We start from the raw sequence: 72,089 nt of genomic DNA, 5'->3' as shown, positions 1-72,089 counted from the left end.
GGACAGACAGGAGAGAGTACCAGGGGAGTAATATGGGGAGTAATAGAGACAGCAAGGGACAGACAGGAGAGAGCATCGGGAATAATAGATACAGCAAGGGACAGACAAGAGAGCTCGTCAGGGGAGTAATATGGGGAGTAATAGAGACAGCAAGGGACAGACAGGAGAGAGAATCAAGGGAGTAATAGCGACAGCAAGGGACAGACGCGAGAGAGCATCAGGGGAGTAATAGAGATAGCAAGGGGCAGACAGGAGAGAGTATCAGGGGAGTAATAGCGACAGCAAGGGACAAACAAGAGAGAGCATCAGGGGAGCAATAGGGGAGTAATAGAGACAGCAAGGGACAGACAGGAGAGAGCATCAGGGGAGTAATAGAGACAGCAAGGGACAGACAAGAGAGCTTGTCAGGGGAGTAATATGGGGAGTAATAGAGACAGCAAGGGACAGACAGGAGAGAGCATCAGGGGAGTAATAGAGACAGCAAGGGACAGATAGGAGAGAGCATCAGGGGAGTAATAGAGATAGCAAGGGACAGACAGGAGAGAGCATCAGGGGAGTAATAGAGTGTTAGACCTGGCATCATTGGCGTGGGTCTCCCTTCCATTTTTTTGCTGTTGCCTCATGTGTTTTTGCTGGTGTTAGATGCTTTGGGCACTGTGCCACTGCTGTCCAGTGCCACAGTGCGAGTACTCCCTACTGTAAATTGACGTATTGATTAGTGGTTCCATGATTGGATATTTGGTTTACTTATCAGACCCTAGTACAGTGCGCTGAGTGTGCCCAGGGCGCGTAAATCCAAATGCTGCTAGTGGGCTTGCAGCACTGGTTGTGCCACCCACAGATGCGGCCTTGTAAAACGTGTCTAAGGTCTGCAATTGCACAGCCTGCGTGTAGTCTGGTACTGTCATGCTGACTGGGCAAGTGCACCCACTTGCTAGTCCCTAAATCTTCCCTTGACTTCATATTAGTCACCCCTATGGTAGGCCCAAAGTCAGGGTGCGTTGTAAGTATAAGGTAGGACAGACCCTGATGTGTGTGGCATGTCCTAATAGTGAATTACAGGCATTTTCGTTTTTTACTATTGCAAGGCCACCTGTTCTCTATATGCCAGAATGGGCTGCTAGATTATTACATGTTTATAATCCTAGCGGACTCAGAGAACATGGTAGAAATTTTAGTTTAGTATGCCTGGACTCAGAATAATAAAATACATCTTTTAGTGAAGTTTATTTTAATATTCTGTGTTTGCAAATACCACTTTTAGAAAGTAGGTATTTGCTTGCCTAACCATTTGAGCCTGCCTCTGCGAGGTTGTGTATTCCTTGCCTGGGTTTGTGTGTGACAGGGCTGGGGAATTCCAGGAGACAGGCTGGGGCTGCCCGGTGGTGAATAGGAAGATCTGCATCTAGATGGGAGGGAGGAATTGCACCTGGGACCTGACTAGGGCTGGGCCTTCCCTCTACAATGCTGGCTCCACCCCCTGTGGTGCGTCTGATGTCTCTGCCCTGCCCACTGAAAGAAGAAAAGGAAGACTGTCAACAAAGTGCTCCAGGACTGTACTTGCCTTCCACAATCCTGGCTCCACCTCCTGTGGGGCGTCTGATGTGCCTGCCCTGCACTGTGAAAGGAAAAGAGAAGTATGGTAAACAGAGTGCTTCAGAACTGCCGCGAACTGGAAACAGGCCCCTGTCCCCTCAGAGAACAAAGGATTTTGGGGTATAAGAATTGGGACCCTGATCCCATGAAATTAGATCACTTCTGGACTTACAAGACGAAACCTCTGCTGAGGAGAAGGTACCTGAAGAAACTGAGGAGAGACTATACCCAAGCTGAAGTGCTGCTTGGGGGATTGACCTGCAGTGGTTGCCTGACTGCCAAAGAGAGGAGAAATAACTTTGTGTACTTTTCTTTCAACTTGTGCAAAGATCTCCAAGGGCTTGGAAGAGAGCTTGTCCCCTGACCGAAGTCCCAGGACCAATGGACTTCACCAGCCTTTGTGAATTGCTGCTGGAAACGAGTGGCTACAGAGGCAGAGAGCTGTGACCGACTCTCACGACCGGCCTGGTGTCCTGTAGGCACCACATCAAGCAACGTCCGCCTCGAATAACGCAAGCTCTGCGCTCACCGACTCCGTCCTGACACCGCCAACGAGCTGTAGCCTGCACCGTGACTGGAAGGACACTGTGACGTGCAGCGCCTCGCTACACCGAATCGAACTGGTCTGACCGATGCGGTCACTGCTGCTGACTTCGAGTCCTGTGACCGCACCGGAGTAGGGCACCGCCTCGCACGCTTTGCGACGCACCACCCGACTCGCACCGCTGTCCGGACTGATCGACGCCAGCTCCCAACTCCGGCTTGTTCGCCGCACCGCAAGCTGCAAGCACCGCATCGAAGCACCGTCTCGCCCTGCATCGCAAGCCTTGGATCCACCGACTCTGTCAACGGGCCGCTGCCTGCACCGCATTGAGGGACAATGCGTCCTGCAACGCTTCCTTTCTGCACCACGACCATCACCGGAACCGGCTCGCTCATCTGTGCCGGCCGCCCCAAGTAAAAGGTACTGTGACTGAGTCTGTCGACATTTGAGTGGGCCCGTACCGACGTGGTCCGCTACATCTGCTAGACTCTATGTTATTTTCAACAACGCTGTAGCCGGACCAGGCTACCGACTCGCACAGAACCTTGATTTAAGCCTTTTTACAAGAACTCTTGAAATCTAATAGTACTGTGGATTCATTTTGCCGTTTATTGGTCTTGTGGTAACTCTATATAAAATATCCTTATTTTTTATATAAAACCTTGTGTGGTGTCCATTTGTAGTGTTGTCACTGGGTTACCGTATGTGGTCACAAATGCTTAACTTACAACGTCTCTGAAATAAGTCTTGACTGCTCGCGCCACGCTACCTAGAGGGTGAGCAGGGGTTATTTAAGAGTGTAATCCCCCTTACTCTGACTAGAGGAGTGGGTCCCTATTTGTCACAAGTACCTACCTGTGCCAACTAGAGACCCACAGTGGTCGAAGTGGGGAAAAAAAAGTAGGGGAACTGTGAGCGGAGAATCAGAGGGCGGGAATAAACTGAGGATTGGATCAGTGGGCGGAGTTAGAGGTGTGGCCAGGTTGCGCAAAACATCCCAATATATAGTATTTGTTTGGCATTTCACTGACCAGTTACAGCTTATTATATTATGTAATTCAACCAATGGATACACATGATTATTTAACAATTAATATGAGCTATTGACATTAAAATAAATTCACAAAGTGGAATATGTTTCTAATCACAGAATGTCCCAAATATGCTTAAAAGTGGAAGCACAAGCCATTTGTTTCCGAGCCATGGATTTTCTGTCGTCAGCAATATACACAGAGACAATTAATTTTACGTGTGTAAATCACTGTATAGGAAATGTTACATAAGACAAAGGACTACAAGGTGTAGGAGTCATATGATAACCATACTAGTGGACAGTATAGTTTAATAGTGATTGGCCTGGCGAAACACAAACTCAGAATTTAAAACTTAATACCATGATTGGGGGTTCTCTTTAATAATCATTATTTATTTCTATCAAAAATAGCACCTTTTGCAACATTAGGATAATCAAAGGCTTAGGGAAAAAACCATAACGCTCTAGTTTATACCTTGCAGTTTGTATGCAGCTCTTAGATGAAAGTTAATAGCTCACTGTTCTTTGTTAGGATTTTAACGTATAAACTGCAAGTAGCAAAAGGATCTCAATGACAAAAGCAGTAACCCACTGACCTATTTACAATATGTGCACTTTGTGATGGGTCTGGTACATTTTCTTTGCAGCAGGCACATTAACCCTCTGTGCTATCTTTCCATGAGTCTAAACTTTCACTAGACAAATCTCCGTTCTCGCTCTAGGAAGTAGTTTATTCATCAGAGTTATCATAACATTTTTATTATTGCCGAAAATAGCTGGCGGCTAGAAAGGAGGCAGCGAATGCTTTTAAAACCATAATATACGACGCCCCCACTCAAAGTCAGCCCCCTTTGCGGTCACACCTGTCGCACTGACCTAGAGCCAGCTCCTCTCAGGGGTCCTGTGACCTCAGTGACAGAGTCACTGTTGCTCTAGGGTCTGCTACTTTGTAGGCCTGCCCGCAAGACTGGAGGTAAACTTCAGTTTGGCAAGCCTTCAAGGTGAACCCACACTTGCCACTGTTAGGGTCCACCTGATGGTGCTAACACACTAGGGCTTTTCTGGTGCCTTCTAAGGTCTAGCAAGGGAATGTGCTCCCTCAGGAGAGTGTTCTGGGGGACTGTTCATGAAGGCTGAACCTGGTTCCCCAGTTCTAAATTCAGCAGCTCTGCCCCCAGTGCTACATCTGCTCCCTCACTGAACACTATACTGCCCCACTGAGAGAAACTCATACTGCCTTCAACTACAATCCAATTTGACCTGCTATAAATAACTGTATGCGACTCAATACAAATTACGCACTAGGCAAGAGCAATGTGCTGCCTAAAAGAAAAGGTAACAACATCCTGGAAAAAGCAAACACTCATAAGGAATGAAAGATTTAATAAAGCATGTAAAATGTAAGCAGGAACATGGTGAACTTAACGCTTTTACAGTCATTATTCAGAAATCAACAAGTATTTTTGCCTGAAAAGTTAAGGACATAACTACAGGGCCAGAAAGGACCCATTTCAATGTCCACTGCTTATATGCTTACAAAACGTTAGCAGTGTGGTTTCAAAAGACCACATTTGTGAACACAAAGCCGCCATACACATTTTGTTTTCCAATACACCCATCAATCAGGTATTGCAGTACCTCCAGGTAGGAGGTACTGGAGGAAAACAATGCTGTTCAAAGAAAGACAAGAAACCAAAAGTAGCTCTTTACTGGCAAACTCTGTAAAGTGGCGCTATGGTTTTGGGGTTTGAAAAAAATAATCTGGCCACTTTAAGAACACTCCTTCTTGCTTTATTTAATTATTTTTCAGAGTTTGAACATTTTATTTCCGAGGCTGCACTTTGGAATAGAAAAATGTCAAAACGGCATTTCCAGCAAAAGTGGATTTCTTTTTTGCATCCATTTCACAGGGGTACAAATGGATGACAGGAAGAGACGGTGAGAACCAGTTCTTGATTCATGATTTTCGGTAAGTGAGAAGGAGTTAGACAGAACGAGAGGGAATAGGAGTAAGAAAGAGGGGGCAGCTGTCAGCGGCAGAGCAGAAGCGGACACCTTCCTTGTCTTGTCTGGGCAGGAAGTAAGAGACAGAGACCTTTTCCTTCTCTGCTCCCCGCCCGTCCACGAACAGAATATTTCTGACGTCCAGGGACGCATACGTTCATAATAAAAAAGTAGGTGAACGGAATCAAAGAAGTAGGGACACGCCGTGCCCTGCCGTACCCGCCCACTTCGACCACTGGAGACCCCCAATTCTAACATAGAGACAGCAAGGGACAGACAGGAGAGAGCACCAGAGGAGTAATCGAGACAGCAAGGGGCAGACAGTAGAGAGCACCAGAGGAGTAATAGAGACAGCAAGGGGCAGACAGGGGAGAGTACCAGAGGAGTAATAGAGACAGCAAGGGGCAGACAGTAGAGAGTACCAGGGGAGTAATAGAGACAGCAAGGGACAGACAGGAGAGAGTACCAGAGGAGTAATAGAGACAGCAAGGGGCAGACAGGAGAGAGTACCAGGGGAGTAATAGAGACAGCAAGGGACAGATAGGAGAGAGCACCAGAGGAGTAATAGAGACAGCAAGGGGCAGACAGTAGAGAGCACCAGAGGAGTAATAGAGACAGCAAGGGGCAGACAGGAGAGAGCATCAGGGAAGTAATAGAGACAGCAAAGGGCAGACAGGAAAGAGCATCAGAGGAGTAATAGAGACAGCAAGGGGCAGACAGGAGAGAGCACCAGAGGAGTAATAGCGACAGCAAGGGGCAGACAGGAGAGAGTACCAGGGGAGTAATAGAGACAGCAAGGGACAGACAGGAGAGAGCACCAGAGGAGTAATAGAGACAGCAAGGGGCAGACAGTAGAGAGCACCAGAGGAGTAATAGAGACAGCAAGGGGCAGACAGGAGAGAGTACCAGAGGAGTAATAGAGACAGCAAGGGGCCGACAGGAGAGAGTACCAGAGGAGTAATAGAGACAGCAAGGGGCAGACAGTAGAGAGCACCAGAGGAGTAATAGAGACAGCAAGGGGCAGACAAGAGAGAGAACCAGGGGAGTAATAGAGACAGCAAGGGACAGACAGGAGAGAGCAGCAGGGGAGTAATAGAGACAGCAAGGGGCAGACAGGAGAGAGCATCAGAGGAGTAATAGAGACAGCAAGGGGCAGACAGTAGAGAGCACCAGAGGAGTAATAGAGACAGCAAGGGGCAGACAGGAGAGAGTACCAGAGGAGTAATAGAGACAGCAAGGGGCAGACAGGAGAGAGTACCAGAGGAGTAATAGAGACAGCAAGGGGCAGACAGTAGAGAGCACCAGAGCAGTAATAGAGACAGCAAGGGGCAGACAGGAGAGAGCATCAGGGGAGTAATAGAGACAGCAAGGGGCAGACAGGAGAGAGCAGCAGGGGAGTAATAGAGACAGCAAGGGGCAGACAGGAGAGAGTACCAGAGGAGTAATAGAGACAGCAAGGGGCAGACAGTAGAGAGCACCAGAGGAGTAATAGAGACAGCAAGGGGCAGACAGGAGAGAGCAGCAGGGGAGTAATAGAGACAGCAAGGGGCAGACAGGAGAGAGCATCAGGGGAGTAATAGAGACAGCAAGGGGCAGACAGGAGAGAGCAGCAGGGGAGTAATAGAGACAGCAAGGGGCAGACAGTAGAGAGCACCAGAGGAGTAATAGAGACAGCAAGGGGCAGACAGGAGAGAGTACCAGGGGAGTAATAGAGACAGCAAGGGACAGACAGGAGAGAGCATCAGGGGAGTAAATGAAACAGCAAGGGACAGACAGGAGAGAGCATCGGGATTATCAGAGACAGCAAGAAACAGACAGGAGAGAGCATAAGGGGAATAATAGAGACAGCAAGGAGCAGACAGGAGAGAGCATCAGGGGAGTAATAGAGACAGCAAGGGACAGACAGGAGAGAGCACCAGAGGAGTGATAAAGACCAGGGACAGACAGGAGAGAGCACCAGGGGAGTAATAGAGACAGCAAGGGGCAGAGAGTAGAGAGCATCAGGGGAGTAATAGAGACAGCAAGGGGCAGACAGGAGAGAGCATCAGGGGAGTAATAGAGACAGCAATGGACAGACACGAGAGAGTACCAGAGGAGTAATAGAGACAGCAAGGGGCAGACAGGAGAGAGCACCAGAGGAGTAATAGAGACAGCAAGGGGCAGACAGGAGAGAGCACCAGAGGAGTATTAGAGACAGCAAGGGACAGACAGGAGAGAGCACCAGAGGAGTAATAGAGACAGCAAGGGACAGACAGGAGAGAGCATCAGGGGAGTAATAGAGAGAGCAAGGGGCAGACAGGAGAGAGCACCAGGGGAGTAATAAAGACCAGGGACAGACAGGAGAGAGCATCAGGGGAGTAATAGAGACAGCAAGGGGCAGACAGGAGAGAGCACCAGAGGAGTAATAGAGACATCAAGGGGCAGACAGGAGAGAGCACCAGGGGAGTAATAAAGACCAGGGACAGACAGGAGAGAGCAGCAGGGGAGTAATAGAGACAGCAAGGGGCAGACAGGAGAGAGCACCAGAGGAGTAATAGAGACAGCAAGGGGCAGACAGGAGAGAGCATCAGAGGAGTAAATGAAACAGCAAGGAACAGAAAGGAGAGAGCACCAGAGGAGTAATAGAGACAGCAAGGGGCAGACAGGAGAGAGCACCAGAGGAGTAATAGAGACAGCAAGGGGCAGACAGGAGAGAGCACCAGGGGAGTAATAAAGACCAGGGACAGACAGGAGAGAGCAGCAGGGGAGTAATAGAGACAGCAAGGGGCAGACAGGAGAGAGCATCAGGGGAGTAATAGAGACAGCAAGGGGCAGGCAGGAGAGAGCATCAGGGGAGTAATAGAGACAGCAAGGGGCAGACAGGAGAGAGCACCAGAGGAGTAATAGAGACAGCAAGGGGCAGACAGGAGAGAGCACCAGAGGAGTAATAGAGACAGCAAGGGGCAGGCAGGAGAGAGCATCAGGGGAGAAATAGAGACAGCAAGGGGCAGACAGGAGAGAGCACCAGAGGAGTAATAGAGACAGCAAGGGGCAGACAGGAGAGAGTACCAGAGGAGTAATAGAGACAGCAAGGGGCAGACAGGAGAGAGCAGCAGGGGAGTAATAGAGACAGCAAGGGGCAGATAGGAGAGAGCACCAGAGGAGTAATAGAGACAGCAAGGGGCAGACAGGAGAGAGCACCAGAGGAGTAAATGAAACAGCAAGGGACAGACAGGAGAGAGCACCAGAGGAGTAATAGAGACAGCAAGGGGCAGACAGGAGAGAGCACCAGAGGAGTAATAGAGACAGCAAGGGACAGACAGGAGAGAGCATCAGCGGGTAAGGAACAGACAGGAGAGAGCATCAGGAGGGCGATGGGACAGACAGGAGAGAGCACCAGAGGAGTAATAGAGACAGCAAGGGGCAGACAGGAGAGAGCATCAGGGGAGTAATAGAGACAGCAAGGGACAGACAAGAGAGAGCATCGGGATTATCAGAGACAGCAAGAAACAGACAGGAGAGAGCATAAGGGGAGTAATAGAGACAGCAAGGGACAGAGAGGAGAGAGCATCAGGGGAGTAATAGAGACAGCAAGGGGCAGACAGGAGAGAGCATCAGGGGAGTAATAGAGACAGCAAGGGACAGACAGGAGAGAGCATCAGAGGAGTGATACAGACCAGGGACAGACAGGAGGGAGCATCAGGGGAGTGATAAAGACCAGGGACAGACAGGAGAGAGCATCAGGGGAGTAATAGAGACAGCACGGGACAGACAGGAGAGAGCATCAGGGGAGTAATAGAGACAGCAAGGGGCAGACAGGAGAGAGCATCAGGGGAGTAATAGAGACAGCAAGGGACTGACAGGAGAGAGCATCAGAGGAGTAATAGAGACAGCAAGGGACAGACAGGAGAGAGCATCAGGGGAGTAATAGAGACAGCGTGGGGTAGACAGGAGAGAGCAGCAGGGGAGTAATAGAGACAGCAAGGGGTAGACAGGAGAGAGCATCAGGCGAGTAATAGAGACAGCAAGGGACAGACAGGAGAGAGCATCAGGGGAGTAATAGAGACAGCAAGGGACAGACAGGAGAGAGCATCAGGGGAGTAATAGAGACAGCAAGGGGTAGACAGAAGAGAACATCAGGGGAGTAATAGAGACAGCAAGGGGTAGACAGGAGAGAACATCAGGGGAGTAATAGAGACAGCAACGAGCAGACAGATGAGAGCATCAGGGGAGTAATAGAGACAGCAAGGGACAGACAGGAGAGAGCATCAGGGGAGTAATAGAGACAGCAAGGAGCAGACAGATGAGAGCATCAGGGGAGTAATAGAGACAGCAAGGGACAGACAGGAGAGAGCATCAGGGGAGTAATAGAGAAAGCAAGGAGCAGACAGATGAGAGCATCAGGGGAGTAATAGAGACAGCAAGGGACAGACAGGAGAGAGCATCAGGGGAGTAATAGAGACAGCAAGGGGTAGACAGGAGAGAGCATCAGGGGAGTAATAGAGACAGCAAGGGACAGACAGGAGAGAGCATCAGGGGAGTAATAGAGACAGCAAGGGGTAGACAGGAGAGAGCATCAGGGGAGTAATAGAGACCAGGGACAGACAGGAGAGAGCAGCAGGGGAGTAATAGAGACAGCAAGGGGCAGACAGGAGAGAGCACCAGAGGAGTAATAGAGACAGCAAGGGGCAGACAGGAGAGAGCATCAGAGGAGTAAATGAAACAGCAAGGGACAGAAAGGAGAGAGCACCAGAGGAGTAATAGAGACAGCAAGGGACAGACACGAGAGAGCACCAGAGGAGTAATAGAGACAGCAAGGGGCAGACAGGAGAGAGCACCAGAGGAATAATAGAGACAGCAAGGGACAGACAGTAGAGATCACCAGAGGAGTAATAGAGACAGCAAGGGGCAGACAGGAGAGAGCATCAGGGGAGTAATAGAGACAGCAAGGGGCAGACAGGAGAGAGCATCAGGGGAGTAATAGAGACAGCAAGGGGCAGGCAGGAGAGAGTATCAGGGGAGTAATAGAGACAGCAAGGGGCAGACAGGAGAGAGCATCAGGGAAGTAATAGAGACATCAAGGGACAGACAGGAGAGAGCACCAGGGGCGTAATAGAGACAGTAAGGGACAGACAGGAGAGAGCATTGGAGGAGTAATAGAGACAGTAAGGGACAGACAGGAGTGAGCATCAGGGGGGTAATAGAGACAGCAAGGGGCAGACAGGAGAGAGCACCAGGGGAGTAATAGAGACAGTAAGGGACAGACAGGAGAGAGCATCAGAGGAGTAATAGAGACAGTAAGGGACAGACAGGAGTGAGCATCAGGGGGGTAATAGAGACAGCAAGGGGCAGACAGGAGAGAGCACCAGAGGAGTAATAGAGACAGCAAGGGGCAGACAGGAGAGAGCACCAGAGGAGTAATAGAGACAGCAAGGGGCGGACAGGAGAGAGCATCAGGGGAGTAATAGAGACAGCAAGTGGCAGACAAGAGAGAGCATCAGAGGAGTAATAGAGACAGCAAGGGACAGACAGGAGAGAGCACCAGAGGAGTAATAGAGACAGCAAGGGGCAGACAGGAGAGAGCACCAGAGGAGTAATAGAGACAGCAAGGGGCAGACAGGAGAGAGCAGCAGGGGAGTAATAGAGACAGCGAGGGGCAGACAGGAGAGAGCACCAGAGGAGTAATAGAGACAGCAAGGGGCAGACAGGAGAGAGCACCAGAGGAGTAAATGAAACAGCAAGGGACAGACAGGAGAGAGCACCAGAGGAGTAATAGAGACAGCAAGGGGCAGACAGGAGAGAGCACCAGAGGAGTAATAGAGACAGCAAGGGACAGACAGGAGAGAGCATCAGCGGGTAAGGAACAGACAGGAGAGAGCATCAGGAGGGCGATGGGACAGACGGGAGAGAGCACCAGAGGAGTAATAGAGACAGCAAGGGGCAGACAGGAGAGAGCATCAGGGGAGTAATAGAGACAGCAAGGGACAGACAAGAGAGAGCATCGGGATTATCAGAGACAGCAAGAAACAGACAGGAGAGAGCATAAGGGGAGTAATAGAGACAGCAAGGGACAGAGAGGAGAGAGCATCAGGGGAGTAATAGAGACAGCAAGGGGCAGACAGGAGAGAGCATCAGGGGAGTAATAGAGACAGCAAGGGACAGACAGGAGAGAGCATCAGAGGAGTGATAAAGACCAGGGACAGACAGGAGGGAGCATCAGGGGAGTGATAAAGACCTGGACAGACAGGAGAGAGCATCAGGGGAGTAATAGAGACAGCAAGGGACAGACAGGAGAGAGCATCAGGGGAGTAATAGAGACAGCAAGGGGCAGACAGGAGAGAGCATCAGGGGAGTAATAGAGACAGCAAGGGACAGACAGGAGAGAGCATCAGAGGAGTAATAGAGACAGCAAGGGACAGACAGGAGAGAGCATCAGGGGAGTAATAGAGACAGCATGGGGTAGACAGGAGAGAGCATCAGGGGAGTAATAGAGACAGCAAGGGGTAGACAGGAGAGAGCATCAGGCGAGTAATAGAGACAGCAAGGGACAGACAGGAGAGAGCATCAGGGGAGTAATAGAGACAGCAAGGGACAGACAGGAGAGAGCATCAGGGGAGTAATAGAGACAGCAAGGGGTAGACAGGAGAGAACATCAGGGGAGTAATAGAGACAGCAAGGGGTAGACAGGAGAGAACATCAGGGGAGTAATAGAGACAGCAACGAGCAGACAGATGAGAGCATCAGGGGAGTAATAGAGACAGCAAGGGACAGACAGGAGAGAGCATCAGGGGAGTAATAGAGACAGCAAGGAGCAGACAGATGAGAGCATCAGGGGAGTAATAGAGACAGCAAGGGACAGACAGGAGAGAGCATCAGGGGAGTAATAGAGACAGCAAGGAGCAGACAGATGAGAGCATCAGGGGAGTAATAGAGACAGCAAGGGACAGACAGGAGAGAGCATCAGGGGAGTAATAGAGACAGCAAGGGGTAGACAGGAGAGAACATCAGGGGAGTAATAGAGACAGCAAGGGGTAGACAGGAGAGAGCATCAGGGGAGTAATAGAGACAGCAAGGGACAGAGAGGAGAGAGCTTCAGGGGAGTAATAGAGACAGCAAGGGACAGACAGGAGAGAGCATCAGAGGAGTAACAGAGACAGCAAGGGACAGACAGGGACAGGCAGGAGAGAGCATCAGAGGAGTAATCGAGACAGCAATGGACAGACAGGAGAGAGCATCAGCGGGTAAGGAACAGACAGGAGAGAGCATCAGAGGAGTAATAGAGACAGCAAGGGACAGAGAGGAGAGAGCTTCAGGGGAGTAATAGAGACAGCAAGGGACAGAGAGGAGAGAGCTTCAGGGGAGTAATAGAGACAGCAAGGGACAGACAGGAGAATCAGGGGTCAAGGGACAGACAGGAGAGAGCATCAGAGGAGTAATAGAGACAGCAAGGGACAGACAGGAGAGAGATTCAGGGGAGTAAAAGAGACAGCAAGGGACAGAGAGGAGAGAGCATCAGAGGAGTAATAGAGACAGCAAGGGACAGAGAGGAGAGAGCTTCAGGGGAGTAATAGAGACAGCAAGGGACAGACAGGAGAGAGCTTCAGAGGAGTAATAGAGACAGCAAGGGACAGACAGGAGAGAGCATCAGAGGAGTGTTGAACATTAATCTTGTGCATTTTAATATGTTGTTCATTTCCATGCTTGTACGTCATTGTTGCCAGCCAATCCCCTTAGGGCTATATAAGTGACGTCACCGCTGTCACCGCGGCATCTGACAGCTGTCACTTGTACGTGCTGTTTACTTTTCCTCTGGCTCCCCGTGGGCCTTTATATTCAATAAATACATATTAATATCTTTTCCTACTGGTTTTATTATTAGCCCCCACAACAATTGGCGACGAGGACGGGATCCCTGAAGGTCCACGGGTGAAGCAGTATCTGCATGCCGACCGTAACTTTGAATTAAGAAAGGCGGCGGACCTATCGGTATATTTGCAGTTGAGGAAGAGTCATTTGAAGTAAAATAAAGTTATGAAGTAAGTGCGCTTCAAAAGATTAAAGCGGATAACCAACTTGTTGAAGGCAGCGCAGCTATTAAAACTGAAGGAGTTCCTGCATGTGCGCTCCAGCCTACGGCGTAAGCGTGCTATTTCAACTTATGCGTACTGACTGGGATAATCGCTTATATAAAGGCTGCGCAGCAAGTATACTATAAGGATATTCCAGTGATCGCGCGCTGGTTTACGGTGTATGCGTGCTATTTCAAAGTAATGCGCTCTGACTGTACATATAGCGCTGATGTGAGGAGAGACCATTCATCATCCGTAACAATTTAATATTGTTAAGTTAATCGTAAGGGAACTTAACTCTATTTAAAAGCTGTTTCTACGTTGAACCTTGTTGGCCGCTGAGGGAAGTGCCGGCGTGTGAGGAAATCCTCTCAGATTTGCCGCGTGAGGCATGCTGGGAGAAGCAGCTGAGAGCCGAATCGGATTGGATTAGCCGGTAAAACGTCATAGGATGTGACCCCAGGCGGCCATTTTGGAAAAAATATCTCCTCAGATTTACCGGTGCTTTTGTTTTCGACTAATGAATATAAATGCGGTATCGAGGAACAAAGTGAGAATTAAGAGGAGGCGAACATACTTTTTGAAAATAAAATAAAAAGATTACTTTAACAAGCCATATTAGTAAAAATATATAACAAAGGAAAAGTGTTGGAAATTATATAAGCTGTCAACAACATACATTGTGAATTAGTACATAAATAGAACTTGTGCACTGAAGTATTATCTACAAGTAAGTATAGAAATATGGCTGAGAGCAACAACATATGTGCACCACCACGTTTTCTTGATGATCCAGGGAAGCCAACTATGAGGTGGAAGAAATGGATAAGAGCATTTGAGAACTATATAATATCCATTGATGGCAAAGCTTATGATGCGGAGAGGAAATTGTCTATATTATTTGGCCTACTAGGAAAAGCTGGTCAGGATGTATTCGATAGCCTACCTGAATACGAAAGTCCACCTGACACATTTATTCCATTAAATGAGTATGAAGAAGCTGTGAAAAGGCTAGAGAAACAATTTGATGAGGAAAATAATGTCATGGTAGGTAGGCATAAATTCGCTTTGAGGAAACAACAGGAAGGTGAAACCATTGATGAGTATATTGCATGTTTAAGGATTTTAGCTATGGAGTGCGAATTTGAGGACATGACTGACATTTATATTAGAGACCAGATCGTTTTCTATTGCTATTCTAAAAAAGTGCAAGAGAGACTAGTGGCATGTAAAAAACCAACTTTGCAAGAAGATATTGATATAACTAGAAGGATAGAAAGATCGTTAGTTTCTACTAAAGTGTTATCCAATGCAAGTGGTAATGCAAATGTGTTCTACCTACAGGAAAAAAAGAAAGGGGACAGTGTGAAAGGTGAGAAAAGTTGGGGTGAGAGGAAAACAGGAGGTAAGCAATTACACTGTTTCAGGTGTGGGTCAAAAGAACATCTAGCGGAAAGCAAAACATGTCCAGCATTAAATAAGAAATGTACTAAATGCAAAAAATATGGACACTTAACAACTTTATGTAAAACTAAAAGAGTTTATAGTAATGTAAATGTCAATACAGTTGAAGACTTTGATGAAGAAATGTGTGCAAACATTATCTTATATGTAGATATGGAAGATGGTAAGATAAAAGGGCCAATTGGTGAAGGGAAAATTGGTGAAATAGAGTTACATTTTACTGCAGATTCTGGGTCACCCATAACCACCATTTCTGATAAAATGTTTGAAGAAAAATGGACAGAAGTAAAGCTAATAGATTCTGATGTTAACCCAAAAGCATTTGGTGAAAAGGACATAAACATGCTAGGATACTTCCATGATATTGTCACCTTTAGAGGTAGAATGATCAAAACTAAAGTGTATGTTGCTGAAAAGGGGAGAATATTAATCGGATGGAAAGATTTAGCTAAATTAGGAGTAATACTAGTACCAGGTGCCAAAGATCCTATAGTTTTGAGAGAGGATTGGGTGAACAGTGTGAGTTTGGATGATAACAAGAATGATCTTAAATGTACATTGGACGAATTTAAGCAGGTGTTTAAGAATGAGATAGGTTGTGTTAAGGGTTTTACTCATAACATTAAATTGAAAAATGGAGCCACCCCCAGTAGACATAAGGTAAGGACCATACCTCTGTCAATAAAGAAAGAGTTGAAAGATGTTTTGGATAAATTATCTAGAGAGGGAGTCATTGAGGAGGCAGACGAGTCAGAGTGGGTTTCCGCTATTGTGGTGTCCCAGAAGAAAAAGTCTGGAGACCTTAGGCTTAGTGTGGATCTACGGTCTCTGAACAAGAACATTGTTGTAAATTGTCACCCTCTTCCCAAAATCCAAGAAATTTTACAATCTGTATCAGGCTCGAAATTTTTCAGTTTGATTGATCTAAAAGCAGCCTATCACCAGATATGTCTAACTGATGAATCTTAAAAGATTAACAACTTTTATTACACCATTGGGGGCGTACAGATACGTTCGCCTACCGTTTGGATTAGCCTCTTCATCTGGAGTATTTCAAAAATTGATGGATGTTTTGTTTAACGGTTTAAGTGGAGTAGAGGCATTCCAGGACGACATCTTGGTGCATTCAAAAACAGAAAATGAACATTTGATTTTGATAAGAAAAGTATTGAGCATTCTGCAAAAGAGAGGAATGACTGTATCAAAGGAAAAATGCAAGTTTATGACAAAAAAGGTGGAATATTTAGGACATGTTTTGACTTCTGAGGGGATCACTCCAAAAGATGATCTTGTACAGGCAATAAGAGAGGCACCAGAACCTGAAAACAAAGAAAAACTCAAGTCATTTTTGGGACTAAGTGAGTATTACGCAAAATTCATACAAGGGTATGCCTGAAAAGTTGAACCACTCAGGAAGCTATTAAGGAAAAATGTGTCCTACAACTGGTTGGATGAGCAAGTGCAAGCTTTCAAATTAGTGAAGGAGGAAATAGCAAGAGCTCCCGCTCTTAAACCCTATAACCCTGAGCTTGAGAATGTTGTAACAGTTGATGCCAGTTCTGAAGGAATAGGTGCGGTGTTCTGTCAGTTAGATGGAAAAAAAGAGAATACCATCGCTTTTATTTCAAGGAAGTTGAACGAGACAGAAGTACATTATAGTACTATTGAAAGGGAGGTATTGGCCAGTGTATGGGCTGTTCATAAATTAAAAGATTACTTATGGGGTAAAAGGTTCACCATTGTCACAGACCATAAGCCATTGATATACATGATGAATGGTGAGGGCCAAGGCAATGGCAAGGCAAGCTCAAGACTAATAAGGCTGTTATCTAAGCTCCAAGAATTCAATTTTGAGATACATCATATCAAGGGAGGCAAGAACTACAGAGCAGATTGTTTGTCTCGCTTACCAGTTGACGTAGAAGGAGAAGAGGCACTTGATGACATTGAATGTGTGGTGGCATTGATTGACGCTACTGTTATGTGGGAAGGTTCTATCACTGAGGAGGAATGGCAAGAAAACATGGAGAAAGATGCTACCATTAAAAAAGTAATGGACTTAGTAAGAACCAAGTGGCCTCATATCAGGAATTTACATAATGAATCAAAGAGTTACCAGCAAGTAAGCGATGAATTGTCAATAGAGAATGGTTTACTAAGAAGAGGTGAACTTTTTGTGCCGCCAATTGGTTTGAGGAAGAAAATAATTTCACTTGCTCATAAAGGTCACCCAGGAAGTACAGCCACTAGAAATATCCTCAAGATGACCTACTGGTGGCACGGGGTAGATAAAGAAATAAAAGAGTTCATTGACAAATGTGAGCAGTGTTTGAAATCTGATAAACATTGGCGTATGGAAAAGAATGAACTGCAAATGGTGGAAATCCCCAGTGGACCTTGGGCCAAGGTTGCTATTGATTTCGCTGGTCCTTTCCAAATTTTACCAACTGATTGTAGGAATCTGATTGTTCTCACTGATTATTACTCAAAATGGGTATATTTCAAATTCGTAAAAGTAGTGACAACTGAAACAGTAATAACATTTTTGGAGAAAGTATTTGACAAGGAAGGCCAGCCTAAGGTGTTAGTATCAGATAACGGTTCGCAGTTGGTTTCTAAACAAATGACTGAATTTCTTGAAAAGGCTGGAATTGAACAAGGTAAACACCTTTGTACAGGCCAAAAAGTAACGGCCAGGTAGAGAGGGTAAACACATTTATAAAGGAAGGAATCCAACTGGCCGTGGCTTCCAATATGGACGTGAAAGAATTCATAAGGGTAAAGATCAATGCATATAACAATACACCCAATGAAACTACGAAACATACGCCTTTCTTTCTAATGAGAGGGAGGAAATGTAACAATCAAATGACACCAAAATTCAGTGATTGGAAGATTAAGAATGTAATCTCCGAAGAAATAGATGACAGAAATCTTTTGGTAAAGGAAAAAATAGTAGAGAAACAATTAAAGCAAAGTAGTACTCAGACATTGTTAACAGAGTAAAAGGAAAAGATGTTCAACCTGGTGAGTGGGTGTTATTGAGAAAACCTGGTTTGGTATCCAAGGGTGAAACAAAATATAGTAAACCAGTTAAAGTTTGTGAAGCATCTAAAAGTGCCGTCCTTGTTGAAGGAGGTGGATGGCGGAGCAAAGACGATGTGATAATATTAAAAAAAGGACAGGAAAAAATAATAATGGGCAGCAAAGAAAGCGAGGAGAGAGGTTTAGATGATAATGTTTTGGAATGGGAAAATGTATCTGAAGATCAAAACTACTCCAACCCCATTGTTAGCCCAAAAGTCCTTTTGGAAAGAGGGGAGAGACTAAGGAATGGTATAACTGACACAGATAGCGAGGCCATAGACAATGGTATATCTACATCAGTTAGGATCATGGACAGTGTTGTATCTCCCGAGGGACACGGAACTGATATTGCATATCCTAGTACCTCTGGTGTGCAATCCAGAAGTGGAAGAATTGTTAAGATACCTAAACACTTTGATGATTTTGTTATGGAATAACTTTTGTTTTTCCAGCTGTTGTTTGGGGGGAAAGGGAGTTGTTGAACATTAATCTTGTGCATTTTAATATGTTGTTCATTTCCATGCTTGTACATCACTGTTGCCAGCCAATCCCCTTAGGGCTATATAAGTGACGTCACCGCTGTCACCGCGGCATCTGACAGCTGTCACTTGTACGTGCTGTTTACTTTTCCTCTGGCTCCCCGTGGGCCTTTATATTCAATAAATACATATTAATATCTTTTCCTACTGGTTTTATTATTAGCCCCCACAACAAGGAGTAATAGAGACAGCAAGGGACAGACAGGAGAGAGCCTCAGAGGAGTAATAGAGACAGCAAGGGACAGACAGGGGAGAGCATCAGAGGAGTAATAGAGACAGCAAGGGGCAGACAGGAGAGAGCACCAGAGGAGTAAATGAAACAGCAAGGGACAGACAGGAGAGAGCACCAGAGGAGTAATAGAGACAGCAAGGGGCAGACAGGAGAGAGCACCAGAGGAGTAATAGAGACAGCAAGGGACAGAGAGGAGAGAGCTTCAGGGGAGTAATAGAGACAGCAAGGGACAGAGAGGAGAGAGCTTCAGGGGAGTAATAGAGACAGCAAGGGACAGAGAGGAGAGAGCTTCAGGGGAGTAATAGAGACAGCAAGGGGCAGACAGGAGAGAGCACAGGAGAGAGCATCAGAGGAGTTATAGAAACAGCAAGGGACAGACAGGAGAGAACATCAAGGGAGTAATAGAGACAGCAATGGACAGACAGGTGAGAGCATCAGGGGAGTAATAGAGCCAACATGGGGCAGACAGGAGAGAGCATCAGGGGAGTAATAGAGCCAACATGGGGCAGACAGGAGAGAGCATCAGGGGAGTAATAGAGCCAACATGGGGCAGACAGGAGAGAGCATCAGGGGAGTTATAAAGACAGCAAGGGACAGACAGGAGAGAGCATCAGGGGGCAAGGGACAGACAGGAGAGAGCATCAGGGAAGTAATAGAGACAGCAAGGGACAGACAGGAGAGAGCTTCAGGGGAGTAATAGAGACAGCAAGGGGCAGACAGGAGAGAGCACCAGAGGAGTAATAGAGACAGCAAGGGGCAGACAGGAGAGAGCACCAGATGAGTAATAGAGACAGCAAGGGGCAGACAGGAGAGAGCACCAGAGGAGTAATAGAGACAGGAAGGGGCAGACAGGAGAGAGCATCAGGGGAGTAATAGAGACAGGAAGGGACAGACAGGAGAGAGCATCAGGGTAGTAATAGAGACAGCAAGGGACAGACAGGAGAGAGCATCAGGGGAGTAATAAAGACAGCAAGGGGCAGACAGGAGAGAGCATCAGGGAAGTAATAGAGACATCAAGGGACAGACAGGAGAGATGATCAGAGGAGTAATAGAGACAGGAAGGGACATACAGGAGAGAGCATCAGGGGAGTAATAGAGACAGCAAGGGACAGACAGGAGAGAGCATCAGGGGAGTAATAGAGACAGCAAGGGACAGACAGGAGAGAGCATCAGGGGAAAAATAGAGACAGCAAGGGACAGACAGGAGAGAGGATCAGCGGGTAAAGAACAGACAGGAGAGAGTATCAGGGGAGTAATAGAGACAGCAAGGGACAGACAGGAGAGAGCATCAGGGGAGTAATAGAGACAGACAGGAGAGAGCATCAGAGGAGTAATAGAGACAGCAAGGGACAGACAGGAGAGAGCATCAGGGGAGTAATAGAGACAGCAAGGGACTGACAGGAGAGAGCATCAGGGGAGTAATAGAGACAGCTAGGGACTGACAGGAGAGAGCATCAGGGGAGTAATAGAGACAGCAAGGGACAGACAGGAGAGAGGATCAGAGGAGTAATAGAGACAGGAAGGGACATACAGGAGAGAGCATCAGGGGAGTAATAGAGACAGCAAGGGACAGACAGGAGAGAGCATCAGGGGAGTAATAGAGACAGACAGGAGAGAGCATCAGAGGAGTAATGGAGACAGCAAGGGACAGACAGGAGAGAGCATCAGGGTAGTAATAGAGACAGCAAGGGACTGACAGGAGAGAGCATCAGGGGAGTAATAGAGACAGCAAGGGACTGACAGGAGAGAGCATCAGGGGAGTAATAGAGACAGCAAGGGACAGACAGGAGAGAGCATCAGGGGAGTAATAGAGACATCAAGGGACAGACAGGAGAGAGCATCGGGGGGGTAATAGAGACAGCAAGGGACAGACAGGAGAGAGCATCAGGGGAGTAATAGAGACAGCAAGGGACAGACAGGAGAGAGCACCAGGGGAGTAATAGAGACATCAAGGGACAGACAGGAGAGAGCATCAGGGGAGTAATAAAGACAGCAAGGGGCAGACAGGAGAGAGCATCAGGGAAGTAATAGAGACATCAAGGGACAGACAGGAGAGAGCATCAGAGGAGTAATAGAAACAGCAAGGGACAGACAGGAGAGAGCATCAGGGGAGTAATAGAGACAGACAGGAGAGAGCATCAGAGGAGTAATAGAGACAGCAAGGGGCAGACAGGAGAGAGCACCAGAGGAGTAATAGAGACAGCAAGGGGCAGACAGGAGAGAGCATCAGGGGAGTAATAGAGACAGCAAGGGACAGACAGGAGAGAGTATCTGGGAAGTAATAGAGACAGACAGGAGAGAGCATCAGGGGAGGAATAGAGACAGCAAGGGACAGACAGGAGAGAGCATCAGCGGAGTAACAGAGACAGCAAGGGACAGACAGGAGAGAGTATCAGGGAAGTAATAGAGACATCAAGGGACAGACAGGAGAGAGCATCAGAGGAGTAATAGAGACAGGAAGGGACAGACAGGAGAGAGCATCAGGGGAGGAATAGAGACAGCAAGGGACAGACGGGAGAGAGTATCAGGGAAGTAATAGAGACAGACAGGAGAGAGCATCAGGGGAGGAATAGAGACAGCAAGGGACAGACAGGAGAGAGCATCAGAGGAGTAATAGAGACAGCAAGGGACAGACAGGAGAGAGCATCAGCGGAGTAATAGAGACAGCAAGGGACAGACAGGAGAGAGTATCAGGGAAGTAATAGAGACATCAAGGGACAGACAGGAGAGAGCATCAGAGGAGTAATAGAGACAGGAAGGGACAGACAGGAGAGAGCATCAGGGGAGGAATAGAGACAGCAAGGGACAGACAGGAGAGAGCATCAGTGGAGTAATAAAGACAGCAAGGGACAGACAGGAGAGAGCAACAGCGGGTAAGGAACAGACAGGAGAGAGCATCAGGAGGGCGAGGGACAGAAATGCCACAAGCTGTGCTCTCCCCCCGGCGCCGGCTCTGGAGGTGTCATTGTTTTCGTCCGTGTCTGCAGAAGATGCTGGTGAGTGACAGCAGGCGCACTCCAGGGAGCCGCGAGGAGGAAAGACGTCAGAAGGCATCAGATGATGTGCTCGCGGAGGTACGTGCAGGCAGTGAGTGTGCACACGGGGAGTGTACATAATGCATAGGAGCCCTCGGGCTGGGCGAAGCCGGCATTTCTAGAGCAGTCACTGGAGCCATCACGGGACGTCCACCCCACGGCCGTGCAATGTCTCTGCTTACTAGATACTGTGATAATGCCGCAATAAAAAGACTCCCCATACACGTGTGCTCAAAAATATAAACATTTTCTCTTGATCTGGAGGGAATACAGGCGTAACACATTTCAATTTTATTGGATTTATTTCGACCTCATCTTTCTGTAGTGATGCAATTATGAGAGAAACAAATGTGAAAAGAAAGAGAAAACGAAAAATTTACTCAGGTAGAAAGGGAAACGACAACGTAAAAGAAGTAAGGAAAGTCGTAAAGTTAATGACAGAAAAACAAGGATCTGACTGTGGAAAAAGAAGTAGGTTAATAGGAAAGGAGAAAAAAGCCCGAAAAGATGGGAAAGATATAGGGAAAAGGGAAAAGGGAAAAAGAAGAGAGGTAGAAGAAATAACGATTAAATAAAGGACAACAAAATAAAGAGAGTAGGGGAAAATGTAAACGAAGGGATGGAAGAAATGTAATAACGAAAACAAGAAAAAAAGTAATGGAATCTAAGTGAAGAAAGGAGTAAAACATGGTAAAGTACATATGACTTAAAAAAAAAAGAAATCTCCTGGCCCTTTAATCCTAGTAATGTAACTGCATTTATGAAGTATGAATTTTGCTGAGGAACAAGGAAACATTGTGCAGCGAGCAAGGGTACAGCGATGATTTACAATGACGCATGTCAACGTCAGCTAAGACTTCTGGGCACGGTGTTACTTAGTTTATTTTTATCAATAACAAACAACTGAATCAGTCCTGCTGCTATTTGAACACGTAATTCACAGGTTACATACAGATCTCTGCAGCTGGCACGCATCCTACTGAGTTATTTAGCAGCATCTTACCCAGGGAGAAAGAGCTATCCATGCTTTCAGATAACAATGTGATGCCCGTAGCACCTAGACGCCTCTCATATAGGAGAGCGCTATATAAGTTTAATCCTCGTGTTTCATTTTTTAGCATTCTTTGCTCCAGCTTAGTCTTTTTCCCTTAGGCCTAGTTGATAAACATTACACAACTCTCCATAAACGATTCAAACCACATTTGAGACAATTAAACCTGCTGAGTCGAAGGCCTTCACCAGGGGACCGGTTGCGTCACGTTATTTTTAATTAGAAAGAGGTTATGGTACATCCTGGGGCCTATTACCAAGCAATAGCGATAATTATCGCTATGCATGGTTAGCGGCTAAAATTATATCGCCGCACTCCCGACGATTTTTACCGCTGAGATACCTTGATATTATCAAGGTTTATCTCAAAAGAGGTAAATATCGGCCGAAATGCATGAATATCGCTGAAAAATCAGCGATATTCATGCATTACCGAGCTAATGCTCTTAGCCATGTTATCCACCTACCATTGGATAACATGGCTAAGAACTGCTCTGGGCAGGCGTTAGCTTTTGGAGATAATCGCGCTTAGCACGATTATTTCCAAAAGTAGGTAATAGGAGATAGCGATGTTAGCGACTGCTTCCAGTCGCTAACATCTTGGTACGCCCACTTTGCATGTCATTAGCGATAAATATCGCTGACATGCAAAGTGGGCCCCAAGATGATCGCTATCTCCTACTAGCTGTCGCTAACCGGTGTTAGCGTCAGCTAGGGAATAGGGCGATAAAATTATCGCCGCTTTAGCGGGAAAAATTCCCGCTAAAGCGGCGATAAGGCCCTTTGTAATATGCCCCCCTGTTTCCGAGGGATCAAATGGGACGAAAACAAGTGTGGGTCTCTACAAAAGAGGCAAGGCTTGAGCACAAAAAATCGTATATTCTGTGATTCCCACATTGTGCCACCCGGACAGTATTTCGTTTGCATCCAAATATACAACACAGCCACCAACAAACACATACACCCAGTCAGGCCGATTAACTGTCAGGGGTCGTTTGCTACTAATGTTAAATGAGGAACAACAATTATTTTGTTGTAAATAATTAATATTGAAAATGTGTCCATTCTGCAATTGTGTGACTGTGAATTAGACTCTAGCGAGGCCTGTGGCAGGGGTGGGGGCTTCAGCGTGTCTCAATCACTCCCATTATCGTCACTCTATGTTAGACGTGTGCGTCTTTTTTCTCTCGCATCTCCTCATCTGCATATCTCACATCTCAACTCTTTTTTCTTCAGCGCCATCTTTTCACTCTCTCCTGAATGCCCTTCCTCACGTCTCCTTCACTTCACCACCCCTCCAAACATTCAACACATCCACTCACCTGGAAGAATTGCATATTCTTTTCTTTTCGTCTGGTTAATGTTTTGGCACCTGAAGACCTCATTAATGGGACTTTGGTGTATGACAGCGCAGCAAGGCAACTTGCTACCCAGTCCTATGCCAAAATGAAGGGGCAGGAATGCACCGGGCCCGATTCACAGAACGAACTTAAGACTAAATCCTAAACTTACTACCATTTTGGTATTCACAGAATGCACTTACTACTTTCGGCATTCACAGAATGAACTTACTACTTTTGGGATTCACAGAATGAACTTACTACTTTAGGTATTCACAGAATAGACTTAGAACTACTAACTTTACGTCCGCCGCCGGGCCGTATTTTCCACCACCGGGCAATTTCCGGTATGATGCCGTAATTTCCGATTCCGGGCCGGAAAATCCGATCCCGGGCCGGAAAATCCGATTACGGGCCGAAAAACCCGATTTCTGGCAGTTGGCTATGTTAGCCAAGGGTAAACACCTGTCCAAGTGCGTACCATCCCCCACCATTGATCAGCTGACACACTGCAGCCAATCCCAGCCAACAGCTCCATTTTGGCATGGAGAATGTTGCCAGTGCCTACCACCCCCCACCACGCTCTAGCTGAAGCCAATCAACGATAATTCACCAGCACTAGAAAACACATAAAAGCAGCACACATTGAAGGAACAGGTTTGGCCACAGACAGTCTGTATCTACAACGCTCACAGTGACCCTGAAAATGGACATGAGGAGGAAAAGGAACTTCCCAGCAGACAAGACCACCATGCTTGTGGAGTTCTTAGTAAGGCATACATAAACATAAGGATTCTATCAATGTGTGGTGGTGATAATTTTATTTTTTGGTTTTTATTATATATGTGAATGGTGAAAATAATAAGCACTCTCTTAGGGTGATAAAGATGAGAGCACAATGTGCTTGTTAAAATACCCCTCACACACTAAAAAAATCCTTTAGTGTCATGCTTCATCATGGGGGTCTTCCCGTCCCTCTGCGGGGCGGGGTGTGCTGCGACCTACGAACTATGCGGGAGCACTGTTGTTTGTGACGGAGGCTATGTGACAGTGCAGTGTGAGTGATGTCAGTGAAGTGTAGGGACCTAATTATGTGAGGGTTTAATAAAAAGGTAAGGCACCACAAGTGCCTCTATGGCTTACCACCCTACTGCACCAGTGGGGCACAGAAGGCAGAGCTATGGTTGCAGATAGCCACTGCTGTCTCAGCCTTGGGGAAGGAGAGGCGAACTGTACAGGACATTAAAAAAAAGTGGCAGGACGAAAGGCAGAGGATGAAGGAGAAATACTCAAGGATCCTCCCTGCTGCATGCCCTGGACCCCACATCTGGCTCACCCCACTGGAGGAGGATATCCTGACAACAATACACCCCCACTTGATCCATGCGCTGCCTGTCAGTGACGTCCGCTACGTGGTACCAGGTAAGTGGAATGAAAAGAGAAAGTGCATGAAAAGATTGTCTGTTACACTGTCATTGGGATTAAGGAACTGGTCCAAAGTATATTTAAAAATATAGTCAGTCAGAGACTCATGTGTCACTCTCTGTATGTAGCACCACAGGTCCCAGAATCCTTTGTATTAGAAATGGCAAATCCCTCCCACCCTTCTTAAAACATGGGCACAGTACTGCACCCCTACATGCACAACCCTGCAAATTTAATAACTGTTCATATTGACAGGAAATGTGCAATGCCATATGGAAATGCTAAATTAAGTAAAAAATATAAAGTAGCAGTTGACAAATATTAGCAGGGAAGCGCCAGTACCAATGTGACATGCAATTCAACCCTTGCGCCAACACGGATGCGATGCGTTCAGATGGTGATACACAGTGGCGCAGGGATTGACAGCTGTGTGTTGAATCTGATGGTGTGTAAGGGGGGCTTTGCTGGAGTTGTGTCGCAAGAGCTATGCAACTCCAATAATGTCCATGCACTGCCCATACCTAACGTGCTGCGTCACTAATTACGTCTGCTTCAAGCAGGCGTAAGGTTGCATCGCAGCGGCCTCTGAGAAGTGACTCGGTGAAACCTTGTAGATTTCACTGAATCACTTGTACACGGCATATCCCAGAGGAATGCCCACCCTGGCTACAGTAAAGCTGACGCAGGTTCAATGTTGCGCAGGGCCTCACAATATGACGCTTCACCATAGAAGCCTCACGTTGCAAATAATGCTAAATGTGTCGTCTGTTGTACCCCACCGTTGTGTCACAGAAGTGAAGCAACAGCAGTGTAAATCTTATTCAAGGGGCATGAAAACCTGCCACAAATTCACAAAGAAGTACATCACCCTATGCCAGCCTAAATCACAAAGCAGAAGGTGAGAGTATCATCAGATGTAAATATGTAATACACATATTCTGTTGTCCATTTTCCACTCTGCCACGCCATAACATCCCCAACACACAACTGCTCCTACATGCCCCGTCTGCACCAGTACTTCACAACACTGTTAGCACGCAGAAGATATGGTCAAATCCCCAAAAAGTTCCACAAGCACATTTTCCATTTGTTTGCTTTTCGGTCTTCTCACCCATTGACACATCCAGCCAGAGCACAGACAACTACAGTAGCAGAGGTCACCGCATCTAATGGGAGGAATCGGCAACGTACAGAGGAAGGCATGACAACCACACTAACTGGTAAGTTAAATTGGCCAGGAGATGGTCAAAATGCATACATTGTCAGGAGACGACAGAGGGACAAATAGTGCCCACCTATGTAAGTCAACCAGAGATGCAAAATTTGCTTCATTACATTTGGAGTTGTCAATGGACATTCACCTTTATCTTATGACATTTGTGAACAGTGAAAGACAAAATATGAAATGTATTGCCTCATCATACCTTTGTAATTGTGGTACTCAACATGTATTTCACAAACAGACCGGGGAAACCAATTCTGTAATCGAGGGCCACAACTAGTCAAAAGGGTGTCCCCACTATATTGCAATAGTGTCTGTAGACCTAATCAAGAAAATCTATTTGCACAGATATGGAAATTAAAAACAAACAATGAGATACCAGTCTCTGTAGTATTGACAATGCATACACTGTCCAACTCCAAATCTTTCCTACATACATTAAATTGCACAGTCCACACAGCTGGTCATGTACTGCGTACATTGGATGGATAATTTTCTGGGCATCAACACATCACGATAGTGGACCTTACCTCTGGATTCGTAGGCATGTCATTGTGATATAGGTAGCATCAAGGTAGTGGGCCCATGTGGGATCATTCATTGCATTATGTATGACACACTTCTGCAACGGTGGTGCACAGAACTGCTTGTGCTCGTCCACTGTGCCAGAAATAGAATGCATCACATGTGGCAGCAGGAATGTAAAGTTGCTAAACATAATTATCATTTTAAGTACAATGCGGTCCTCCCAGAATCAAAGACGCGCACAGACTTCTGCTACTAGGTTGGACTTGACATCTGTCCTGGGACCACACACTGTTCTGGTGCTGGGCCAAGGTAAGTCAACCTGGCTGAATGCTCATTAATTGTGCCTTTCACCTCCACCGTATGTGTTGTACAACACTAGTGTCCTGCATCACAATATGCTCACATAGGGCATTTGAACACATTGCCGATCAGACCCTGGTGGCAAATGAGAGGCTGACACAAAATGTATGCCAAATGTGTGCAGAATGGCCATACAATAGAACAATGTGTCATATGAACTGGCCAAAACACAACAGGCTTCCACTTCAATAATAGGATGAATCCCTAGCAAACTGTACATGGTTAAATCAAAATGAAATAGGTATAGCTGAGGCACACACTGGTGCCAGTTGTGTACATTTCAGATGGTTGTAGGGGCTGCTAAGGTGACTCTTCATGCAGTTACACCTGCAGAATGAATTGGCTGAAGAGCAACACGATAATCCAGTGCAGGCGGTAAGCCTCAAAGCTTTACACCTAATATATGGAATGTGTGATCATAACCAAATGTTGTTTTCAGCTTGCCTCCCTCCTATCGTATTCACATATATAGGTGAGTGTTTGACAAATGAGGTTTGGATGTATGCTGCACAAGACACCATCCGTTGTCATGTAAGTAGTAACATGATGTTGGAAATGGAGTATGGGAACAGAGAACACTCAAAGAATGGACATTAGTAATCTGTGTTCTCTCATTCAGAAATGAGCACTGTGACCTCATGGTTAGGGAAGCAAAAATGGGCAACATCATGTCCCTGACAACTGCACATCTCACACATGAACTCCTTATTGACTTGTTAACAGACAACATTTCACCCATGATAAAAGTTAGTCTCAATGGTAAAGGTGAAATCAGTGTGATGCAGATGAGTCAGGCTCATTTATCCCCTTCCTTGAACTATCAGTAACCTTCTCATACAAGTTTGTCAGTTGATGTGTCATCTAATTGATGTCAGTGCTGCATGGATGTAACAGCTGTCAAATGCTGCTTGTGAGCAGGTGCCCACATGTAAAGTCAATGAGGTAAACATCCTGCACATCGTCCTTGATTATCTGCAAATGGTTAATGAGAATGAAATGTTGGCTCATAGCTACAATCTGTTGTACTAAAATATGGACATGTAATTCACATCACAGGTGCTGACAGAACGAGACCACTGCAGCGGGCAACATCCCGGGGAATGCATGACATCCTGGCTGCAGCTGTGAAACCATTGCAAACCCGTCCTTCAGGTAAATCGTGCATGAGGTGTGTCACCAGCTTAGATTACTAAACCATGACAGAGATCGAGATCCCATTCTGCATGGAATCAACAGTTGTTGTTTACAAAGTGAAATACAAACCAGGAGTATTACATATGCCTGTCTGACAATTACTGATGCAGATCATTTAGAATGTAGTTTCTACCCTCTACAGCTATGTCTACAACAACTATGAGGAGACAGGCGCAGCAGGATACACCAGGGGGGAACGCAAAGGGACAGCAAGTTGTGGCTAGAGCAGGTGAGTCTGCTAGTATTATGTACAACTCCGTGTAACACCTCAGTGCCATTGGTGTGAGCGGTCATTTGTGGTGGTACCCTAAGCAGATCACATGATCCTTATCTGCTGATGTTTAGTACAGTTAAAACAACCCTGGTGTTGCAGCACATGTAATACCTGGTCAATCAATAATACGGTTGCAACCTCTGTGTTTCAGATCGTGCCAGGGGAGAGGATGACAGACCGACAACCAGTGCTGGCCGACGGGGAATCAGAGGGGAGAATCCCTTGATCCTCCAGACAGTAATGTCAGCAGCAAGTCAAGATCATGAGGACGTTGACTTGGAGGAGGAGGAGGAAGACCACATATCAATCGACTCGGGGGATGACGATACTGACATCACGGCATCACATCCACTGCCAAGCAACGCTCGTCTGTCTGCTATCACACAAAAAATACCATGTCCTCAGCACAGATCACACCAGCAAAGGCTCACACACATCCAATCACAAACATCACTCCCTCACAGCCCTCACGTCCAGGACCGACATGATAGTTCCCCTACCCACTCTTTCCTATGCAGTGTATCCCTGACACCCTCTCCACTATCTCTGGGAAGTACCAGCCCTGTTGGGGTGCAGGTATCCCCTGGGCACCCTTCTCCTGCCCACAGTTTTCCACCTGCCAACCCCCCTGTTGTTGGACCTGCTCATCTAATCCCTGGCAGACACCTGCGGAGGGGGCCTGCACGTGGCGATGGTGGCCAGTGGGAGCAGGACTTCTACCAACAGCAGACAGATGTGAGGCAGGACATTTGTGCCATAGGGCGACCCTGGCAGTCATGTCAGGGTCCCTGCAGGACATGGTCCAATTCCCTCAGGGGGTGGACAGGATGTGCCAAGCTTTGGATAGGATGGATAGCACTTGGGAGGAAATGTCTAGAAATATGACTGACCTGATATCCATCCAAAGGGAAGAGAGTGCAAGACGCCATGCCTTGGCCATGAAGATGATGGAGGGCATGGTGAGAGTGTTCCAAAGTCACTCTTCACGGCCAACGCAGGGAGGGGAACAATCATATCAGCCTGCAGGACAGCACATCCCCACACCTGTAACACCAACTGCACAGCACCACAGCCAAGGTACACAAACACAGCTGCACCCTGATCAGGCACCCCCACCACCCCACCCCCTGCACAAACACCACCAACCTCTAGACAGTCACTCCCACCACCTGCTAAAACACCACCAACCTCTGGACAGTCACTCCAACCACCCCCTCTACCTGCAAAAACACCACCAACCTCTGGACAATCACTCCAACCACCCCCTCCACCTGCAAAACACCACCAACCTCTGGACAGTCACTCCCACCACCTGCAAAAGCACCACCAACCTCTGGACAGTCACTCCAACCCCCCCCCCACCACCTGCAAAAACACCACCAACCTCTGGACCGTCACTCCAACCACCCCATCACCTGCAAAAACACCACCAACCTCTGGACCGTCACTCCAACCACCCCCACCACCTGCAAAAACACCACCCACCAACCTCTGGACAGTCACTTCCACCACCTGCACAACCAGCCCTTGTCCAGGTACAGACTCCAAATGTGCAGACACCATCTGCACCTGCACCTCTTGATCACCCTGTACAACACCCACATACACGGAGGCGACATGCTCAACTTCACCCCTCCCCGCGGTCATCATCCCCACTATTGCGGAAACGCAAACACGATCGCCAGTGAAAATCACGTGGCCAATTTGTCTTTGGGTCCTTAGGTGTATAGTGTCAATAAAGATCTACAAAAGTAATATCCTGTTGTGTATCATGTCCTGTCTAACAATGTAGGCATGTGTGTGTGTGTGTGTGAGACAGTCACAAGAGTGACCCAACATAGCAACACGTTATTATGTGCCTAGCACATGACTCACCAAATGTGTGTCCATCTTTGGAAACAGACATTCATAATGATGTCAAACAAGTTAAACAAAGTAGATTTCCGCAAAGATATTTATCTTGGAACAAAAACTAGCCGTCCAATTGGAAGGGAGAAAGGAAAAAAAATTATGATCTTAATGCAGAAGGAGAAGGGAACTTGGATTGGGGTGGGGCAAAACAAATATAATACGTCAGGGAACGTCAGGGAAACCAGTCTATTCACAAGGGGAAAAAGAAATCCTCGTCCAGAACAATGTCTTAGTCCAAAAGTCAAGTGTCTTTCTGGTCATCCTCCAGGACCACAATGTCAAGATCCTCAGGGTCGGACACATCCACACGGCTGGCTAGTGCAGGAACTGGCACCACATGGGGACGTGACACACAAGGAGTACTGGGGGAAACAGTGTGGGGCAACGGACAGGGGGACACATTGACGGTGGTATGGGAAGGGGTTTGGGAGAAAAAAGACTTCACGGCTGTGCTCATGGCCTGGATGTGGGTGCTGAGGTTGTCCATTGATCGGACAAGGTCCGCTCGCATGGAGCGTATCTCCAGACACACTTGTAGCAACATGCGAGCGGACCTGTCAGGTTCACTCTCGACCATCCACATCAAGTCCTCTGGCACAACCACAGGAGGTACAACACTGGGAGGGGTTGGGGGGGGACAGAAGGGATGTGGTGCCTCTGGTCCGGAGCTAATTTGTCTAGCTTGGCGGCTACGTGGAGGGGGCCAGGTTTCAGGGGATCGAGCTGGAGCCCCCGTTGGTATGGGGGACTCTAGAGATAGGGAGAGGCAGGTGGCAGGCCCAGGTAGAATGTTGGGCTGCCCCGGGGACACCTCTTCGTGAGCCACTGGTGATGAATGTGTGGGTGAGTAGCTCTCCAGCACATCATGGTCCGAGGTGTCCGGTCCTTCCTCCCCCCCTACAATGTCCACAGCCTCCACCCGGGACGTAGTACCAGAGTCGTGTTCTTCCTCATCCCGGGTGGGCACAACCCCCTGGCCTGCAGATGTAGATGTCTCCTCCTCCTCTTCTTCCTCGCTGGTGGAAAGAGGGTGTAGCCGCCGCCGAACTGATGGCCTCCCGCTCCGGACTTGTTCCTGCACATCTGATGTCTCACCAACCGTGCCTGCAGAGATGTAAGCAAAATCCTGATGTGGTGGTTGTTTAATGCAGGACGATACAAATACATAGCTGAGCCAAGGTCAGATTTATTTCTCCTCTGATCACACTCTACAGTTGTCAGCGGCCAATTTACAACTTCTGGCGCATCTCTGCTTATCAGCAGAGGTGTACCAGAAGAGTTGCGACACATCTGCCCACCGGTGCGCCACCCCTGATGCACCGCATTTGCATAGCGGCACACCGTGGCGCTTGGGTGGGCAGATGTGTGATGCATCCCTGGTGGAATAGCGGTGCTTTGCTGGAGTGGCGTGGCAAGTGCGAGCCCACTCCAGCAAGGCTCGGGGGTGCACGATTGCTAACATGCTGCGTCAATCCTTATACCTGCTTCAATCATGCCCAGAGTTTTGACGCAGCATGGCCCTAAAAGTGACTGAGCCACTTTTAGGAGGCGTCCCTGCACCAGATGCGTCACATTGTAATTACCCAGCAGCATTGCGCTTTGTTTGCTCCGCGTCACAAAAGTAACCCAATGGCGGCGTAAAAGAGGCGCAAGTGCCTTGTAAATCTGCCCCTCAGTCTTGATGGACATAATGGAGGTTGGGAGCACACTGCCTCACAGTCCCTGCACTGTTCGCCCCTTTGCATCCTGGTAAGTGCAGTACACAGTTCAAACTTACTTTAAATTCATCTGTGGTTGCTGGAAATGCTGCCAAGTTCCTCTCAGGTCACAGTACCACTCACAGGCACACAGCAACCCAAAAAGATTTTTCTTTGCTCTCTAAAACTGCTGCACTCTATGAAACGCTCAATCCAGTAACACGTGTCTAGAGATATACAGCAATGTCTGCACCAACTTTGATGAATGACTCCAGATTACTTAGAAGTGAGTTTGAACTGTGTACTGCATTTACCAGGATGCAAAGGGGCGAGCAGTGCTGGGACTGTGAGGCAGTGTGCCCCCAACCCCTTTCTGTTTATGAACTTACATTACATGTATGTTCACTGTCATATACTGAATTGAGTACGACATGAGCATCTGATGTGTATTGTTGTGGTTTACGCAAGTGTCTTGGCCAAACCTTAACCTTGGCATTCTTGTGATCTGTGTGTCCTGTCACTGCTGCATGTGCCAGTTCAAAAACCAGTCCACCAAAAGAGAACATGAAGAGTCCAGATTAAATTGATTCTTGTCATTGATATGGATTTGCAGCTATTTAACGTCTGGACAAGTGTCATCTGCTTTGGAGCATTGTATGGGACAAGCCGAATGTGGGTCACAGATCCACATAGGGTCTGGATTACTACTCTGGCTACATTGTGAGTCTAGCCTTTTGCCGTCCCCACACATCATCGGACAATCCAGTGCCACATATTGGCTTAGTTGACTTAAAAGGTAGTGCAGTACACCAGTGAACAGTGGTGGGTGGTTGTGACAGCTACCTGTACATGTAAAATGTCATACAGGCCACTGAGGGTGAGACGTCTGTCAGTGGGCACATCTTGCAAATTTAGGAACTCTTAAGAGTGATGCAAGGATCTCAAAGTCTGTCTTGACTCCATGGCACATGATGATCTGTCTCAATTGGAACTCAACTCTACAGGTGCAATACGAATCACAACATCCAATACCCTATGGCCTTCCATGCGCACACTAGACAGTCTGTGTACCATAGCTAATCCAATGCACACATCAGTTATGATGTACTTGGTTCAATGGTAGTGGTGCTGGCAGAGCACAATTCAATAAGAATGCATGAGTGTGGCTCATTTACCCAGTTGTCATGAAGAAACTACAACTCCCAAAATGCACTGTGCCCTGTACAGTCCATATGCCACAGTGTGCCTTTTTAATCTTGGTGACTGCTGCATGGACACAGGATTGGTGAATGGAGGCATGGGACATACAATGGTACAGCACTGTTTCACTCACATCATACTCCCAGACACATATTGCATATGATGCACTTACTATGTCCCTGCTGCTCATGCTCCTCCAGCTGGACATTGAGGCTCGGCCAAGCTGCTTGCAGGACTCTCCTGTACAGTGGGGAGAGGCGAGTACGATGCACATGGTGCTGGGAAGACAGGCCAGCCCGCTCCGTGGCCTTGTGGCGGGCCCAGCGCTTTAGGTCCTCCTAGCGCTTGCGGCACGCCCTAGCACTCCTGGTGGATACTCCCACTGTACTGCAGCGCTCGGCGATGTTGGCCCATAGCCTGCCCCGGGCTGCAGTGCTCAGCTGGTGCTCAGGGTCCCCATATAGCTGAGGAAATTTCGCCAGCACCCCCTCCACCAAGATGTCCAATTCCCTTTCTGAGAAAGGGGGTGCTCTCTCCTCATAATCCTCAGCCATTATGGGGAAATAAGTTGGAAGAGAGCAGCAGGATGCCTGAGGATCTGCTCAGTGAACGAGGATGACTCAGAATGAACACAAAATGGCTGCCAACTACTTCCTGTGATGTTTTTCCTGTCTCCTACTCCCTGATAACATTGCCTGTATGAAATGATGTGTTCTAGTCTATTTTCGGAATTTGCGGCCCGAAAATGTAGTTTCCGGTTCCGGGGCGTAGTTTACGCGCATGCACATTACGCCATGACGCCGGAACTTGCAATTTTTCGCCGTAACTTCCGAAAATGACCCGGAACACAATATATCATACAGGAGATGTTATACAGGAAGTGTGAAACAGGAAATACATCCCAGGAAGTAGTTGGCAGCCATTTTGAATTCATCCAGGTCCATCCACAATCAGTAATCTAATCCACTGCCATCCTGTTGTTCTGTTGTAGTAAAAAGTGAAATGACAGTGCAGGTATGAATCATGAATATGTATCTAAAGGGGGAACAGATAATGTCATGAAATTTCTGCACAGGCATGGGGGGGGCCAGACAACATCAGACCCCAGATTCATTTTCGCATACTTTGCATTATGGGACATGTAGTACATATTGAGTGCTCAGTATCAGAGTTGTGTTATGTGTTACGTAACATTGGTGTGGAGCAGTGTGGACATGTCACAGACGGGCAGATTTAAGAGCCCTGTATGCCACATTTGCGCCACAGTCGCGTCACTTTACTGACGCAGCGGCAGTGCGAAGCCAACGCTATGCTGTGGGTTATTTTTAACGTGACGCATCTGGGATATATGTCATGTTGTAAGGCCCTGCGCCACAGTTGAACAGTTGAGCGTTCCTGCGCACGGGGGGTTCCAGCACAGGAAGTGACAGGGTGTAATCTGAAAAATTTCACTCAGTCACTTTAATGGCCATGCTGCGTCAGATCCCTGCACCTGCTTGTTGAAGGCGTAAGGATTGATGCAGCATGTTAGGCATAGGGTCAGCGCTTGCCTTGCTGGAGCTGCATTGCGCTTGCAACACAACTCCAGCAGTGCTTCACCTTTATGGCAGCATATGCGTCACGCTTCTGTCTATACTTGCCCCATGGCACGGCGTATTGTAAATGTGGTGCATCCATGATGGCACATGGGTGTCTTCCGTGACGCACAATAACTGGGGCATCCCTGCTGATATGCAGGGATGCACCAGTTATTGTAAATCTGACCGATGGTGCCTGATTCTCCCATGACATCATCATTCACATTCAGGGCCCATCAATTGTGGTGGAGTCAAATCTGTTGAGGTCACAGGCCTGAGTATGCAAGGGTTATGGCCTTTTGTGAATTGGTGACCCATCCTTATGAGGTCCAGGTATGTCTCTCAGGACATGTATTGTCTGTCATCAGTGTGTATAGTTGGTTTTGGGGATGTCCACTGCACTGATCGCTGACATGGGCACATTACCTGAGGCACACTCTACCTTATGACTACTGTCAGCGGCTGTGATTTGCATGCAGTTAGTGTGGCTTGCTAAGTCGTCTCAGGGTGGGATTTATTGACACTGTCGTGTCTATCCAAGTTTCATCATTGACAACAGACAGCAAAACACATTTTGTCCATGACACCACAGGTTGCTCATGTGAAAAACGTGGCAATGAGCTGATCGCGGACTTGCACGCCCTGCCGTCGGTCATGTGCAATGGCCCGGTTTCCCAGATTCAGAGCTAGCCGAGGTTCCAGAGGCATGTGTAAGCCATGCGCTAAAGCAATGTTGTTCAAGACACAACAGGCTAAGGTTATCTTGCACACGACTTCTGGAGAGTACTGCAGCACACCCCCTGTACGGTGGAGACATCTGTATCGCGACTTCAACAGACCAAAAGTGCGCTCTATGATGGCTCTACTCCGTATGTGTGCCCTATTGTATCTACGCTGAGGTACAGTGTTTGTACGCCTGTAAGGGGTGAGTAGATGTGGGGAGAGTGCATAGCCAGCGTCTCCTGAGGAGGGAAGAAAGGGCAGTTTTTAACATTTCCCTCTCTGACTTGCACAGAACATGATCTATACGTTCGTACATGCAGTGTCTGTTGGGTCATGATTGTCATTGTACAATGGTTAATATTGGGGGGCATATATGTAAGCAAAAGTTCCCAGGCAAGCACAAACGTAACTAGCAGGTACACTTGTAGATAGAATTAACTACAATGACATTAGACAAAACTGCTTTTTCCAATACAATTAGTTTTAATTATTCAAATATGCATAAAAAATTCCTATGATAAAAATGCATTACAATGTTCAGAGTCAATGCAAACTTCATTGTAATTATACATGATCTAATAGTGATAAAATTTGATTAAACATTATAAAAAATGATGGTTTCCTGTCGACGCGTTTCGACACGTAAGTTGTGTCTTCCTCAGGACTGTACCATCGATGTTCTGTAAAAATAATAATTGTAAATATATTTTTACTATACAATTTTCTTCCCTGGAAAAGCAGTTTACACTTGTTTATATCATGTTCCTTGTACCGCTAGTCAAACTTTCAAATCTATTGATATACCGCATTATGCCTCAACATATCAATGTGAAACCCACGCGACTATGTATAAGCATCTCCAAGATAAGGCATTACCTATTTTAAATGCTTATATAGTGTCCATATCAATTGTTCAACATAATAACAATAGAGCACAAACTTGTCTTCACCTTTTTTCCCACATTATTGACATTTTGCATCTACATTCAAAAAATGCCTAGTGGCCTTGATGGTTCATTGATGACTTAAAGACAAACTGCAATCGAACAATAATAATTTAAAGACATATTCTTTGTCTTGTCAGGTTGGCATAAGTATATACTGTGCTGTACATATATACATAAAACTAGATATCGGTAAAGCCCAATCCCGTGTAGGTCTGCACAGTAGTAGATTTAATACTATGCAGAGCATGCCATCGTATTACACAACCGTGCATTCATTTCACTCCCCCGCAGGAAAGGTTATCCAACGAGGCCCTACAGTGAATAGCTACTACTTCTTTAGGGGTTGTGTGTTATAAGGAAGTTTAAAACATAAGAACTGGCTTTTACCTGTATGCCAGTTTCTACATTTATCAATTAGTTCACACCTGTTGGCTTTAACTGGTTCCTATCCGAGGGACAGATGTTTCAATTATAGACATACATTGTAATAGTCTATCCCTTCCCTATCCTAGGCAATTATTTACTAAATCTGTCTCACCTTTTAGTGTATTTCAAAAAATGGCGTTGATTTTTTTGAATGGGATTTTCTAAGGGCGAATTACACACCGACGTTCCCCCAATCTGCCGGTGAAAAGGCACTTAGTATCTGGAATATTTTTGAAAAACAAGTGGTATTATATAGATTGATAAATTTAGTTAGGTCCTTATATTTATATAACATCTTTAACACTCATGTATGTTACCTCGTAAATGGTAGTATCTGTTCGTATGATGATATTAAAATATATTTTTTCTCCACTGTATGACACCAAGAGACTGGGGACGTTGTAAAACGCTAGTATTGCCGACCCTAGAATAGAAAGCAATGTTTGGATGTTATAGGTGTGATTACTTTTCCTTTTTAGTCAGGTTTGGGGACCTAGCGGTTTTGCCGACCTAACTACATGGAGTCACACTTACTGAAAGAATTAGGTTGGACGCGTGGAACAGCGGGGGGACAGCTCGACCTCACAGGATACAGTTCCTCCGTTCGGTAGCGTATTCAATAAACAAAGCTCTATGCGGACCCCAGCAGCTGAAAAAGCAGAGTCCTAATTTTAGATAAATGGTCTGTACATCTATTGGTTCTCTCTAATCGAAAAACAAAGCGGTTCTTACCGATTGGGCCCCACGACACATCTCCTACTCAAAAGGTTAAGTATGGCGTCTGGATAAACAAATAGACGACCAAACTTGACAGAATGCAAATTGTCCGTTAGGCGGCGAGTCAGGTGAAGGCTGCTCCAACGGGAAACCGTCAGCTGTAAGAACGGAGTCCTGAATTAAAAAAACATTTTTGTGTCTCTATAGACTATCTCTCTAAAGTAGCCGGGCAACAAAACAACGCCGATAAATCTTACCAATGTGCACACAGAGATGCGCTTGATTGAATGGAGAGGTACGGAATTTCTGTAATTCGTGTTGCCGCAGGTCTACACTAAAAGGCAAAAGAAAGCGGGCGTTACCCAAAGGGAGTTCACAGCCCGTGTGCACACCATGGTTACGAGTGTCCCTAACGCTTATTTACTCTTACCGTTGTCCCCGGGCTGTATGTCACGGAAGTGGTCTTGCTTCGGTCGGTCAGAATTCGAATACGTGACTCCATGGGCCTTTTATGTAAACGGACTGGCTATTGGTTGATGCAGCCCATTATATTTAAAGCGATATTGCGCTTTATATGCGGCTACCTTTATCTTCCGCCCTAGACTCCTGGCAAGGCGATGCAGCCCATTATATTTAAAGAGATATGGTGCTTTTTAGCAGCTACCTCTATCTTCTGCCCTAGACTCCTGGCAAGGCGATGCAACACAAATGTGTGTTTGTCATTCATCTCCTATTGGGGCAGGTCTAACGATCTTTATCTAGCCGTTCCATGATTTCTATCCCCTTTGCCCCCAAAGAAGTGGGGGGGGGGGGGGAGGTTTAGGGGCGGTTATCCCAGAGAGGAACACACTTCATCTATAAATCCAACATGGATTGAGACAACAGTATCTCATGGGGTATTTTTGGGGCGGTTATCCCAGAGAGGAACACACTTCATCTATAAATCCAGCATGGATTGAGACAACAGTATCTCATGGGTGTCCCAACGCGTGTATCTGAAATAGTATTGAGGCTTATGGACACCTCATTCACACATGGTTGGAATGCTTATACTATTAAAGAATGGCATTCGACCAGGGCAAGTCATTGTTCAGGCCTTGCGAAAATGTTTTAAGTGAAAAAATCCAGAAGACTTCTTTCTTCTTTCTTATTTTCTCACCACCTGCATCCTCGGATAGATGTATTTTCTCAAGAATGCGCCATCTGATGTCCGATGGGGCATGGTGATATTCTATATAGTGACTCACTAAGGGGGATGTTAATTTCTTTGTCTTAATTGCAGATCTATGTTCCGTCAGGCGTAATATTGGGGGGCATTCAGACATTTCAATGGCACATATCACTCATTTTTAGTGCTTGGTACTTACCCAGTAGCCACATGTTGCCAAATTCTCCAGCAGCCATCCGCCGGGCAAGAGGTGACATGCGGAATATGAAGCTGTCATGCGTACTGCCTGGGAACACTGCATGCACATCGTTGAACCTCCCACTGGGATCACAGACAGCTTGCACATTGATGGAATACCATCTGTGTCTGTTGCAGAAGATGTGTGCAATGTGGCGGGGTGGCTGAAGGGCCACATGGGTACAGTCAATTACACCCAGCACACGTGGAAATTGTGCAAGGAGATAAAAATCTCTTGCTGCCGTTTGTCTCATGGCCAGTGTATGTGGCATTTGTATGTAGTTGGGGGCTCTAGCAGTGATGCATCTCAGGACCTGATGCGGGCACCGCGACTGGCTCGCCTGGGAAATGCCCACAAGGTCACTGGTGACCCTTTGGAAAGACCCAGTGGCAACGAAGTGGAGAGCAGAAAGGATCTTGACATATGCTGGTATTGCATGTGAGCAGCAGGTCACAGAATCAAATTCCTGCTCCCACTCACAGACCATATCCAAGAAGACTTCTGGTGGGAAACGGTACCGGGCCCTTACATCTTGGATGGTCATTCCAAATAAGTTGATCCTCTGCCTGAAAATCCTCTCTGCTCTCCTCCTCCTCCTCAAGTAGTTTTGCCGCATGGCAAGGGGCAGTGCTACGAACACATTCAGAGACATCCTGAAAGGGTTTGTTTGTGCCTGCACTGCATTTATCCATGTTTGTGGGCTGGGATTGGCTGCAGTGTGTCAGCTGATCAATGGTGGGGATGGTATGCACTTGGACAGGTGTTTACCCTTGGCTAACATGGCCAACTGCCAATAATCGGACTTTCCGGCCCGTAATCAGATTTTCCGGGCCGGAATCGGATTTTCCGGCCCGGAATCGGAAATTAGGGCTTCATGTCAGAAATTGCGGGCCGGAATCGTAAATTTCGCCGAAGAGCTGTAAATTCCGGCCCGGTGGCGGAAAATACGGCCCGGCGGCGGACGTAAAGTTAGTAGTCCTAAATCTATTCTGTGAATACCAAAAGTAGTAAGTTCATTCTGTGAATCCCAAAAGTAGTAAGTTCATTCTGTGAATGCCGAAAGTAGGAAGTGCATTCTGTGAATACCAAAATGGTAGTAAGTTTAGGATTTAGTCTTAAGTTCGTTCTGTGAATCGGGCCCATAATATTTAGGCAATATGGTGCATGCCTGTCCTTTCTCCCTGTGCTGGCCCTGTTTCGGCAGCCTAGCGCCAATGTAGACACTCTTGCACCGTGCTTCCGTTGAAACCAGCACTTTTTGTGTGGAGGAAGAGGCACCTTCCTGCACAAAAATAATCCTAAAAGATGTTTTCCTCTTTCCGTGTGTGCTGCAGAACGCAGCACACATGGAGGGAGGAAAAAGTGAGGAGAAATAAACACATTTCTCCTTGTTAAACCTCGCCTCTGGAGGCGTAGGGATTTGGCGCTTCTCCACGTTTACATGGGTTTATAAATCATGGGTCGCATCAAATTCCATTTATGTTGTGTGGGAATACCCACCACAAGGCCCATGGCTGCCTCCTGGGCGGTGCAGCAATTTGCACTGTGTGGAATTATTCATGATTTATGAGGCTACTCAAAGCCATGATGGCTGGCTCTGCGTGGCTTCATAAATCAGATTGAGAGTCCTGCTCTACGTATGCACCACTTTTACCTGGTGCAAAAGAGACGCAGGGCTCTAGTAAATATACCCCTGAATACCTAGTTCATATGCATCTGTACATAATCCCAATTGTAGCTGGACCACTTGACCATTGCTCTGTGCGATCTGTGAAGCCAAGGGTTGGATGGCATTTATACTGAACACCTTTTTCACTAACTCGCAGGCCGTGTGTGAAACTCGCTCTGCCTTCAGCCTCCACTCCAGAGCTGTCAAACGTTATGACCACTGTTATGTTTTCCCACCCTCTTCGCGAGTGTTATGTTCTGGGCCCTAGGCCCACATGCTGTGTTAAAGATGACACGGACACGGTAATGTGGTACTAACAATTAGCCACGAGCATGTGCACTCGGGCTCTTTTATTTGCAAGGTCACCTGACTGGTGACGCCGTGTTGGATAGGTGAGGGTGTGTGTGTGTGTAGGCCAGCCCTCAGGGGAGTAGCTAGCAGAAACACTAGACTGTGTCTAGCTGTACACACAACACCTGGAGTGTCTCACTGCAATGTATGCACAAAAACACATACAGAAGCACAACAGCCTGGAATGCAAGAGTAAGTGAAACTTGAAATATAATCAGGAACTAAATCGCCGACATGGATCACCCTTAGCGCTTTTTACAATCGTTATTCTGATGCTTATCAGTTTTTTACTACTGCAGTTAAGGGCATGAATATAGGACCCAACAGTGACTGTTCTCAAAGTCTTTTTAGGTCGAGACTGGCGTAGGCTGCGCATGCGCAGTCTCGCCAGGGAGACTAAATGTCTCTTAGTAGCAAGGTTACCCCCGCCCCTCTTCTCCATTGGCTGGCCTCCTAAATGCTGGCCAGCCATTGGAGAAGAGATCCCAATGACGATCTAAGCCCCGTCTTTTTCGGATTGGGGAGGGTGCTTTTTGCGTTTCTTTCTCTGTGATGTCCTCAGTCCAAAACACGCCCCCCAATCGCAAAAGGGCGGGGCTTAGAGACCAATGGCAGCACTTGTTAAAGAGGGAGGGAGTGAGTGACATCCAGGGTCTTTGTCTCTATAATTTGAAATCATTCTGGGATTTATGCTTCTGAACGATAAACGTAAATATCAAAGCATGCAGACTCGACCTCCACTTCAGTGGCAGCATATTTTAGCCGTGCATGTTCTAAACATAAAATATAGCTGAACCTGCTACATTTGCATGCAGTGACTGTTCCCCACATGTTAAACGTTTGCCTTCAGTGCCTCGGAAAAAAGACACCGTTGCTTGGAGCATGCGACGTGCGCCGGGTTGAGTGTGCAGTGGATGTTGGCTTGAGGCCAGCGCTCGTGCGACCACGCACAGCACGTGCTCCAGACCAGGCCCGCTCGCTGCAGCCGGAGAGGCTGGGGCTCCGGGGGCTTGTTTCTACTGCCTCTGAGGACGGGCCCTTATTTTCCTGTCAGGGTTCAACTCGTTTACTGCGGCGACCCTCGCGCATTAATGTACCTGTCGCATGTCAGTGCAAAGTTCACGCTGGATAAACACTTCTCCCCCAGCGGCCCCCTCGAATACTGACAGCTTAAGAGCTTTGCTGCCACGCCCCTTGCCCCTTCCACGCCCCCTGCCCTTTGCCCGCCTCCTGCTCCTCCAAGCCTTCGTGGTCCTGCTCACTAACAAGGGCATTACCACATCCCAAAACACGAAAATCTAAATGTTTAATGTGTTGTTACTATTGCTCTTATACAACTGCTTTCCTTGAGCTATTTTCGAACAGACATTGGTCACAGTGCCTTGTTCCTTTAGGAGGTAGCGTTCACCATAAGATTGCAGCACGCGCCTCCCCAGTATGCAATGTATACTCTTGCACCTCTTGTATTTTGTTTGCTCACAATTGTCACTTTTGCCTCATGTAACTTAACGTTTGCTTTTGCAATTTGTTCACTTGCAATTTTCTCCTCATGCATCATTAACGTTCCTATTGTGAAGCGCTCTGACACCTTCGGGTAAAGCCCGCGCTATATAATAAAATGCATAAAAAATAAAATAAAAAAAAAATGCCTCTCGTCTCACCTCTGGAGCACGAGGAGGACTCATTCCGTAGCGCACTCTTCCCCCGCCGCACCAAACGGCGTCCCAGCGGACTCATTGGATCATTCCCTTGCTCCTGGGAATGACTCTTCTCTTGCTCCTCTTGTGGCTATGGTTTCCATTCCTTCACTGTGTCTCGACTCCTCCCATCTCATAGTTAAGTTATCCACCCTTCAAGTTCCCTCACACGCAAACGCACAATAGAGAAAGGCTTTTAAGCCCTAAAACAGACGCCCTCCTGAATTGCCAACAATGGCAGTCTTTCTAATAAGTTATTAAAGTATCCATTCTCCCTAACCACTCCAGATCGGTCTGTTCCCCTTCAGCCCATCGCCAAAATTATTTATGGCCCAAAAAACAAGTACACCTTTTCCTGCCTAATTCCAGGGCCTAAAATCCCAAAAAATGCTGATCCAACCATGTTGCTTGCTAGTGGCAGCTAGAGATTGATTGATGGCAGCCATGCTTAATAATACTGGATTTGTGACATACTGCGTTGTGTGTATAGGGCTGCCTCCTTTCCCAATGAGCTCTTGACATCAGCCTTGTATGGGTTCCCCCTCTCAGTTATATCTCAAAGGAGAGTCAGAGGAGGTTTTGAGACCTGCAAGAGTTACCTCCCCTTCCAAACGTATCCAACGCAAAAAAAACCTTGGGTCTGTGAACCTTCTCACGATAGCTGAGAGGCTAACCTTTGTGAAATGTCTTCTATTGGACGGTTTCCCTAACCCACCCTAGGTGGCATGCTTCTTCAGTAGAAACCTCCTTGTACCATGGTGCCTAGTCACTGTACGGGCTACAACCCCCTCACTGTGAGGGAGGAGCCCAGGAATGTTTTAGTACTAAGCTAGGTATACTAAATACCAAATAGATAAGCTCATGGTGGTGAGGGGAACAGAACAAGCAAAAGTGATGGTTTAAACTAACTACAGGACTCGCAAGTAACTTCCTTGGGGCGACCCCGGGTGGGATTAAAAACAACATAGCACTGTAGGAGTGATTCGACCGGCTTTAGTGTCCCAAAAAGTTCAACATGTTTCAGCCTGTGACTGAAGGTGTTTTGCCATTCTTCAGGACCTATAAATAAGTGCTTCTGCTCAAAAGTGCTTAAATCAAAGGACAACAAAACCCATTTATGACGTATACAAAACCATCCAGTGATCCCATGGGACATCAGATGGTAACTTGCCTTAGTCTTGGATCATGCCTCACCCACCCTGGTATGGGGCTCTCTGTACTTGTAACAGGAAACTGGCACGCAACTGGCCACGCCTAGGATCGTGCTGTAGAAACACGGGTTAACCCAAGAAGTCACTGGGACCTGGGCAGATAAGTGGTACAAACAAAGTGGTCCCAGATAAACAACACATTGATTCAAAATTAGAAATACATACAAAAGGCATTTATAACAGCATTGTTTTTAATCACGTGTAGCATACAAAATCTTTTATAAAAATCAATACACAGTCAAACACATATAATGCCCCTGGAGGGTAGGATCAAGGGAGGGTAGTGATGGGATAATGAAGATATGGGAATAACACAAATTGGTCATTAATACCCAAATGCAACAGAGATACTGAAGAGTTAACACAATGGAAAACAAATCAATACTGGATTAGGTAATCATGCCTCAACAGAAAATCACAAATGATAATTCAAAACAAGAGACTGAACACAGAGAAGGATGTCGACGTTTCGACCCAGGTAAGTGCAGGCGTGCTTTAGACCTTGCTAGAGGGTCTTCATCAGGACGGGGGGTGTGTGAAGAGTGGGGCAATCGATCTTAGATAGGTACAAATATAACAATGGAAGTGGTATTCAGTAACGAAGACTTCTCAGGAATGCACTATAGATGCAGCGTCTGATAAACTTGTGCCGGTCCGTTTATCTAAGACGTCATAGAATGACAGGTTGTGACTGGTGGTATTGTGTCTGAATGACTGATACACAAGTAGTGTTGTACTATGATGTTGTTTTGTAGCTATCTGTAATGGTGAAGAACACCACCAGAAGTGGGAGTCACTTTGAAAACGGCACATCGTCTTGGCCCGGGCGAAAGGGGCGCTCAGAAATCGTGTTCAAATTCACGCCTTCCGGCAAAAAAGGAGGTCTGTGACAGTGTAAGGACGAGGACGTATCGTGGGATTCAAAAAGCAGTAATCAGGGTCGGGCAAGAGGGGGGTCTGACCCAGCGCCAACATGAGCGACAGCTGCGAGGGCATCACCTTCTCCGTGCCCACCTCCCTGCTGCCCGGCATTCCGCCGCAGGAGGGGCCACCTCGGGGCGACCCCCTGCAGACCCCGGCTGTTGGCAGCCTCTGGCACGAGGTGGAGAAGGGTGGCAGACAGGCGACGGGGTGCCCGGCCCCGCTGCGGTTCAAGCCCGGGTGCAGCAGCACCTCCGTGGTGTATGTGGTGAAGGAGGCCAGCTGCTGGGTGCAGGCCTGCAAGGGCGCCGCGCTGGAGAGCCTGCGGGAGGCGTGCGAGGGGGAGAAGCTGCCCTTCGGCAAGCTGGACTTCGGGGAGACCGGTGTGCTTGACCGCTTCTACAATGCAGGTGAGAGGCCCGCGGGCGAGCCGCCAGCGGCCCTGGCGTCTGATAACTACCATGCATATATACCATGCAAGCCTCCATGGAGCTTAGGTAGCGTGCTAACAACCTATCGTGCATAGGTGTCGATGGTGTAGCAAGTGCAGTGGCACCAAGACTCACGGCCCTAGCACCCGCGGAACCATGATTGTTGTTGTATCTTTATTACCCAGCCAGCTGTCAGGTGGCCTATTTCATTACCTGCACAGGGCCGTTGTCACCTTACACAGCCTTTTAGCCACACTTCTCAACTGCCAACCAGCCACCAGTTCCCTGCAGCCACACTGCTCCTCATGTATGTCTCCAACCAAGCCGCCCAGACACCTTCCCTGCATCCTGTTCCCTAACTAGAACCTCTTATCCACTGTGTCCTGACCCCCGCCACCTGGGTGTGCCACATCAATCGCTTGCCATACAACGAGCATCCCGCCCAAGTACCCTACCCAGCCTAAATGTCAGTTCTGTTGGCACCCTACCTACCCTTCAGCAGCTCCGCAGCTTGTGCCATGCCACTTCCTTCCCAGAACACTCTCTTGTTGCATGTGCCCCATCCCGTCACCTCTGTAGTCTAATTAGCTACCCTAATTAGCATGCTCTTTGACCCGAACTCCTTGCTGCCTACAGTTTGTTTATCCTGCTCTCTACCGTGACCTGCTTGCTTGCAGCTTCTTTAGTCCGCGTTTTTCTTCTTCTGGCTGTTTGCACCCCGTGGTGGGGTGGGGAGTGTGGGAAGGGGGCTCTGGGAGGCAGGACGTGCCCATACACTTTAAAAGTTTTAGAATATCAGTAATACTACATTTTGTGAAAAGACAAGGATAATTGCAACAATTGGAATGCTTCAGCTGACGTGTGGGGCATGTGGCTCTGTCAGTGTGTGGCTCTGTCTGTGTGTGGCTCTGTGTGTGTGTGTCTGTCTGTCTGTGTGTGTGTGTGTGTGTGTGTGTGTGGCTCTGTCTGTGTGTGTGTGTGGCTCTGTCTGTGTGTATGGCTCTGTCTGTTTGTGTGTGTGTGGCTCTGTGTGTGTGTGTGTGGCTCTGTGTGTGTTTGTGTGTGTGGCTCTGTGTGTGTGTGGCTCTGTCTGTGTGTGTGTGTGTGTGTGTCTGTCTCTGTGTGTGTGTGGCTCTGTCTGTGTGTGTGTGTGTGTGTGTGGCTCTGTGTGTGTGGCTCTGTCTGTGTGTGTGTGTGTGGGGCTCTGTCTGTGTGTTTGTGTGTGGCTCTGTCTGTGTGTGTGTGGCACTGTCTGTGTGTGTCTCTGTGTGTGTGTGTGTGTGGCTCTGTGTGTGTGTGTGTGTGTGTGGCTCTGTCTGTGTGTGTGTGTGTGTAGCTCTGTGTGTGTGTGTGTGGCTCTGTCTGTGTGTGTTTTTGTGGCTCTGTGTGTGTGTGTGTGTGTGTGTGTCTCTGTCTGTGCGTGTGTGTGGCTCTGTCTCTGTGTGTGTGTCTCTGTCTGTGTGTGTGTGTGTGGTTCTGTATGTGTCTGTGGCTCTGTCTGTGTGTGTGTGTGCGTGTGGCTGTGTGTGTGGGTGTGTGTGGCTGTGTATGTGTGTGTGGGTGCATGTGGCTCTGTGTGTGGCTCTGTGTGTGTGTGTGTGTGTGGGTGCAAATGCAATAGGTCTCGCATTTGTGAGAGATTAAGCTATTGGTATTGTAAATGACAATGCCATTTATTTATATGTTTTAAAAACAAAAATAATGTCATGAGCAATGCCAATAGCTCTAACTCCGTGGTGGGGGTGGGGAGTGTGGAAAGGGGGATCTGGGAGGCAGGAAGTGCCCATACTTTTTAAAAGTTTTAGAATATCATTAATACTACATTTTGTGAAAAGACAAGATTAATTGCAACGATTGGAATGCTTCAGCTGAAGTGTCGGGTGTGTGGCTCTGTCTGTGTGTTGCTCTGTCTGTATGTGGCTCTGTCTGTGTGTGTGTGTCTGTCTGTGTGTGTGTGTGGCTCTGTGTGTGTGTGTGGCTCTGTCTGTGTTTGTGTGTGTGGCTCTGTCTGTGTGTGTGTGTGCGTGTGGCTCTGTTTGTGTGTGTGGCTCTGTGTGTGTGTGTGTGTGTGTGGCTCTGTGTGTGTGTGTGGCTCTGTCTGTGTGTGTGTGGCTCTGTGTGTGTGTATGGCTCTGTCTGTGTGTGTTTGTGGCTCTGTGTGTGTGTGTGTGTGGCTCTGTCTGTGCGTGTGTGTGGCTCTGTCAGTGTGTGTGTGGCTCTGTCTGTGTGTGTGGCTCTGTCTGTGTGTGGCTCTGTCTGTGTGTGTGGGTGCGTGTGGCTGTGTGTGTGGGTGTTTGTGGCTCTGTATGTGTGTGTGGGTGCGTGTGGCTCTGTGTGTGGCTCTATGTGTGTGTGTGTGTGTGGGTGCAAATGCAAAAGGTCTCGCATTTGTGAGAGATTAAGCTATTGGTATTGTAAATGACGATGCCATTTATTTATATGTTTTAAAAACAAAAATAATGTCATGAGCAATGTCAATAGCTCTAACTCCGTGGTGGGGGTGGGGAGTGTGGGAAGGGGGATCTGGGAGGCAGGACGTGCCCATACTTTTTAAAAGTTTTAGAATATCAGTAATACTACATTGTGTGAAAAGACAAGATTAATTGCAACGATTGGAATGCTTCAGCTGAAGTGTGGGGTGTGTGGCTCTGTCTGTGTGTGTTTGTCTGTGTTTGTGTGTGTGTGTGTGGCTCTGTCTGTGTGTGTGTGTGTGGCTCTGTCTGTGTGTGTGTGTGTGTGTGGCTCTGTGTGTGTGTGTGTGTGTGTGTGGCTCTGTCTGTGTGTGTGGGGCTCTGTGTGTGTGTATGTGTGTGGCTCTGTTTGTGTGTGTGTGGCTCTGTGTGTGTGTGTGTGGCTCTGTGTGTGTGTGGCTCTGTCTGTGTGTGTGTGTCTGTCTGTGTGTGTGTGGTTCTGTCTGTGTGTGTGTGGCTCTGTGTGTGGCTCTGTGTGTGTGGCTCTGTCTGTGTGTGTGTGTGGCTCTGTCTGTGTGTGTGTGGCTCTGTCTGTGTGTGTCTCTGTGTGTGTGTGTGTGTGTGGCTCTGTGTGTGTGTGAGTGTGTGTGGGGCTCTGTCTGTCTGTGTGTGTGGCTCTGTCTGTGTGTGTGTTTGTGGCTCTGTGTGTGTGTGTGTATGGCTCTGTCGGTGCGTGTGTGTGGTTCTGTCTCTGTGTGTGTGGCTCTGTCTGTGTGTGTGGATGCGTGTGACTGTGTGTGTGGCTCTGTATGTGTGTGTGGGTACGTGTGGCTCTGTGTGTGTGTGTGTGTGTGGGTGCAAATGCAATAGGTCTCGCATTTGTGAGAGATTAAGCTATTGATATTGTAAATGACAATTGCCATTTATTTATATGTTTTAAAAACAAAAATAATGTCATGAGCAATGCCAATAGCTCTCACTTCGTCTGAGATGGGGACCCCGCCCAATTAAAGCCTTGCTGATTCCTTCCAAATAACTCTGCTGGGACGTCCCACCAACCTTTGGTATGTGCCACAAGTTTGTTTGGTGCGTGTATATGAGGGAGTGAGATTTGAAGGGTGAAGCAGCTGGTGGTGGTTTAAAGAGGTGGTAGGGTTTGGGGACTGGAATATTATACTCTGGCTCCTTCCCTGCACCAAATTACAGTGAACTTTTTTTCACTGGAATGGGGAATTACCACATTGGGACATGCAAATACAGGTTATTTTACTGTGTGTGTTTTCCCTGATGCAAACAAGGAAACTGCAAACACGTGTGAGTCTAGGAGGAGCACTGTTTGCCCTCCTTGTAATTCTGGGCTCATATAATTCCTCCTCCTATCTACCTCTCTCTCCACGCCTCCTGTTCAATCCTGGATGGATCAGCTGAATTTACTCAACAGTAAACCCATCATTGTCGACTGCGCTAAATCCCTAGGTATCATACTTGACAAAAGACTCAACCTAATCTTACACATCAACTCTATTGCCAAGAACGCACGTTATCAGCTGCGCCTTCTGTGGGGCATTCGTCGGTTCTTCCCGGAGAAAGACCTGAAAACCTTGGTTCAATCGCTAGTTCTCTCTAGACTGGATTATTGTAATTCTCTTCTGAATGGCCGACCCAAATCTCACCTCTCCCCCTCAAATCCGTCCTCCAATCAGCAGCTCGCTTCATTTCAGGGTCCAAACGAAGTGACCACATCACTCCTATCCTGTCTTCTCTCCGATAGTTTCCCATCGAGGCAAGCGCTATTTACAAAACGGCTTGCATCACCCACAAAGCCTTGCACACTTTCTCCACTCGCTATCTGGCGAACAAACTGACATTTTCTGGATGCTTGAGACCTTCTCGGATTGCGGAAAAGTTTCTGCTTGAACCCCCCTCCTTCAATAGAGAACAATCGATGGCTCAATCGTTCTCAGGTAATGCAGTAAGAATCTGGAGCTCGCTTCCTCCATTACTCCGTACCACCACCTCCATAAGGATCTTCACAGCTGACCTCAAATCTCTTCTATTCCAAAGACACTTTCAGAACTAATTCCTTCACTCTCAGACCCTGCCAGGAAGTTTGTTAGTCATTGTAAATCGCTGTGTTCAATATTGTGTTCTTGCCTTCTATGTTTTCCCTACCTCCTCTTGTCTGCTGTGTTTTGATACTGTGTCATACTATTTTTGTAACTTTCTATTTTATAACATTTCTCTCATGTAACATAACTGGTTCTATTGTACAGCGCTTTGACACCTTCAGGTAAAGTCCACACTTTATAAAAATGCATTAAATAAATAAATAAATAAATAAAATAGCGTCTTGGAGCTATGGGTGGCGGAATTTCACCCAGAGTTATGGCTTGAGCTACAATTTCTCCCCTCGTAATGAGAGCCTATGTGTGGCTCCTATTTCCTGTCTCTCTCCCACAAAATGTTTTTAAAACATTTGTTAAACAAAGTTAACCTCAAAGTCTGTTTAGGCAGTAGCATTAGTGAAAACACTAAACCATAACATTTTCAGAACTTCAATATTTGTGTTTGGTTTCTTTGACAACCCATGGAGACTCCAGGAAAGACAACTAATTGCCTGAGGTAAAGTAATGGCTCGTATACACCCTATACAGCCTTCTAGTGTTTCTTTTTCTTTTTCTGTTTCTTTTTCCATATCTCCCTATCTAATTTGAAGTATTCTGATGTCAATGGTTGAGTGGTATAATAGTATAGGAGCAATTTTGATTGGGGAAATACCAGGTTGGGAGATGGCCAGCCAATCAGAATGCTTCCGTAGCAGGCCATAGAAGCATTCTATTGCTTAAGGGTCTCACACGTCTGTTGTAACCAATTGTGATGCTTGGGTAATTAATGGTCTTTATTGCTGGCGGGCAATAACCCAAAATGAAATGCCTACTCCATCGGTATAGGCCCTCAGCAGGGATTAGGGCCTTAACTTGAGGAGAGGGCACAAAAATAACAGGTACTATTGTTGGCAACAGCTATGTTGCTATGGTAAAGCACGTATTGTACAGTTCCATTAATTTTAAAAAGTTAATGTCAGTTTAAAAATGTCAAAACCTTTATTGTTTTATTATACAAACGTCGTTTTGAACATTGGTGACATATACACAATACAAAACATATAATGCAAAGCCTCTAAATAGTCCTACCACATACAGTATGAAGAAAAAAGAAAGAGAATAGTATAATCAATTACGTACTGAGAAATTAAATGACCATATAAAAGAAATAAGCGAAAGCTACCAATATTACTTGAGAATATATAAAAAATGGTGTGCGTATTCATGGTAAGCTTAATAATAGCGAGATAAAGGTTTACTTTGCCCCATATAGTGTGAGTTGTAGATCTCCGTGGGCATTGGTGGAGGATTATATTATCAGCGCCTTTAATGAAGATTAACCATTATTTTCCTTTTTAGAAAGAAACTTTTGAGAAATCTTTCCAAAAACATAAGAAAGTTTTACATGCTATGGTAAGGATTAGATCTAAACAATAGGCATTATCATTGTTGTCGGGTTAGTAGCTTGTGATACCAGAAAGTAAATAAAGGAAATGTATAGTTAACAGTAATCTGTAGGACTATATCAATACAATGCAAGATCTCCCTTAGTAGTGCTGCAATTCCAACATAAGGGATTTTCTCTGAGTTTAATCTCGTGCAATCTTTGTGGAGTCCAGTATGTCCTGTGGAGGTGGTTGTATTGTGTTAGTGCTAGGGGGGTGGGAGGGGAGGGGGGTCACATTCTTTTTGAAGAGTCAGAACCAAATTTGGGACGGGTTGAGGGGAAGGGTGATCCGATTTCATTCTGATTCCCATTTTGTTTGAGTTGCTCGGGTCAGTTTAGTGGTTTTTGGTACGAGCGTTGGGTATAACTTAGCGACCATATGTCCGAGTTTATACAAGTTTGTTATTAATGGGGCTATAGAAGGATCCACAAGAACTAAGTGTGTTTTTTTAATAGATGCTTTTAATTTTTAAAAACACTGAAATTCAATATTCTTTAGATGGAATGTATCTTACATGTTCGCAAAGGTTAGTTATACCGAGTCCGACCCTAATTGTCCCACTGGTGGCAGTTTTGGAAGGGGTCTGCACGCCGGCCGAGCCTACCTTGCTCCGCTGAGGCGTCTCCACGGTTCCCTGTTCCCGTGTGGCGGCCGGGCTTAGCTCCACCGTGCCTCCCTGCACGCCCTGACTGGCTGGGCTTGGCTCCGCGCGCTGCCCTGCACGCCCTGACTGGCCGGGCTTGGCTCCGCCGGTCGGGTCGGAACTACAACTCCCAGCAGCCTCGACGCGATGACACCGCCCCCCTCACTCTCCAGCGCCAGGAGGCGCATAAAACTCTGCCTGCTTCCTCGTTCCGCGAGGACGCGCGCAGGACGCGCCGGGCAAAGGGCGGACCCTCTTAGGCCCTCAGAGGCCGGAAGAGACTGGGCTGGGCCGCGTCCCTTGGCTCTACAGATAAAACATCGTTTAAGGTAACTACTTTTGTAGGAGTGGGAACGATTTCACTACAGAACTGATTGAGGCAACAAGTAGAACCATGGTAAAAAAGACTCCAATGTCCACACGAGCGACTACTAGGAAATTAACGCTGGCCCAAACCCGTTTCTAACCCTAACTGCAATTGACAAAATGCTGCAACAAACAATTGGGGTTGTAGTTACTGCTATAGAAAACACCGAAAGACGCCTCTCAATACCACCGAGCATGTGCCTGATAACCCCATCCACACAAGGAGCCAATTTACCTGTAAATACTTCTATTATAACAGCTATATCACAGGATTCAATTCTACTAGATTCTTATGCAGATTTGCCAGGGAATGAGCAGAATCTAGATGAGGCACCACAACAGTCACCATCTACTGTGTTTGCTTCCCGGGAGAGTAGGCTGTCACTAACTCCTAATTTAAAAGCTAGTGAGATTCTTCATCCATCTACAGTAACTGAGGTGCCCAGTGTTAGAGTGGAGTCCGTGGCTGTGGTACCAATGATATTAACTCAATAGTTGAGTCAGCTAACACCAGTCTATTTAGTTGCATGAGTGATTATGGAACCGGTCGTTTCAAAAATAAATCTGCCCACAGTAGGAAACTGGTAGTCGTAAATAGACAAGGGAAGAGATACAGGAGTAAAAAGAAGAGACTAATCCAAACCACATTGAAACAAGGGAGGGTGGGAGAGACATCGCAGCAGAGCAGAAATCTACAGCTGAACGAAAATTATGCTATTGCCCAGCAAAATTCACCACCCATTAATATGGAAGATCTCATACATCAATTAGAGCTAATGGTAAAATCCCACATTACACCGATGGCTGAAAGACTGAAGGTCCTAACGGACAAAGTGGAGATTCTTGAGAAGCTGGGTATAGCTAACTTAGATTTGTTAGAACATCTTAACACACAAACCAAGCCATCCACAACTAATGTGCTAAAGGGTAAACACGGTAATAACCAGACTAGCAGTGAAACAAGAGCACCTAGCCCCGCCTCCGGTTGTAGTAGCTACTGCCCCGAAAAAATTACCTACCAACACTTCCATTACTATAACGGGACAGAAACCTGATGTGGGGCAAAGGGAGTAAGGGGGTTTTACACTTAACAACATGGATAGGATAGCGCCAGGAGGGCATATTCACAACATAATCTCGGCAACAATTAACCTCCCACCAGAATGTAGTCCGTACTTAGCTATTCTCGCTAACGTACCAAAGCTCAAGCCCACCCAATTCGAAAACCAGCAAACCCTTAAGAACAAAACCCTGTATTGGCTTGCTCAAAATTGTGGGTTCCCAATGCGTGGGGCAAACCAAATTATCTCTACACAGAGAGTAGGTTGGTTGGGACCCAGCAAAAAGGAGATAAATGGGGACTGCATAGTCATAAATTTTAGGATTCCTGAATGGGCCAGAGATTCCATCTTAAATGCACCCATACCCTCTAAACATGAATACAATACAACCCTGCTCCCCCTAGACTATTTCTATAGGAGTCAGACAGGGAAACAAGCCATAACACGGACTGTTGATTGTCCTAGAGCTGCCCAACCTAACCTCTTCAATGTAGCCTATGAACCAGCACCTTTGTACAATCTATGGGATAATATTACAATTCCGACCTACAACAGATTCCAGGTGTTTGGTTCATTAGAAGAGAATGACTGACTGAGGGAACAAACTATAGTATCACAACTTGAAGCAACCGCATCTGGGGGAATGGCTGCAATCGATCAAGGGCTGCTGTGTACAAATAGGGCAGAAGGGGACACTGTTGTGAGCTTAGTAAGTAGTGACCAATATAAAATTGACGAAATAGCCCAGTCTGATGTTACTCCTAGTATGGATATAACTATGAATGTAAGTTTTGTGAGACCTGAAGTGACCACACATTATGATTTATTAGCCGATAACTCTGCTGAATGCTTAAAGGTTATTACCTGGAACATAGCGGGAATCACTGCCAAAATAACTACGCTGTTCTGGGATAACTTTATTAAGCAAGGCCACGATATAATTTGTCTCCAGGAGACGTGGCACAGAGCCCAAATACAAGTCGAAGGGTATACATCCTACAGTGTGGATGCAACAGCTCCCTCAGTAGGAAGAGCAGGAAGAGCAAAAGGCGGACTATTGACCCTGGTATCCACTACCCTAACAAAGTTTAGCCCTGGTGGTTATGTGGAGGTGGCTCAGTATGCATCAATCTTGCGTCTAGCGCATGGTAAAGGTAGGGATTTAGTTATAGTAAATTTTTACAATAACATTGCTGGACCCAACCGGGGCACGATTGTACTGGACATAGAGCGGGCAATAGAGGAAGTACTTGTGCTATCAAGTGATCCCCCAGTAATAATCTGGGTGGGTGATTTTAACATTCAAGCATGTAGTCATGCACAGAAGGGGATCTGTGGCCACCGTGAGGAGTATTTCAATGGAGGTAGTACTGTTTTTAACTATTTCCCGCACACTAATTATAGGAGTGTGCTGAATAATTTGGTAGCCAAATAAGACCTGGAACTATTAGACTGCACAAAGAATAAAGATAATGAAGAGTGTCCATCATTTAGAGGGAGAGACGCCCATTCTAATATCGATCACATTTTGGTATCCAATGGATCTGTCTATTCTAATGTTTGGGTAATAGAGCATTTGGAAAACAAGTAGGAGAGTAAGGAGTTGTGTCCGTGAACGTCGGACGGGAAATACTCCTGATTCCCTACCGAGCAGCGAGCACGGGGAAGTAGGTGAACCGCCTGATCTCGCCCTGACAACTACTATGTTGTTACCGGCATAGCGCCCCCCTCCTGCCTGATGCAGCTCGAGTTGAGCTACAGCATTGTTTTAAAGCACCCTCTATTTTAGGTGTGCGTCCCAGAAGCTGATTTTTCTTCTGGCTGTCCAAGGATTTAGGTCTGGGTGTGTCTTTTAGGGGGCACATACCACCCACTTCCTTGTTTTGGTCCTGAGGAATACCGGGGATTTTCCCCTTATGGTAGAAACATGTCGACCAACACATAAAATAGAGATAAGTGGGCCGTAACTTCCCCACTACTATCTCAACCTTATCTTTTAATTTTGTCCAGTATCTTTTTTTATTAAAACTCTATACAAAAGAATACCAGGACAATTTTTAACACTCACATTCTTTTTTGTTTGCACCCCACACTTCACTACCAGCTCCACTGCAGTTGCAGGTGTTGAAGCACACCCAAGTGACGCTAGGCCACTTGGGTGGGCCCCGATGATGAAGCAAGTCACCACTAGGTGGTGAGTGAGGGGTTTCCTAACAAAGGAACAATTCTTCCTGAGTTCAGACAAGAGCCTTCACATACCCTCATCGGGTAGTACTCCTCCATTTTGGGTAATAGAGCAGCCAGTGAGCGATCATAATAGCATATCGCTGGAATTAACATTGATTCCGCTACCACACGGACTCGACCTTACACGTTTTTCGCTGCAGTGGGGCTTGGCTGCAGCATATTGGAACCCATTTTCAGGGACGTTTCTTACTCGAGCTCACATACTAATACGTGAGCACCGGATTGAACCCTCAGTAATCTCCTTATCGACTATTTGGAAATTCTTATTAGACATCGATCATGACTCCTACATTTTAATTGAGCTTATTTGGCCACGACAACCGTGTGGGGGAGCCCTGCATTTGGTGTATGCAGTACTTCCCAGGTGCATCTACCATAACAACTAGACCAGAATGCTCTGATTTCACATCTTTGAACACTTGGACCGTTGCTTCTTGATTATCCGGATTTCTTTTGAATATGGTTCCTTACTTCATACTCATCATGTCTGGACAAGCCCCTATGTGACACACGACGATAATATTTCGTATCGCCTAGCCTTTGAAAAAGTCTTAGTACTCACCTTTAGTACTGACGAAACACGTGTCGGCTGTCTTTTTGTCAAGTCTACTCCCATGGATTTTCTGAATAAAGAACATGATAATTTGAACTTTCTTGTTTGTTTGTGATGTCCAACTACTGCTGCTATCTGAGAATCTCTACTTATTGTGAAACAACTAGGAGACCTATTAGTCTGCTCGTGTACACATGTGTGTTAGGAATGTGCTTGATTTGACCCTCTTGCTTCGCTGGAATTAACAGGTTGGGGGCAAAAAACCCATATATATGGAAGACCTGTCCAAGGGATTACAGCTGAAAGATCTAACGGTATGAGAATTAAGTGGACCAGAATTAACCCTGCCCAATTTATGGAGGACTTATTTCTAAAATGCAGCAGGGAAATAGGCTACTGTCTAGAATCAAAAGTGATCCCTGGCATTTTACTTGCCAACTTTTTAAAAATAACCAAAGTAATCGATAACTCACTTACAGCAAGGAGTCGTAAGTTGAGGAGAATCCATGTGGTGTGGTTCGATAAGCACTGTGCCCAGTCATCAAATAAACTTAAAATAGCACTTGATACCAAGCCCAGGGACATAGATAAAATTAGAGAGGAGCGTCTTAACTATAAGACTGCCATAGCAGCCAGAAAAAAAAGATCTGCAAAACGAGGCTTGGTTGAATCTGGATATGGCTACGGAAACAAAAAACCACAAATTATTCTGGGAAATTGTAAATAGCCCATTCTTAAAGAATGATAACATTCCTGAAATTACCTCCCATGTCAGTTGCAGCGCTTGGATAGCCCATATTACTAGGATTTTTAACTCTGATTCTAACTTAGATGGGTCAATTTAAATTATAGATACAGCGTCTAGTTTTAAATGGAAAAAAATGCAGTTATCTGTGACCCTAACCGAGGTTACTGAAGCAATAAAAAATAGCAAAGGCGGTAATGCCCGGGGCCTGACGGGGTGCCTATGGATTTTTACAAATCTGAAATGACCTTATGGGCCCCAATATTGACACGATATTTTAACGTAGCTATAGAAGACAGGCTTCCACCAACATGGGGTCAGTCTATCATCGTGCCTCTTTACAAGAAAGACTCTAGGTCGGAGGCGCGAAACTATCGTCCCATCTCACTTCTGGACTCGTCAATTAAAATCCTCAGTCGAGTTCTTTTAGAAAGACTGGAAGCATGGGTAGAGGAAAATAACATCTTATCCCCAGTGCAGTACGGGTTCAGAAAGGAGATGGGAACAATGGAGCAGTGTGTGAACCTGGAACTTATAGTCAGCAAGTACACAAAAGCCAAAGAGGGCAATTTATTTTTGTGCTTTGCTGACTTGAGTTCAGCATTCGACCTGGTGGAACACTCACTCCTTTGGCCAGTTTTGTTGGAAATAGGTGCCCGATTGAAATCATACACTTCCTGGCCAGATTGTATGAAAACCTGTCCAGTAAAGTTAGATTCGGATCTGATGGAGAATGCACACCCTTTTTTAGAACTAATAGAGGTATTCGACAAGGATGTGTGCTTGCCCCACTCCTATTTTCGCTTTTTATAAATCAATTCTTTTATACGCGGACGACGCAGTCCTTCTCTCCCGGACTCAAAATGGCCTGCAATGTTTGATCAATAAATTTCATACTTTCACTGAGAGCAGAAAGTTGATAATTAATAAAGGAAAGACCTTTACAATGTCTTGTGGTAGGAAGGCAAGAAAAAGCAGGCCCTTTTATCTAGATGGGGAGAAACTAGAATCTGTAAGAAATTTTTGTTACCTGGGCATCACATTCTCAGGAGATGGGAGGTGGGCTAATGAACAAGACAGTGTCCGTTTCAAAATGGCAAGAAACACAGGTTGCGTTTTCAGATTTGCAGCGAAATTAGGGGGCCGTAGAATTCAAGAGATGGTGTTAATATATAATTCTAGGTGCATATCATCAGCCCTGTATGGGGCTGGGATATGGGGATACCATTCCCAGAGTGCTAACCTAATTCAGCATGAGGAGAATGCCTTCCTGAAACTGCTTGCTTTGTGCCCCGGCTTCGGCCTCAAACGAGCGAATACATAGGGAAATCATGTCAACGACTTAATTGCCCTACGCCCTCTGTCCCTATGGCGATCAATCTGGTCAAAAGAAGAGACAAAATTTACTCAGGATGTGATTAACGACTGTCTAAAGCTCGACCACTGTTCAAAAATTCCTTGGTTAGGTCACATCCAATCTTGGTATAAGACACTTTATGGTTGCGACATTTTTGAAGAACCAACATGGGGACAGGGTTGTCAAAGAAGGAGCTTAAAGTCACTTTCCTGAAACACACAGGTAGTATCAGGATAATTAAATATACAAAACAAAGCACGTTTAATTCTTATTTAGAATACAATATTAACGAAGGTTTACAATCATACCTCACTGTTGTGAGCAAAAGCTCCCACCGCTTTGTACTATCTCGCCTACGTTTGGGGATTGTGCACCACCTTGTGGCATTCCCAACAATTAAGAAACCTGGTTTATGTTTATGCCCCTGTGATGGTGCATCTAAGCAGAGTGGCTGTCATTTTATGTTGTTTTGTAAATTTTATATTTCTTACAGAAAATTTTACTTGAAACCCATCTTTAAAAAAAATAACATTCATAGTACAAAGAAAGCGATGCAACTGATGTTTAATTTAGAGAGCCCAGATATATGTTTTCATGTGGCTACTTATATTTTGAAATGCATTTTTGCACGTAAATCAATCACTGTATAAATTCAATACATGACCCCGACTTTTATGCACTCTATTACTGCCAGCTTGTATACGAATATTGGTCGTATGTACCTATATGCACTTTAATTTTGCTAATTTGCACACGTGCCAGAAAATGAGTACTTCCAGCATTTATTGCACTTTATTGCTACTTTGCACATGTATCATCAGGCGATTGTATTAACATGCGCTTTAAGATTGCTCATTTGCACACGTGTTGCTAAATGTATACTGTACATAGTATTGTTGGCGCTTGGTTAATCAGAGTCGATGTAAATCAATGATGTATTGTAATTTATTTTGATTGTTGCTACATGGTTGTATTCATACATACCGAATAAAGCATTTTTGAAATGAAATGTCCCACTGTTTACATACTTCCATACATCCCAGTCTTTAGACTGCCTGTCATTCTTAATACTCCTCTTATGACAAAGGAAGGCTAGCTTTGAATCTTTAAGCCATACACATAGCATATTGTACATATGACCATTCATATAAAGTCTGACCTAAAGTGGAATGTGTGTAGAACTGCTCTGAAAACATTCTACTGAACCCTATCAAAAGCCTTTTCAGCATCAAGAGTGACTGCTACAGGTGGGGTGGTGACTGACTAAGCTTATTCTATTGTGTGGGAGTACATTCTGGTGCTATCACTATAAAGGCTGTATTTTATGAAACTTACTTGAGTGATGTGAATGAGGTCAGGTAGTTTTGATTCCAGTCTATATGATAGAATATTTGCATATATCTTACAGTAAATTTTAATCAATAAGGTTTGTCTATATTTTTTAGGTTGAGTGAGATCTTTGTCCTCTTTAGGAATTACACCTATGGCTGCTTTTGCTGGGGTACCTCCAACCACTCCTGTTTTTGTACAGTGATGAAACAGAATAATAAGTGGGGTTGGTAGATTGGGCCCAAAGGGCTCGTGCAATGTGGCTTTATAACCATCAGACCCAGGGGCTTTATTTGTTTTTAATTTATAAATGACTTCCTTTATTTCTTCCGCAGAGATGGGAGCACTAAGCTTGGATTCATCCTTTTCAAAAATAGATGGTAGATCCTGGCTGCATTGAAATGTGGAGCATGTTTGGTGGTCCACTAAGTTTGTCTTGCCGTATAACTCTGAGTAAAAAATCTTGAATATTTAAAAAAATATGTGGTCCCTTTTTTCACTTTAATTGAAGAGAAAACATAATTTGTTTGTTTAAATTTTAGATATGAGGCCAACATTTTACCAGCTTTATTAGCTACACACACGTTATGCTTATATGTTTATTGATCCATGTGCCTGCTCGTGTACTAAAGATGTTGTTGAATTCCCATTTCTTGTTATTCATAGCGTTTAAGATGGTTACATCTCTGGCTTGTGTGTGTTGATATTCTAACAATTGTATTTCTTTTTTTAAGGACAGTAATGATTGATTTGCTTTTTTACGAATTGATGACCTTATTTTAATTAAACTTCCCCTCACGGTAGCTTTCAAGGCTTCTCTTTTGGTAAGGGGGGAGGTGTTTTCAGTCACATTTTCTTGCAGAAAATGATCAAGGTCCTCCTGTACTTTTTATGTGGGTTTGGTCCTGTAAAATATCGCTATTAAGTCTCCATAAAGTTTATGTTTTAGGTGCAGGATCCCAAGAAGGACCTAATGTTATATAGGAATGGTTGGATATGTGCCCAGGTTGTATGGATGTGTTAATGATAGATTGCAGTTGATTCCTCAAAATCAAAATATAACCAATTCTGTAGTATGAGTTATGAGGTGGAGAGAAAACTGTATAGTTTAGTGTGTGTGGATGTTGGAGTTTCCAGCATCTTTTAGCTCATGTCTCCAACAGAGAGTGATCAACTCCTTATGTACCTTAAGAGGATGGTATCTGCATTCTGGAGATCTATCTAGAGTACAATCCCTTGGTAAGTTAAAGTCTCCACACAGAACAATTCTAGCGTTGTCCGGGATGTCGCTCAAACTTTGAGACAGATTAGACTATTTAGTGTGTATATATTAATTATATAAAAATCTTCACCCTGTTTGTGTAGGTTTAAAATTATCCATCTACCTTTTTTATCTGTAGTAGAAAATAGAACGGCTATATAAGCTTTTTGAGCTAGCAGGATTATGACTTAATTTTTCTTACCATCAGCAGGAGGCCGCATTACATCACCTATCAAGCTGCTAAGTAGGGATAGTGCTTCTTTTTGTCCAATTTTATATTCCGGCAATTGGACTTGATCACTTTTAAATTTATACTAATAGTCTGTGATTTGTGAATACAAGTAGAAAATATAACTGCTATTTTAGCTTTTTTAGCTAGCAGGATTATGACTGCATTTTTCTTACCATCAGCAGGAGAACAAAATACATCACCTATTCAGCTGCTAAGAAGGAATAGCGCTTCTTTTTGGCCAATTATGCATTCTGGCAACAGGACTCGATCACCTTTCAATTTATACTTAAAGTCTGTGATCTGTGTTTACAAAGCTTCATCGGGTGATCTAATTTTTCTTTGTTAAAGAATTTAATGTTCAAACCATTTTTTGCAGAAGACATTTAAATTATAGATTAATATAATTTTCTTGCAAAAGAAACAACAAATGATCCACAGAGCCAGTGCATGATTTATGTTCCGTACCGAACAAGGGTAAGGAATAGAAGTAACCACGCTGTAAAATCTGGGAATCACTCTCAATTCGATAGTATATACTGATAAAATAATTATAAAAACATAACAGCTAATCAAATGAAAAATAAAAAATATTAGAAGTCAAAAAGGCAATACAAGGAGGCCTCGGAGAGAATGAGTTTATTAGGGTTATGGCATCATTGAATTAAATTAACAAGAAGAGCAAACCCCACGTTTCCCAAATTCCCTAGAAAGAAATCATAGAGGAACGCATACTGATGACACATTTTTTCAATTGTGCATTAGTAAATTCCAAGTGGAGAAACCTAGACTTAGGTATAAAAAAATTAGTGCAGAGAGAGTGTAAACTAGGAAGAAGACAAAGAAGGTGATACTCACAAAAAGTGTTAGGCATTACCAATTGTAGATGACTGGTAGGCAGTGGTGTCGAATATTTTGCATTAAGGAATGCTATTCGTAATAAGAAACATATTGCAAATGGCATGGGAAACAGAAATGTTATGGAAACAAATAGTGTTAGAGCCACTACAGCTGCTATGAGTCTTCGGGTGTTCAGCATAAGAAATACTAATGAGCTGGAACTATCTCAGGCACAGTCTTGTAAAGTGAAACATTAGGTACCACAAAGAGTACAACTGTAATTAACAATTGTAGTACACATATGATACACATGGCTAATCTAAAGTTAGTGCCTCTTCAAGGCTCTGGAGCATTCCTATAACGGTTATGTGGGAGGAAAGGCCCTTTGGTATTGGTGCCCATTTCAGTTTCATCATATTCATCTAGGAACTTTTTGAGGTCAGTGTCAGAATGGAAAAGACAAGTTGAGCCATTGATGGGGTCCTTGAGATGTGATGGACCTGCAAATGAAAAGTCTGGCTTTTAGTCTAGGCCTCAGAGCTAGTAAGCGTATCGCAGTATCACAGTCATTTTGGAATAGTCTTGAGATATGAAGATCTTTTTACCCTGCCAGATGATATTGTTGTTTTTCATATTGAAAGATGTCATCTTAATGTTGAAATCTAAGTGGTATACAGACTGTGGGTCCAGAAGCCTTCCTATGTGGGCGCGATGGAACTCGTGCTCGCTCTAGGTTTAATACTTTCTTAAAGGGTATTCCAGTCATTGTAGTTATCCATGTTTTGTGGAATCTTATGCAAACATCATGAAATTGTCCCTCTGCACCTTCCGTAAACCCAAAGATCCGACAATTACCACGTCTGTTTTAATCCTCTAACTCTGAACCTGCTTTCTGTGGGGAAAGTGTTTGGGGCAACCATGAGGAGAGCTCCCTCATGTGAGACGTTTCATGTTCTTCTAAATTGCTGATTCTGTTTTCTGTTTCTGCCTTTCTTCTGTTAAATTAACAGACCTCAACTCTTATTGTCAGCACTTATTGTACTGATTTCAGTTTGTATAATATGAGTGTTTAGCTGGTTGGTTTGGATAAATCATGGACTTACTCCTATTTCTTAAGAATTATGTCCATTGATTTATTAGGAGATTCTAGTAGAGGTGGTTCCATTTGGCACATTTTGTTCCTGTTTTCTGATCTTTGTGTGCAATTTTGTCACTGCGAGGGGTTGTAAATGAACAAAGTATGTGTCCGAGTACACTATATCCACAATGTCTAAAGAAGCACTCCCCAACAGTTTTCACAATACGATTGTAAAAACATTCGCTCCATTTCCTGGAATGTTCCATTAAACACATGTGCAAAAAGAACAAAAGATGGATGGAGTGCTGAACAATGTCAAACATTCACTACAGTACAGAGATCTGGCCAAAATCCATCTGTTTTGTTGATCACCATGCCATTCCAGTTTGGACCCCTCCATATGCAAATCAGTCTTAACCCTGCTCCCCATGAGAACAGTCCAGCCTGAACTGCCAGGCCAGGTGCTCCTTTGACCAGAAACAAGGATCCTGGGACTCGTTTCGGTGTATTGCCCCTCATACGCCAGGCTAACTTGATTCCAGTGGCATGGAGAGCTCAGAAAACACGTCTGGGCATATCTGTCCCACTCGGGGTGACAAATGCAAAAAAGAACAAGAAATAGATGGAATGCTGTACAGAAATAAATTGCCAACGTTATCGAGGGTGGAAACGTCCCTGTAAAGGTTTGTGAATACCCACAAACTGGTACTTAGGTACCTCACCCGAAAATCCTCAGCATCCCACATGGACAGGTTTGTTCACATGTACAGTTACAATATAGTATTTTAACTTTACTTATGAGAAAATCTATGCATGATTGTTTTGGTATTTACAGCCACACACTCCACCTCATATCATGGTTTTCTGCACGTGTTACCACAATCACACATAAATGGAAACACCATAACAATATTCTCCCAGTGAAATGCGGGTATATACACCATTGAGAAGGAATTCTATAGTTTCATGATGAAGGGCGATGATTTGAAAATTGTTTGTATACTCTTCATATATAGTTATCTCTAAATGGGTCAGCATCATGAAGTGCATTTTAAGATACCTTATTAAAGCTGGTTTAAAAGTACTTCGCCAAACTAATTTACGTTTTAGTGTATGGCCATTCATTATTGTGGCTTCTACCCATGCCTTTCTTTATTTTCTTCTGTATGTTATTGTCTATTTGTCACTTGTATATTAACCTTGACATGGTTTGTATAATGGATAGCTCTATTATCAGTGTTACATTTTAAAAAGCACTGCTAACATATATGAATATTTAGGTACAAGTTGGACTGTTTTAAAAATCCTTGATAAGTTTGACTATAAAACAATAATGTATGAGAACAGCAAATACGAATTTACAAGTGTTTACACCTGTACATGAAGACATTTGTAGCATAAGTTCAAAGTGGTGGCCTGGCCTGCAGTGCCCGGTTATCACAGTACCCAAGTGATCAAGCAGAACGTAGCCCCCAGTATTCAGACTTTGCTCATTTTCCATAAAGCCACAGTAAACACACACTGCAGGTGCTCACGTTGATCTTTCAGTGACCACGTGACACATATATTGCACTTCATACTATTTTCACATAAACAGACAAGGCTCATTTTCGTCATAGCTGTGAATAGCCAGATTTGGAATCTGGTTTTCGCACTAGTGGCCGAAGACTGACAGCCATAAATAAAATATCCACTGCCAGCAGGGTCCACTCTTTGTTTCTACATGGTGCATGGTCTGATGAATGTGAAGTTGCAGCAGAGCAGAGAGTAGGAGGAGGTAGAAAATACTGTACCATCTTTGAGATCATTTTAATTTAAAAAGTCACTGTTTCAAACAAGATGTATGCAATGGGACTGCCTGCCTTTTAACTTTCAACTGGTTCACATATAATAATGCCTTTATGAGCTCCCAGAGTTTGTATTCAAAGATTACATCTCTCTGTCCAGTACCTGTGTCTACTTTTCCTCGACTCTGTAATGTCTTTTCATTTATATAGTACTTTCCTCCCACTCAAAGCACTAAAAATACCTAAAGCCCATGACTGTGACTAATGGTGCGAGTGGCCTATACATCTATATTTCTATCAGAGCAGAAAGTGCTACATTATGAGTATTTTTGTTTTATGCACTGCACAAAACAATTGTGCCTTTTCAGTATCACATTGGCAGGAGTGAATGGCATTCTGGGTAGGAATGCCTCCAGGGGCACCCTGCGGCCTTAGGTGCCGCCACAGTGTTTGCTGCAGAGTACAGTGCTTTCTGTGTGCTCATATATAGCTGTTTTCTGAGAAGTGCTGAAATGTGTATTTGTACTGGAAGCCTGCCAGCGCCAGCAGCCTGGAGGTGAGGGGAGAGCTTCCTCTGATGCTGAGCGATGCCTCAGAGCTCTGGTTGGCTGAGAGCGACCTGCAAAGCATTAGCTCCCTTTGCAGACCAGGGGTTTTCTTTGTTGAGTGAGCCAAGTAAAGAATGCATTTAGCTCTTTAGAGTGGTACATGGAGGGATCATTATACGTTCTTATGCACGCCTGATCCTCTGTTTTACAGCAGGCTTTTTGTGTGGTACAAAGCAAATAAAGTCATTGAACGCACATTCATTATGCATATACTAGGTAATGACTTGTTTATTCAAGGGCCACAAACCCTCTGCCAGAGAAGGAGAAAGGAGGAAATGTCTAATATATCTTTCTTTGCAGGAGCCCTGTAAACAGATTTAGCAGCTCTGGGGTGGGCGTTACTGAAATTAACTAGTTAGGGAGCCAGTTACAGGATGCTGTGGGTCTCAGACAGCTTTGGCAACAGGAGTTTTCTAGGTCTAAGAGAAGCTTGCTGATGGCGCCTGAAGTGTAGCCTTCACTTTAAATCAAAGGTTGTAACACAAAAAGTAGAGGTTTGCGTAGGATGTATTGTACAGCATTACCATTAGATACCTCACCCACAGAGCAACTGCAACCAGCTGCCCAATTTCAATAATCAACATTCTACCTGCCCATCCTTGCATTCTAGATTACTACATCATTCCCTGGCAATATTAAACAGATACCTTCTTTAGAAAACCACATCTCCTCCCCCTTAATTACACTAAAAGAAGAAAAAGAACACACATGAGAAATAACATATTAAATACAATAGAAAAGGATAGAAGTGCACCCAATAATTGAACTGAGTTAGCAAATACAATCCTGCAAACGAAGAGGAACCTTCTTAATACGTGGAGACCTCCTCCCTTCCTCTTGCTTTACAGGGGCGGCGTCCTACTTGTTTCTTGTGGTTGACAATTGCAATTCTGTTAAGATTTCATGTACTATGGTCATCGGTTTTGACTGCATTGTAAAACAGCTTAATCATTTTCACAATATACCTAAACTTGGACTTACTCGCCCCTTTTTTTTCTTAACTTTACTTGACCAACCCCCATAACAGTCCTCTTCACTGCTATCCTCTCATCATACCTCTCTTTCGTCTTTTTCATTTTCTTCATCTCCCTCTTCTTCCGTCCCTCTGTATCATCCACACCACCACCAACAGCTTCCTTCCTTCTAGAGACCACCCACAACGGAAGCACTTCCGTATTGGCTGCTCTCCCTTTGCACAAATGGAATGGGGCCACCAAAGTGGAAGAATGTGGTATAAATCTGTACTCATTTTACAGCCTCTTCCCAGTCATTGCCAGACCCTATTTTATGACAGTGGCATAACGAAACCTGAGGGGGCCCCCCTGCAAAGTACATGGAGGGGGCTCCTCATTTTCCGCGCCAGTCAAGAGCTCTCAGGCCAGCGACCCGCCATACTGCAGGGGCTCACCCCAGTCATAAAAAAAGGATTCTGGTTCCTCCATTGGTCACATCCGCTCTTTCATCAGGTGATTTACATACATCAGTAAATACTGCTGCACCCTCCAGCAAAGTTACAACACTGACTCCAGCCGCCCACCAAACATATCCTCCTACTTAATGACCCACCTTCAGCGAAGCCTGCTCAGCTAACCACCTCCAAACACAGACCACTGCCTTCGTGCCAGCTACTAATGCATCCATCAACTCTACTCTCGCCCCTACAAAACCCGCAGTTATGCTTTTCCGCCCGCCTTTAAAACCACCCCTCGGATGTCACTGCGAACCTATGACCGCCGCCCACTGCTCCCCTGTCCACCACCAACAGAAAGACTGGTCCCCATGTAACCGCTGCCTACCAGTAAAGACAGAGCCTTTCAGCTGCTGCCCTCCCCAATGCCACTGTTGTAGTTTAAAACATGTTAAACAATCTCTTCAACTGACCACCCCAAAACAGATCTTCCTGTTAGCCTCTACGGCATCAAAGCCGTTCCTGCTACTTTTCATCCTCTGAATGATGCACACAACAAAATTAAATGTACAAAGGGTCCTATTTTTGTTTCCTCATGCCAACATTAATTTACACTATGCACCCCACTAAACCATACCTCCTGTCAGAGGCAAACATGATCCCATGTGTAGCACCAATCAGCAAGTACCCCAAGGACAAACACCAGAGAGAATGCACGATTCATGTCATTAAACCTATAGTGACAACGTAGCATTTCTCCACCCACTGTCAGCCCAGAGAAGTCTGCAACCGCACAGTAGCCATCAATACCGGCAACGTCTAAAGCGCATTTCCACTTCCTTTCAATGGCAGCTCCTGACACATGTATCCTTTGACTTCTGGGCGGCATCTACCACAGACCACAGCATTCTTTGTCTCCCTAAGACTAACCGAATGCTGTCGGTGAACGCTTCTCTTCCCCCTTCTTTACTAACAACTAAGGGAGGATAACAAAAAAAAAATATAGTATATTCTTATGCAAATAGCGTATCAAGCACTTGCTGCTCGCAGTCCTCACCAGATCCACACGTATCAATATTCTGCTATCGCACCATCCAGTCAACCCTATTATTATCTGGACATGTTTTTTATCCCTTCCATGAACTGGGAAAAGCAATACTTTGCACGAAAACAAGTCCCTTTAAAACTTTTGCTACTTATACAAGAACTTACTTGTTTTACTAACTGTCATTGTAAAGCAAACAGGTAACTCATTCTCGGATTGGAATTACGGCTTAGAATTGTGGTAGTTAATACTGAGACGTAGGAAGATTTTTTGCATGTCGGCCAGACCTGCATGCGCACACAATGCAACAATACAATTTAGCTTAACAAATTGTTCAGAAATGTACCGGAAGGTAAAGAAACAGCCCATATTATTTTTACAAAGAAAAATAGACAAAAGTCCACTTTAAACTCCATGACATAAAAGCCTTAGCATGCCCAGCTTGTCCAACTCCACGCCATCTAATTCAGCCCTGCCAAGTGCCACACATCTGGTGTTAAACTAACGCATTTCAGTGCGGTGATCCGCATCCCTGCACTGAAATGCAAAATCACACATAACAGGCATCGAGCCTCCTCGGGTACCAGTGCTGCTAATCAAAGCTGCTGTAGTATTTCCATGTGGCCGTCACCTGTTTTCTGGTGCTTTCCCTGTCTCCTATACATGATGCAGTAATTTTCGTTATGCAGTACAGCTGCCTGTGTGGTAGACCTATAATGAGTGTCCCTTTACTATGCCCGCAACATTTTGCCGTATTTCCGTAGGGTGTCCATAAAGTTAGGTCTCTCAATGATTTGTTGCAGGCGCTTTCCCATGCACCAGCAGCCCTACGATGTCAGCCGCTTTGAGTGCGACATCTGCAAGGACTGGTTCCTGACGGAAGCTAGGGGCTTGAGAAGGGCACCGGAGCTCTGGAGTGGGTAATGTTGTGACCCGGGATAACCTCCGCCTCCCTGCGGGGAGCGATGTGCAAAAACGGCCGCTCTGCATGGAGAAGCCAGGATCTAAGATTCCAACACGATGACACCACAGCACTGAAGTGCCCAACTTAGCATCAGACTGGACCGCCCACCGGCGGTCCGGCGTCATGCTGACTGACATACATTGTCAGACCAGAGGGTGGTGTGAGCACACAGCAGCACAAGTGTTGGGTTTAGGTCAGAGAATTTTTCCAACCAGCCCAGTCATGCGCACTAGTGTTAGCTGTGGCTGGTGGCTGCGCATTAGGAGAGCGAGGGTTGATCAACGCTGCAACCTTCGGTCTTCTAATGAGCGGCAGGGCAGCGAGTATCCCTGCTAAGCCAATCCTGGTGCTGCTGGAGCAGCGTCAGTATTGGCAGAGAGGGGTTGCCAGTGACGCAGCTGTTCCTGCTGAAGAGCACCAACGCTGGACCCTGGTCCAGGAGCAGAGGCGGTGCGTACCCAGCCAGGTAAGTTTTTATTTTAATTTTCAACTCCCCCAGCCTCCACGCCCGCAAGTATTGTGAACCACAACTGTGTTTACTTATTTTTTATAGTTAGAAGATTTCAGAGCGTCCATACCAGCTCTTTTTCCAGTAAATTTTTTTTGTATTGATGTTTAAAAGGCCAAAATAAATGGATGGAATACTATTTAGATAATGTCCAATCCACTGGAATGTATTCAGGACACGCTGTGCCAACTGTGATTCTGTGACTCGTCTGGCAGATTCATCACACTGTTAATTATTTCATTTAGTCAGGGTTTTTATAGAGTTCAAACCTACATGCCAGGGCACCAGTGCGCGGAATAATTAGTACAGTCGCAAAGGCACACTTGACGATTGGTTCCATCTTTAGGCACTAATAGTATTATTATTGTTCACTTACTCTTAATCGACCTTGGAAGGATGCAATGTTTAGTAGGCACTGCAAGATGTGAAGCTGTAGTTTTCAGTTTTCACACAGATCTCTATAGTGGGTGCCATTAGTCCATTGAAGCATTTTACAGACAGTAGGCGAAAACTAATGATCAGCCGGCCTAAGAACTATGCTGAATTCAAATAGATGCAGAACATAGATTGAAGGTGAAAGTTACTCATGGGTGAAATGGTTGCAAAATGGCAACTGTCGAGAAGTGATTCTTCATATGATCTTTTTTAAAAGCTGATAGATTTGTTGTCGACCACACCTAGCCTTTGTGGCTGTGAGTATAGTGTTAGGGTCATCTATCCAAGCACAGCATCTCCTTTATCACCCCCCCTCCCCCATCACTCCAAACAGTTACTCTCTGCTCTTCCTGGTAGTGAACTGTCCAATTGTGAAAATGTGCCCGTTACATACAGTTTGTCACTGCCAGAAGCATACCGTATGCCAATCACTTCTTTGATGTGTGATCCTTACAGTGCTCAAAATAAAAGGGTTTTGGTGATCAAAATACAATATATGGTTATCACCTGTGTTTAATGCAAAATGGCTTTATTTCCCACCATGATGAAGTGAGATCGTTTTTGCTGCACCCTTTCAACCTCAGCACATTCAGGGATACACACAAAGACACTTATGAGCTTTGTAACTTGGTAGAGATATTAACTAACTCAGAGGCACTATTTTTTACAAAGGTTGACTGTGTGCACAAAGCTGCATAGAGGCTGATCGTGTGCACAGTGCTGTACCAGAGTTGGCAGGGCGCACAGTGCCAGACAAGGGCAGTTAATATGTAGTAATGCACAGAGATTCAATAAGAGGGGCCGCTCATCTGCTTCTTGACTAACCGCCAATCGCGCTGTACCAGGAAGTGCTGAATCCCATCCCACTCTGCCGCCACTCTCTCCACGTTTGTACTCCTGCTCATCCCTACTCTCTACTGCTACACCCTCACTCATGCTCTCCAAACTTTCACTCACTCTCCACTACTCCTTCACTTGCCTATAACTCCTCTTTTTTCTGTCACATTTTTCCCTATCTTCTCTCCATCTCTCTGCTTCTTCTCGGCTGTCCATTCCCCTATCTCTCTGACTGGTCATTAGACCCGCCTGTCTCTCTCTCTCAACCAAGTCTTCCATACATCTTACGCACTTGCTTTCCCCCTCCTTCCTCACCCTTTTACAATGTCCCACTCTCCCAGATCTCTTTCTATTACATATTTCAACCTTTTTACATTACTCCCTCCTTCTTGCTCACCCCTCTCCTAATTACACTTGTGTTTTCTCCCATCTTTATCTCCCCTTTATATTCCCCTCTAACACCTACTCCTCCCTGTGCTTGCACCTTCTTTCCGCAGAATGCCCCCTTCACTATACTTTCCTCCCATCTCTCTATTACTGCTCATTATCTAAAACAAATTCTTGGGATGGAACCCCCCCCTCTCCCAAATGTTCTCAGTTGGGCTTGTTTGTTTGCTCACTTGCGATATAACACCCATTTCCCAACTTTTACACCCTCCCACTTTCAAAACTCAACAGCCACCACTGTTCACACAACATATTTACACTTAACTGCAAAAGACCTATTTACCCTCCACAAAATGCAACTCTGTAACATGCTGCATAATTCCACTTCGCACAATTATACACCATACCATGCCACATAATTCCACACGTCACACAATTCCCCAGTTCATCCCCACACAATTCATCACACAACATAATTACACTCTACATAATACCGCTCAGCACCACATATTTTATCTCCACATAATTATTCTCTACTCCATATTGCATAAACACACTCCACATAAATCCAGTCTATG

Source organism: Lissotriton helveticus, chromosome 3_2, assembly GCF_964261635.1.
Source record: "Lissotriton helveticus chromosome 3_2, aLisHel1.1, whole genome shotgun sequence".
NCBI lineage: Eukaryota > Metazoa > Chordata > Amphibia > Caudata > Salamandridae > Lissotriton > Lissotriton helveticus.
The sequence above is the reverse complement of the archived record's forward strand: the minus strand, read 5'-3'. Positions refer to the sequence as shown.